This window comes from Carassius gibelio, chromosome A19, assembly GCF_023724105.1.
Source record: "Carassius gibelio isolate Cgi1373 ecotype wild population from Czech Republic chromosome A19, carGib1.2-hapl.c, whole genome shotgun sequence".
Lineage (NCBI taxonomy): Eukaryota > Metazoa > Chordata > Actinopteri > Cypriniformes > Cyprinidae > Carassius > Carassius gibelio.
In genome coordinates this window covers 7,472,742-7,533,689 of record NC_068389.1, presented here as the reverse complement: position 1 = coordinate 7,533,689, position 60,948 = coordinate 7,472,742, and the positions used below count along the sequence as shown (strand labels likewise).

Genomic DNA, 60,948 nt, shown 5'->3' with positions numbered 1-60,948 from the left:
AATGAGGAAATATTTCTAAATCAGCCTAGCTGTGTTTCAAATGCAAATGCATACAGTATATGCGTTATGATTTTGTCAGTTTTGTATCACACACACCATCTACCATCATTTTGCATGAATGTTGGGTGCAGTTTCGAGCATGCTTGGGTGGAGATGTCCCGCCTGAGGGTTCCTGAAAGGAAATCTCCCAGGTGTCAGACCCTCAATAGCAACATGTGAATTATATCAGTCTGTCCTTTGTCCTGGTCAAAAGACGGATTTTCCACAGACATCCCAGAGAATTTCCATTTTTGGAGACAGTCTTTTTAAAGTAATTCTGGGGATATAAACAGCATTAGTCACTTCACTGAACAACCAGATAACATAAAGTATTTATGTTTTCTGAACAAACAGAATATGCTAGCAAAATCTGCCAGGTGGTTGCTAGGTTGTCGTGTGTGTGTGTGTGTGTGTGTGTGTGTCATATCAGGACACAACTCTGTATAATGACATGGGTATGACACAGGTATTACAAGGAGAGGGTGACTTATAAGGAAATAACCCATGTCCCCATTTTGTAAAACGCTTATAAATCATACAGAATGAGTTTTTTTTGAGAAAGTAGAAATACACAAAGTTTCCTGTGAGGGTTAGGGTTAGGTGTAGGGCCATAGAATATACAGTTTGTACAGTATAAAAACCATTACGCCTATGGGATGAACCCACTTTTCACAAAAACAAACGTGTGTGTGTGTGTGTTTTGGGTGGTTTACCTATAACAGTATTTTTTTTCCTCTTTGTAAAAGAAATATATTCTGAACTCTTAAAGAAAATGTTTTTCATTGAAATCTTTAACATCCATGGAATCTCTTTTTTATTGCAAAAAAGGTTCTTTGTGGTGAATTTTTTTTCTTAAGATTATTAATAAATTAATATTTTAAAAATTACAGTTTTTTAAACTTTAAGAAAAAGTTTTCCTTTGTTCTTCTTGAAACTTGATGAGAGTACCCTCTTTAAAAAAATAAATCTGTAATAAATAATAAATAAAATGTAATAAATCTCCACAATCTGTCAGTGGCTCTTCCACAACAGCAAGTGAACCTGGGTAAACTCACATTCAGGACTTTTACGATCATCACTGATGCCCCTCAGGGATATGTGCTCTGCCCACTGCTCTTCTCTCATTCGAAGAAACAATCATATGTTTTCAATAAATATTTGTACTCCTGTATTATATTGCATTATTTAATTGTTCTGTTTTTCACTTATCTATTTTATCAACTACCAGACAGAAATTAAAAACTGTTTGGTTAACAACATTCTTCAAAATAACTTATTTTCTCTTCAGCAGGCGACAGAAGGTCATACAGGTTTGGAACGACATGAGGATGAGTAAATGATGACAGAAGTTTGAGTGAACTTTTCCTTTAATATTGCATTTTATTGATGTAAAAAAAAAAAAAAAAAATTCATTCCGTGCATGCTTTACATCACTTGAATGTAGGAGTATCATGAGTTGTAATGTATCTTCCCAGCTGATAAGAACTTTGATCAAGTCTCGACAAAGCTGTGGTGAAATTCCAGTGTGTAAATGTGTTTTAATGCACACTAATTGCGTCTCTCAATATGAAAGTCCCTCAGCACATAAAAGCATTCTCAGATGTGGGGGAGGAACCTGAGCTTGATATAAGAGGAAGTTGTTTTGATCCATTCTGTCAGTCACTTCCTCTGTTTTGCACTGACATCCAACCATACTGAAAACAAAATGTGAAAGGACAGCCTCCGCGTTCACCACAATGGCAGAAGTACTGACACATGCACAAGTGACAAAAAATAATTCATTGAACTGCATTTTGTAGTGTACTTAATCTTAAAAGTATATTTAAAAATACTCTACTTGCAGATAATATTAATGAAATAAAACGCCACTTAAGTGACTTAAAGTGAGATACTGTCATGACTGTTTCTTTACAAGTACAAAGTGAACTTTTGTAATAATGTCAAATTAAAAGTCTTACTTTAAAGTGCATTTTAAATAATTTTTTGTTGTGCTTCAATGAAGTGCGCTTATTGTTGACTAACACACTGAACCACATGTAAAGTACTTGATCATGATTTGAACTGTAGTGTGTTATTCATTGTTTAAAGTTAACAATTTGCTATTAAATTCTGAAGATGTACTTAAGTCTTACAGTCAAAAAATACTATAAAATTTAGCTAATTGCATTTAATATAAATTGAAAATATAATACATTTAATTTGATTGCAATAAGCCAGCAGTTATATCAAGTATACTATTTTAAAGAATATGTCATATCCATAATATACTGATTTTAAAAAAATCTGCTCAAATGCATTTATTTTTCATAAGTTCTGTCAAAGCTGGTCCGTCACCTCATTTCGTTCTCCTGAGAGCTTCCTATGAAGTACAATTGAAGCGTGAAATGCACCTGCCGATGCAAATGCATGCGAACAGCGCTTTGTAATACAGGTTCATCATTGTTGACTGCAGAGGCCCAGAGACAGGTTTATGGTGCTGATGCAAAGAGAATCATCCCCTTCACCCAACCTGTTCAGCAGCTTCCCACAGGACAGGTTTGGAGTCGAGACATCCTGGGATGGGAAGAGAAAACACTGCAGTCCCTTTAAGGGCCACTGGAATGCACACGTCCCCTCCGTGCTCCACCACCCCACGAAAAGTCGCCTGAGCGCTGATTGCTCACCTGTGCAGTAGCTGGAGACACAGTTGCTGTCCGAGGCCTCCGCCTACTGCATTCCAGCCCCTACTCCACAGTCCCGCTGCATGCTGGGACGTACCTGCCAAACGGGAAGACGGCGCAGTCGGGCAGGTCCTAACAGGAATCCTGTTCCCATCTCAGAAATCCCTGGTATGCTGCATACCTCCCTGTCTTTCTCATAGCCGGCCCTGCATGTGTTTGCACAGAGGAATGCGATGGACAGAAGAAATCGTGACACCCTGCTCACTTCGTGCCTGAACCTGTCTCACACTGTCAGGTTACAACTTCAGCTGTCAAAGTACTCATGTAGACACCAGCAGCGGCTTGCAATTGTGAAAGAGATAAAAAATATAATTTACCATTTAAAATAATATACGTTAACTGTTTTCAGACATTAATGGCTTGTTAGGACTTAAGTACATCTTAATTTTTTTTTTTAAAGTTAAAGTGTACTGCATGCTGAATGTCCTGGCAAGCATTAATGGTACACAAAAATGAACTTTAATGGCATTTAATGAAGCTTGTATGTCATGGATTTAAATACACCTGTAATGATTAAGTTGCAATTTAGTACATATTATATATTAACTGAATAACACAGTTAAAATAATAATTGAGTACTTTACATGTGTTTTAGTATGTTAGTCAACACACCAAAACAAGTGCACTTTAAAGCATGACGAAAAGAATTGTTTTCAATGAACAAAATTATTTAAAGAATGATTTAAAATGCATTTTATAATAAAACTTAATTCGACACTATTACGTGAACTTGTTAAAAGTGTACTTAAGTGTGTTAAAAACAGTAATGAAAGTGAACTCTCTTTAAGTACACTTAAGTTGCCTTTTATTTCATTTAAGATTAAAAATCTACTTTTTAAGATTTGAAGTACACTACAAGTGCACATTCTTTACAATTAAGCACACTTATTTTTCACAAGTGTGGGCTGTGGACGTTCAGATTTGGTATTAAGTACCAAACTAAATAGTACCCTGTTTTAAACTCGCAGCAGTTTCAATAGCAGGCCTTGAATGGTTACAAAAGTTTGTGTAAGTAGTCTTAAAGGAGCCCTGGCTGCAATAGGTTTTTCTTCTGTGTACATATACAGTATGTGATCCGCCTCTTTTGTTGCGTTCTGGCTCTCTGCACATCCTGTCCTTTTACTGTGGGCAGTCCAGGCATGGTGAGACAGGCTTGTTTGCAATGTTACAGTTTTTCGGCATTAGCCTTAAGCCTTTGGGCAAAGCTTGGAGAATACCGTTTTGAGACCCCACCTGTATTTATTCAGCTACTTCATTTGCACGCAGTAGTGAAAACACCAGGTGCTCACAATGAGAGATTAGAAAAGATGGGCTGTAATCATGAAGACATGCTAAACACTCATATCAAGATCAAAAACATGGTCTAAGTGGATCTACTTTGATGTCTGAGCCGACATTTTAGCGATTTAGCTTAAGCTAATGTTGCTAACAGCCATTTTTTAGTAGTGTTTGCATGCCAAGCATCATTTTTTTATTATTGCTCATACTTAAGGTTAATGATTTATACCACTAAATTAAATTTTGGCACATGACATCTCACACCATTTGCACTACAGACATGAATGATACTTCAAATAATAATAAAAAGCACAATTTAGCAATTAGCTTTCAGCATAGCAAAGCTCTGGCAACGTTTGCATAGGCATGCATTGCTCAAATTTTCTCCATAAATGTGAACTTTAGGCTATACTGTCTGCAGTGTAGTTAATGTTAACTTAAAAACAATAAAGCTATTAACATTTTTAATATTTATTTAAGTATAATTATTTTTTTTATTTCTGTTTTCATTTTAGTAATTTTAAGGTGACCATACATCTTAATTTTCCTGGACATATCCAGGCTGGGTTTCCTAAAGTGTCTTAAAGTGTCCAGGCTTTGTCTTTGTTTTCCTATTCACATTCTCTCTACAGTCTTCTTACATTATATGCAAGTGTTTTTGCATGTTCTCTCTAGAGCCTCCCACACAATGATTGGTCGATTATGTACAATGGCTGCACACTATTGGTCAAATTACTTTTCAGTTATTACTTTCGGCATGTATGAAAGCAATAGCAAAACAAAGGTAAAACCCACACATTTTAGGCAATTTAGAAATCCTGACAAGGAAATTGTAAAAAAAAGAGGATGTATGGTCACTCTAAAATCACTAAAATGAAAACTATCAAATATATAAATATTTAAAAAATAAAACATAATAATAATAAAGACCAAAGCACATAACATAAATAATACAATTTCAATGAAACCGATAATATAAAAATAATTCAAATTCAAAGTATTTAATGAATTCTTTAAGCATAGAAATAATGCTGGAATATAATTTCTGCACTGTAAACATACCGTTATCATATCTCTTTGAAAGAGTCTTGCATTTAAATAACAAAGAAGCTAAACTTTACTTGATTGTCCAAATGTACTGTCAGGAGTCTGAGTGGTCCTTTGTGAGCATCCAGAGAGGATGAGGTCAGGGGTCTTCAGAGAGGGCAGATCGTGGAGATGATATCAGTCTCATTCAGACCCCACTGCTCCGCTACCCTTCCCAATCTGACCCCCTCTCCTTCAAGCAGGGAGCCATTGTCTCTGACCCAGGCTTTTTATTGCTTCTCTTGAATGGCTGAGCTATGCTCCAAACAAAAGCCAGTGTTTGCTTGCCCAAGGTGTCAGTCTTCAAACTCCCTCTCAATGGATGCCCAGTGTTTACACTCCAGTGAACTGAGGTTTACCAGAGCTGCCGCAAATTTGTTTGTTTAGAAGGGGTAATGGCAAACATTACATTCTCTCACAATCGGTTCATTAAGGTGACAATAGCACTGGGTAAACAAATTATCCTGCTACCTGTAGATATCCAGTGTCATGATTAATATATATATGCATGGTGCCAGAAACATTGAGGATGCTATATTGTGCATTTCAATAAAGGGAACTTGTATACTGGCGGCCAAATGTATGGAATAATAACGATTTAATGGTTTTGATCGCTGTTATTCTCACCAAGCATGCATTTATTTAAAAAAGTAGAAAAATTACAGTACATTTGATATAACATTTGGGTGTGACTATATTTTAAAATGTAATTTATTCAAAGCAGAATTGTACATGTTCCTTCAGAAATCATTTTAATATGCTGACCTGCTGCTTAAGAAACATTTCTGATTAGTATCAATGCAATACTGATGCTTATCTTCAAAACAGTACTAATGTTTGAGTAATACAATACCACTCTTCACCTTTGATTGATTTCATTCCGACTGAAACAAAACGTGTCCATGTAAACGCAGCTAATCTCTCTCATCGGTATTGTTGTGTTTTCAAGTTGTGTGAGTAGCTTCTCATTTCCCATGTATTCTCCTCGAGTGATGTCACTGTGTACCTGCATGTTCACACCTGACACTTAAGAACAAAACAAGCTTTTCCAGGGCCAGAAAGTGTGGGAAATATCACCGATGATTTTTTCTCACACAGAATTTAACTTAACTCTTTAAGGAAGTAATATTTGACTTCTGGGCATGTCAGGTCTTGATGATTTGAATTTCGTAAGAATCAAAATAGGATGTGTGTTATTTGTTGGGGCATTATCCGACTGTGCACCTGTGTGAACCACTCTTTCTGATATTAACATGACAATCAAAAGAAAATGCATTTGATCATTTGCGAATTGAAAACCTTTTTGATTCTCATCTTCTCCTGGAGAGTCCATCGTAATTGCACCTAAACTGTATTAATCCAGCCTTTTGTGTTTAAAAGAACAGTTGACACAAATTGACATTGAGACACATGCATCCCTTACGAAAAAGAAGTTTATTCAAGTGTGCTATTAGTATACTTCTTTTAAACTAAGAAATGGGCTTCATGTACTTCTCAGAAATATATTTAAAATGACATTTAAGTATAGTTGACTAATACCTACAAAAAGATTAAATATATTTGAGCTATACTCCTGGAATCTGTGTTGTCATTATTATACAGTAGAGGGCGCTAGTACACATTTTCTGCACAGAATTTCCAAAACAACACAAGTGAAGAAGAAAAAAGAAACACCAGATACTAACACATGTAATCTTACCCGATCATCCAACATGAAACAGCATCAAATCTGTAACGTTATGGAATAAAATGTTTATTTTTTTTAATAAAAATTTAAGTGTTTAAAAAAGAATGCATGAAGCTAAAATAAAATGTTTTAGTTTACAAGCAGATACTCTGTTCTTTCTATGGATGTTTTATATGTTCAGATATTCATGTAACAAAACATATACAAATTAAAACCTAAATAGTGACATAGTAGTATACTTAAAGTATGATGTAAAGTTCACTTAAAGAAAACTTATGAGTATACTTGCAGTTTACAACTACTAGACTAGTAGTTTAGACTATACTTAAAAGTGTACAAAGTATTTAATTAGTAAACTATATCACTATACCTATAAGTTCACTTTTAGTATAATTAAAGTACAAACTAAAAACATAGAGGTAAACTAGTTTGTTACTGTTATACTTAAAGGATACTTAAACGTATACTTGTATATACTAGAAATTGGGTCAATTTAATGCCAAGTAGTATTGAAACAATAAACTTACAAGTATACTACTAGAACACTGATATTTGTATACTTGCTACATGAAGTATACTTAAAAATATAGTTGAACTTTACTTAAGTATACTTAGTAAAATAAAGTTGAAGTATACTACTTTTTCGTAAGGGTTTATATATATTTAAGTCGTCCAATTAATTTTCTTTCACAATACTGAATATACTAAATATTTGGCTATAGCATACCAAACACAAAGGTTTTAGTCTTCACCTAGAAAAAAAAAAACAGATAGCTAACAAATAACTATTTTCTAGAAATCACACAAAGGCTCCATCCTGCCCTTTATTTTTAGGACAAGTCTATGGCTGCAGGTGAGGGAGGGTCTTCTAAAGGCGCCAGCCAATCAGCGAGCGATATTTTCTCACCCCGGCCAATCAGAGCGACGCCTCGCCCCTACTTGAACGCAAATACTTAACACAGAAAAAAATCCATCAAAGTTTACCTATAGGTCTCTACGCAAACAATAAAAACATGAAAAGTAGACTTAACACGTTACACAGGTTTCAATCTATATTTATTTATTCCTAAATCACTCGTTGAAAGCTTCGGGAAGGACTGTCCGGGCGAGCTCAGGTGTTTCCTACCTGCTCCTTCAGCCCTGGAGAAATAACCCGAGAGAGGAAAGTGGATTTACCTGTAGCCCGGGTTCTGGCATCTCTCACTCGCGCTCAGGCTTCTGTTACCTGCACCGACTTGAAAGTCCAGTTTCACGAGGAGGAATTAACGCGGAGGAAGAGGAATATGTCACAGGAGACAGACAGGTAAGAGTCAGGACTGCGACACAATCCTCCGTGACCTCAACACAAGTCCCGGAGCCACACCGTGTGCCATTCTGCATGTGTGCTTTCAGAAAAGTTAAATATTCTCTCTGAACTCTTAAAACATTATTTTATAGTCGTATTAGTTTCGTTATCTGCGTATAATTCTATACAGGTTTTGTTTGGTTTATTGTTTTTATTAATAAATACCAACGCATGAAGAAAGTTTTTTTTCTCGGTCAAAACGCCATTTTTCACGAAGGAAACACCTTGGATTTAATCTACCTGAAATTCATTCTCATGTAATTTTTCCTACATGACTTTTTATTTTTTATATTTTTTTTTTACTAAAAATAAATATTTTCAACATGTAGTTACCCCTCTTTATTATTATTATTATTATTATTTTACTGTGTTATTTCGTTATTGTTTTTTTCTTTAGCAGGCTATGGATCGTTGACGATCATGCAGAACGTTGTTTTAGTTTTAACGCACCTTTTGTGTCTTATGTGAAGTTTCTTGATTTTGGTCGGTTGTTTTGATTGTTTTATTCACCGCAGTATTCAGATCTGTTGTGTCCTTCATCGTAACAGCCGGTTTATTTCTGTTCGTGGTGATTAAACACATTTTCGTTTATACAATATAGGAAAAGTAAATGGAGTGAATTGGCGTATCCTCAGGGTTGTTGGTCACGATACGGATCTTGCACGGCAAAGATAACTAATCTCTGCGTTTCAAAGAATTATATAGAAATTAATTCATGCGCTATTCCTATTAAACCTGGTGAAGACAGTGAAATTAGGACACCTTGTGATAATTTAAACATAATGTGGGTTTCAGATAATTTAGCTCCTCACACTGATAGTTAAACACCCAGACTTTACAGACAGGAAAAATATTAAATACAAGAAGTATAGTTACCTTAATATATCAGAAACTATTTAGCGCCTTTGTAACCTCATCCTCAGGAGATGCACTTAATTTTACACTGCAGTCCAAGTGATATTATTTCAGAGCTAAGGAAACTATTCACTGTAATGTCATCCCATATGATGATTTATTTTATTATTATTAATTTGTTTTGTATGCACACAATGATGAAGATGACCCGCTTTACTTGTATTCTACCCATTTTACACTTGTAAGAGCCCACTGAAGTACATATAGCAGACTATATTTATAGAACAACATTTTAAGTAATTAATTCCTTACCCACTACTAGGGTAAAGAAATCGTGACAGTTTTTTTCTTTATAACTGAACAATAACAGACAAATTAGAATCCACAAAAACAGAATCCAAGTCAAAAGAGATACATCTGAGTTTCATTATTTAATTATGTGTTGTATATACATGTTTTTAATAAAAAAATGTCATAAAAACAATAAATTATGAATCTGCTCATTTATAAAATAATAATAATTTAACTTTTAAGATTGGTTAACAAACATATGCCCATAAATCCTTGTAAACAAATAGACATTAGACAAGAAACATCTTATATGAAAAAAAAAAAAAAAACACTCAGAAACTGATCAGATGAGAAGTCAGGATGAATAAAAAACAAACAAACAAAACAGCATAACCGGTCAATGTTTAGTGACATCATTTTAATAATTTTATTGTAGAATTGTATTGTATATTTCTTTTTAGGCGTGGCCCAAAAAACATTTTGAGACCACTGTATGTTGCTGAATGTCTATGATTCTGAAGAATAAAATCAGCATGATATGTATTTAATATAATATGATATTAAATAGGGAGACCAGCAGTGGTGCTTCCTCATGTCATTGTAGCTGTAGCTGTGTGTCAGGCTGTAAAATGCAGAAGGACTTCTGGCGATGTCTGCTGTCAGTGTTTGGTTGGTCATCAATACACTATACATCACACTCACAAAAGGTGCAGTGTGCAGGTTTGTTTTCATCAGTATGCAAAACAGAGCTTTTACATGAAGCTTTATCAGCTGGATCATTTATGCCTGTGTTTCTGTTTGCAAGTGTGCTGATGTAGTGTTGTGTGCATGTGTGTGTCCCAGTAAGAGGCTAGTTGTAGTGGTGCCCAATGAGCCGTCCTTCCACCCACGCCGGGCCTACACCAGTGAGGACGAGGCCTGGAGGTCTTACCTGGAGAATCCTCTTACTGCGGCCACCAAGGCCATGATGAGCATCAATGGAGACGAAGACAGTGCTGCCGCCCTGGGGCTCCTCTATGAGTACTACAAGGTCAGGGCCATCAGCCGAGTCTCATTTTCACGTCATCATTCATTCACCCTCATGGTGTTTGAAACCTTTCTTTCTTCAGTGGAACACAAAAAGAGAAATTCAGCAGAATGTTCAAGCTGCTCTTTTTTCCATACAATGCAAGCGGTTGGTAACTGGGCCTAAAGTATGACGCTCCGAAAATATCTTTTCACAATTAACAGATTTTTGGTGACTTTAAGGAATTCGAATGAATCAATTTTGAAAATATGATAAATATAGGTGCAAAAACTTATAGACTTATGCATTATAGCATAAACCCATGCACTGTATTTCAGTTCATACAACAGCTTTGTTCATCCTTATAAAGATTCATTTTTGATTAAGATGCAAGTTTTTGATAATAATAGTTTTCAGTGCATTTATGTCCCAGTGAAATTATTATTTTTGGTATTTTGGGTCAAATTAATGTGGGAATATAGAGTATTAACACTTATACTTATAACAATTTCTTTACTAATGAACAAAGACATAAATATGTCATTACCAGTGCAACTTTATAGCTTGAGTCTCATAAGCCAAAACACACCATCACAGTAAGGATATAATGAAATGATGCTGCTTTGCTGATCTGAAACGGAAGTTACCCAGCGGAAGACTATCAGGAAGTTTTCAATTGATCTGTGTGGAGTGATAAATCTCTGTTCAAGTAATTATAGTGAAACAGTGTCTAGGATATTATCAGCGCTGCTGTTTATTGACGTTTTATCCACTGCAGGTGCCCAAAGACAAGAGAGTTTTGCCCATCAGCAAAGTGGTTGGAATTTCAGAGGAACCAGAAAAGAGGTCAGCGAAATGTTTGGAGTTGAATAAATAGAAAAATAAAAAGAAATTGACTTATTTCAGCTTTTCATACTCTCTCAGAAACACTCCAGAGGGAAACAGCGGTCCGATGGAGCCGGAGACCGTGGATAATCACGTCCAGGTCCTGAAATCAGTGCCTGTTAATCTGTCGCTCACCACGGATCACCAGGAGAGTAAACGGGAGCAGTACGGCGTGTCTGCGGGAGAGAGCGGGAACGCTGCGCTGGTGAAGGCTGAGGTGTACGCTCCTGTGTTCATGGCTTCGGGCGTTCACTACAGGACAGAAGGAGAGGAACCGATGCGGGTCATCTGTGAGCAGAGCCACTCGTTCGACACCTCGACTGTATGTCACAGTGGATACGGGAAAGATGAGCATCGCAGCAGTCCAGATAGCACCTATGAGGAAGACAGCAATGAAGTAAGAGCAGACTCATATTTGAAGAGTTTAGATGCAAATTTATATTTATGTTAATGCATGTCACTTTAATACCATAGAAAAGGACCTATACATTGCCTTTAAAGTAAAATAACTGAACCTAAACATTGGAGCCTGTTAAAAACGCTTACTTTAGAAGAAAGTTTCAGATGGCACATAGAGGCTTTTGCATCTGAAATCTTCATTTGGTGTTTCTGAAACATTTGCTGTAAAACATGGATTTAATACCGCAGATTAATGGCTGATTGCTTCTTTTCTTTTTTAGATGCAGAAGTACCGCCCATCATCTCTTGGAGCTGAAGACTTCATATTTGAACAGTCAGAAATGTTGTAAGTGTTGTTTGTTGCAACCAAGTGAGTTAAATGGAAATTATGTACATCATTGGGTAATATTATGACGAATCAGCTCTCACATCTGAAAACATGACGTTCAATAGAGACACCTTCCAGTACACACTCGAGGCCAGCAGGTCGTTGCGGCAGAAGCAGGGTGAAGGGCCTATGACCTACCTGAACAAAGGCCAGTTCTATGCTATTACACTGAATGAGACGAGTGCCAACAAACGCCTCCGACATCCCATCAGCAAAGTGAGGGTGAGTGTGTAGGCCTGCCTCCATCTATCAAACCAGATAACTGAAGAACTTGGGTCACACTTTATTTTAGGGTCCAATTCTCACTATTAAATAACCATTAACTATGACTTTTGCCTCAATTAACCCCTTATTTGCTGCTTATTAATAGTTTATAAGGTAGTTGTTAAGTTTAAGGTATTGGGTAGGATTATGGATGTCATGCATTATATGTACTTTATTAGCACTAATAAACAGTCAATATGTTAATAATAGACATGCTACTAAGAAAGTAGTTATTAGTGTGAATTGGACCCTATACTAAAATGTTACCTAATTAATTTCTGTTTAACATTTTAATTGATTGACAGCTCTAAATTAAATAGTTGAAAAAATGAAAAATGAAAAAAAAAAACATTCAGTTGATCAAAAAGGACAGAAAATATTTATTTCTAATACATGCTGTTCTTTTGAATTTCCTATTCGTTAAAGAAAACTGAAAACAAAAATGATAACCTCTTCCAAAATTATTATAATTATTTTTAGAAAACACAACTATTTTCACCTGTAATAACTGAAGACTGGAGTAATGGCTGCAGGAAATTTCATCATATGAATTACCTTTTAATATATACAGTATTAAAAGAGAAAATGTGTTTACAAAATAATTTATAGTTGTAACAATATTTCACAATTACTGTATATTAGATCAAATATATGTAGCTATGGCGAGAACATAAGACTACTTTCATTAAAAAATCTTAGCAATCCCAAACTTTTACACTGTAATGTGTGTCTATTTTATGCATTCTTATAATGGTAATAGTTTAAGAAAATGCTTGTCCACTCTTGATTGTTTGCAATGGGCATTAAGCCACGAGTGGATCGTGATTACCTCTGTTAATCTCTTTTATCTCATTTCCTCTATCAGAGTGTCATCATGGTTGTATTCAGTGAAGATAAGAACCGCGATGAGCAGCTCAAGTACTGGAAGTATTGGCACTCTCGCCAGCACACGGCAAAGCAGAGGGTTCTGGACATCGGTGAGGCTTCCTCTCCATTACTGAGATCAGTGTTTAAGCTTGATCTTGGATTAGGCATTTCCAATTTACCCCAGTTTATTTGGCCTAGGGTGTCTAATCCTTCATAGGAATCACTAGAAAATAATAGGGAGATGTGCTAGAGCAGGATTGGAAATGAAATCTGCAGAAAGGTAGCCCTCCAGAAAGGGATGGCTATCTGTGATTTAACAGATCCTCTATACTATTGGTACTCAACCCTGGTCCTGGATAGTCCCCAACAGCACAAATGCTATCTGATTTTCTAAAACACACATTTCAGGTCTCAAAGAGTCTGTGTGGATTATTAGGGTTAATTGGGTAATATTTCAGGTCCAGGGTTGGGAACCACTACTGTATATAATTATATGAACGCAGACATGCATGCTTTGGCTATTGCGCTGCAAGAGCACAATCTAATTTGATATAATGTGTAGTGTTATTTTGGTATACAGCATACTCAATGGGGCAATAGATTTACCCTAAAATGTCTGTGCCATTAAACCAAGTGTGTCCATTCTCGCTCCTAGCAGGCCGTTTCTTAAAGACCTTGATTGGCTATTTTGGGTGTGTTTAATTGGAGATAAACTCTGCAGGACACCGGCCCTCAAGGTGAAGGTTTGGACACCCTTGAATTAAACAGAACGGGTTACTAGCTATAAGTATATCAGCAGCATGATTCCCTTCAAACTGTCGCTTCACTATGGAAGTTGTTGATGTGAAAGAGTAAATATTTATGAACGCAGCGATGCGTGAGATTGAGTTTGCATAGCTAAAAGCATTTGTGTTCTTGTATTTACGTAGATTATGTATAATTTTATTTTCAGAAAATCATTAACTAAATTACTACTCAACACTCTTTGGTCTGAAAGTACTTCTTGCTTTCAAAACAGTTCATTGTGCATCCACCACTAGTTTGAAGACTGATGGTGCCTTACATCCCAGAAGCCCTCAGGGCTCTCAGGAGATTTGGTTCCTCTTGGTTTCCCCCTGCTCAGCTAATGGGTACTAGGTTGCTAAATGGTAATACACACAAATTATATAAAAACTTTGACTAGAGAGTCTGTCCTGAGATTGTTTAACAGATCGATACAGATCTCTTTACACTCTTGACAACTGGACAAATTTATTTCCTCACTGAATCTGTGATATTAATTAGTTATGAATCAGTTTATAGCTATTTATTGGGTGGTTTCTTATACAAAGCTGCACACTTTATTACAGGGATAGTCCCGTTGGAGCAACCCAGGGTTAAGTAAGCAATGCAATGGTGTTAGGAGATCGCAATAATTCTCCAGCTCCATGAGTCACACCACCTGGGATTTGAACTTGTGACCCTCAGATCACTAGCCCAACTTCTGATTCGAGTTGAATGAGAAAAAAGAAGCAAACATTCAGGCTGAAAATTGCTGGAGTCCACCTGGAGTGGGGCAGCTATGAGTCTAAACAATTCATGTCTTATTCTCGGCCTTGTCACACCTTGAGAGAACAGTCATCCTGAGCCTGTTGCTTCTTGTCCTCCCCTCATCTCCAGTAATCAGACACTCTGCTATGCCCTTTGTCAAGATTTGGCCCCAAGACTTTCACATCCTGGGAGCACCCTGAGGGAATATCTGAGCAGTGATGACAACTTTCTTTGTCTTAAACCCTGCTCTCATAGATGGGGAAAAAATAGAGGAATGTTTTGTTGATGCAAGACGAGCTTTCTACTACAGGATGCAAAGAAAGTGTTGGTAAATTGGTGAAGTGGACAGACATTTGGGCACATGGTATAGAGCAGTATGCTGAAGCCATGTAAGGGAGACAGTGACTGAAACCTGACACCTGCACAGTTGGGATTTGAATAGCAGTTAAGGCGGGATTGTTCCTCAGGCTTGGGGCTAGAGCTGGGATTTGAATGGGGCTATTTAATGGGGGGAGCTCACTCACGGGCATCATTGGGCATGCTAAGTAAATGACCCAAAGGAGATCCTTGGGAAGGATTTCACAATTCCTAATCCCAGAGTTACCCCAAAGTAAGACAGGTGTTGGGTTTACTTAACATAGAAATGAACGCCCCTCTAATGACAGCTTATTAAATTACAAAGAAGTTTGGAAACCGAAGAAAGAAAGTCTAATTAACATAGGAAATAACCACTAATGCTATCACTCATACTTGGGGTTAAGGATTTGAACAGATATTGTTATGAGAGTCACAACAATCTTCCAGACGTTGAACATGCAGTTCATACATGCTATGACTTGAGCACACCTTTTCTATGATCAGCATGTGTGTTACTGGTGGCCCGACCAACTAATGATACCTTAAATCATGCAGTTAGTTGTGCAAATGGGTGCTCTTTGATTTCTAAGTATACTAATACTTTAGCAGGGCTGGGCTGCCCCTCTAATAGTCGGCTAAAGGTTAGTTGAGGAGAAGAGGTGTAGTTGACTAAAATTGTATTAGTTGGTTAATCGGTTAGTTGTTAGTGCATTCCTGCATGACATGGAGGTGCCGGGATGATCACTGATGACACTGGAAGCAAATTAAAATATGCCATTATTTTGCTGATGCAGATAAGAGTAATTAACATAATTTGAAACTGTGAAACGTTTTACCTTTCTCTCAATATTAACAATGCATGCTTTTGTAAAATAAAGAAAACAAATAGGATGCGCTTTCTGCCGTCTCAGTCTCCTTGAAGTATGAAACTTGTTGCAAAAACTCAGCGAAAGTTATTGTGTGTGCTCCTTGCCTCACAGACGTGAGAAATATATCTACAGAAGGCTTGAAATGCCTACTTTTTAGGGGTTGCACAAACTAATCGACTAGTCGGCTTCAATACTCTGCCATGATGCTTTAAGCGTGATGTCGACTAGTCTCCGGTCCTATAGAGGGCGCAACAGGACAATAAATATTTGAAAGACTTCCACATTTACGCTCCATTTCCTAACAGTTAAAATGACAAATAAATGCTCTGAAAGCTCCACATGCATGTGTGATTTCACATTACACAACTGGACGCTTAAAATTGAATGGGAGAATGCACATCCTAAACGGCTTATTGTACAGTCAGTTAAATTAATCGCTGTTCACATCTGATGCGGTCCTGCACTGTAATGCACACACATCGGCTACAGACAGCAGATCACGCATGCACAGAATCATTCAGCGCAGAAATTTACTGTCAACACTTTATTGTGATTTTTCAATGAAATAGCTTAAAAAAACTGAAAAGTTCTATAATTTATTTCTTAATAACTAAACCCCACAGCTTCACTAGTAGAGAGACGCTACCATGTAGAATGAATTCAAACACAATCGCTCTCACTAATGTGTTCATATAAATGTAATCTCTACTGTGCTATTTTATCTATGTCTGATTTAGAACGAGCAGAAATCTGTGAGAAATAAAACGACCCAAAGGCAAAATAACTGATAAGAATGAGCTGTTATAGGTGCAATAGCCATGTACGCAGCACTGTTTCATGTGCCATAGCTGTGCACAAGGGGTTTGTCACAGCTCCAGTCTTGAGATTTGTTCATTAATGACATCATCAGCGACTAGTCGACTTCGACTCGACTTTCACCACATAAAAGTCGACTTAAAAAAAATCTGAAATCTTTCAACCCCTAATAGTTTTAAAGGAACCAATTCAATTAGTCTCTCATTATGTAATGAGGTAAGTCAGCAGCATCAACTTCATCTTTACAGCTGACACTGATTTAGAAAACACTAGTTTATTAATATTAAATATTTAAAATATATCCTTGCTATTTTTTCCGACACATTGGCATTACTTTTGTGGGTGCTCTGCTGCAAAGGTTTATACCGTAAATGCGCTTGAACGCTGATCTTAAAGGCCCCCTAATTATATTTTTAAATAATTTCATTAATAATCATGCATTTAGTCGACTAATGGCTTAAATTAACAACTATTAATTGACTAAAAAAATCTTTAGCTGGGGCAGCACTGACTTTTAGCTTGGTGGACATCAACAGACATCTAGAAGTGAAGAATGTAAAGTTAACTGCCGTAGCTAAGCTAGCATAGACAGGCTGACTCCAGCAATTCAAACTGTTATGAGATCACCTTGACGTAAATCTATAAAGTAATGACATTTAGGCAGAATCACAGACATGTTTAAAGTGTGAGTGGTCATAAATGGCCAATCAAGCGGCTACTAAAAAAGCAAATGTTTGTTTACATAAACCGATAAGAGTTATCTAGCCTGGAAGGGTGGTGTTTTATATACACTCAGCTTATCAGTCTTAAAACCACTTGCTTTATAATTCCCTAAAATTATTCATATACCATATAAATTGTACATGCGTCTACCCCTGCAAGTAACAGTCTGTAGGTGAAGTGCATGCTGGTGCTGATGGTGCATAGCTGTAAACCTAGTATCCAAAACACAATCAAATTTTGTTTTTTTTTCTTTTCTTTTTTCTTCAGCAAGTATGAGAACTGACTTTTCCTGTTCTCTCTACAGCTGACTACAAAGAGAGCTTCAACACAATTGGCAATATTGAAGAAATCGCTTACAATGCAGTGTCCTTCACCTGGGACGTGAATGAGGAGGCCAAGGTAAGTCGACTAGCACCAAGTTCGGATGTGACACTGCAAATTTATAAAATGAGTGCATCCTCCACTGTGTGTTTTGGGTTTATGGACATTATTCTTGCATTAATGGCCATCATGGATGTTGAAGTGGGATTTGTAGGTCTCAAACCCAACTAAAGTTTCAGTTTCACACTCTTGACGACATCATTGCATCTCGGTTTTTTCTTTCATTCAGCCGTACTACCACCATTATGTGTGATACACAAAATGTTATTGAGACACAGGGTGGAGTGTTACGACATCTGATATGTGTATTTTACATGCTGCAGTTTCTGTCCTGTTGTTGAACACGCCCCAAGAGCCATGAATAGTGTGATGTTTGATTCACAATACCCTGTTGCATCTCCTCCAGTTCCGTCTATTAATTTAAACCTATATTTTCTCCTCCATGGGGTCTCGGGTTTCACATGTACACACTACTGAGAGTAGGAAATGGACCAGGTCTGTGTACATGGCAAAACACACACACACACACACCCGAGTCCAGCTCACAGGTAGAGTCCTGCCCTCCTATTGTGGCTCTTCTGTTGCAATAGGGCTCAGTTCAAACACTCGCCTTTGGAGTATATTCTACTAAAGCTCTCTACGCAAACATTTGCTTTTTATCAGGCCAACTCACATTGGTAAACCTATTAATGTGCACTATGTGATGTCTCAATGCAGCCGCCCTTGGAAAGATATTTAAGTGGGTATGACTTTTTTTTGTTTTTGAGTCCGAGCTCATGTAAAAGCATGCAGCGGGGTGTGAAATGCGCTCGGTTTGATCTGATAAGCATCTCATACTCTGACCTTACATACTCTCAGCCTTTTATTGCGAGTCCCTTCAAAGCTGCTCTCATCAGGCTGGAGTGGAGGAAGCCATAAACTGAGTCTCCATGAGCCATTGATCTGTGAGGTGGAAATGACATCCTGGTTGAAGGGCTCAGTTTATTTACGAGTGCTAATATTGTGAAATATTATTACAATTTAAAATAAAAGTTTGCTATTTGAATATATGTTAAAAAAGGTAATTATTGAGCATCATTTATAAAGCATCATTACTCCAGTCTTCAGTGTCACATGATCTTTCAGAAATCATTCTGATAGGCTGCTCAAATAATATTTATTATTATTATCAATGTTGAAATCAGTTGTGCTGCTTCATATTTTAATGGCATTTTTTAAAAAAGTATTCTTTGATGAATAAAACATTCTAAAAAGATAGTATTATTTGACACAGATATCTTTTGTTATAATGCAAGTCATGCATTGCTACCTTTTCTGGTAGAAAAATATCTTGTGAGTGCATTGAATTCACATAAAGTGCTCCGATTCAGTTTTGCCACGCTTCACCTAACGACGGTCTCGTTCTTGTCCTCTGGCATTGGTAAAGGTTGATTATATGAAGCTGTTAATAACTAACCACACAAATATTAATAACTGCTTTGGAACTGAACATAAACCAATGCAAAGACGACAATGGAGACCATATTTCAATCTTAAATAATATAAAACTATTTCCTTCACTTGGGACATTTCGTGCTCTGTGCAGATGAAACTGCGTTGTTGTTAGTGTGCCGTCTGAGCGTGGCTTTCTGTGGCAGTCCGTGGCACAGACGGACGTGTCCAGGCAGGCACCTGTTTTGCGTGTGTAGGTGGATGCTGGGTGAACAACAAGGTGCACTTTCAACGGTCAGCAGCGTATACTGTAGGTCAAACCGGAAGAAGCTGTTAAAAAATATGAATATGGCAGTTCGTATGCAACCGTCTGTTACATGTGCATCCAGATACCTACATTATATATCAGAACAATCTCTCCACAGACACCTTTAACATGCTTACTTAACATGAATCCTCACGTGGAGCTGTTTTTGTCTTGTTCTCTGATTGGTAGATCTTCATCACGGTGAACTGTCTGAGCACAGACTTCTCCTCTCAGAAGGGGGTGAAGGGTCTTCCTCTGATGATCCAGATCGACACCTACAGCTACAACAACCGCAGCAACAAACCCCTGCACAGAGCCTACTGTCAGATCAAGGTCTTCTGTGATAAGGTGAAGCTTGACCTTTAACCTTTGAGCCTATGCGTATAGTATTCCAACATATGGATGTACCCGTGGAAGCAATATGGAGATATAAAAGGAATAGTTGAAAAGATTCACTCAGAAATAAAAGTTTGCTGTTCATTTACTCACCCTCAGGTCAATATGACTAGTGACTGTTTTCTTCAGTGGAGCAGTAAAGACAAATTTTAGCTCAAACCGTGGTCCTTGGTGATTTATAAAATGCAAGTGGCTCCTGATGATATATTCATGTATTATGAAGCAAAACAATTGGTATGTGCAAGAAAAAGAGCGTTATTTACAACATTACTATCTGTAATCTATAGCCTCAGACAAACTGTCTGGAGCGTGTTCACGAGTCTAGAGCGCTTTACTTTTTTACTTTTCTACAGAATCAAAAAAAAAAAAAAAGACCTTCATGGCCTGAGGGTGATTAAATTTAAAACAGATTTTCACATTTGAGTGAACTATCCCTTTAAAACACCAGTAATAGAGAGCTGCAGTGATGATTTTTATTTAAATGTTAACTTGTAAGTTTCCCTTGACACAAACCCAATAGGATTATTTTATGAATGATATAAAACTGTGTGAAGAGTTCACAACATGTATCAACAATATGCACAGTCATCTGAACATGCAAAAAAAAGCAAAAGATGAAGAAAAATTAGAAGGAAAAAAAGGACATGATGGTAAGATATTAATTTCAATTTCGATTATAGTATACAAGTGAAGGTCATTTCAAACTGAGGTTGTTCTTCTCACTTTCTTATTTACAGAGGATGAAATACTATTAAGATACATTTGAAATTATTAAAAAAAGACAAGAAAAATTGGTTTGTTTTCTGTGTTAAACAGACTTTAAAATCCCATTCACTTTAGCATTATTTAACCTCCAGCGATACAATTCTCGTTTCTGGATCTACAAAAATACATCATGCCTGCAGCATATGCATGATCACTTATATTAATAAGCTTTTATCTACAGCTTAAGTGGATTTAGATGTCTTTATACTGTGTTCCTGTTTTACAAACTCAGGAACTGTAGTGCCACCTTGTGGTTGTTAATTATTGTTACCTTCCACAGTCCTCACAGACACGCTAGTGTTTCTAATTTCTCTTCTCTCTGTTTTTCCTGTCTGTGTTTGTCTTAGGGAGCGGAGAGGAAGATCAGAGATGAGGAGAGGAAACAGAACCGCAAGAAAACTAAAGGTCTGAAGCATCCGAAGTATCTCCAATTCATAAAAATAAAGCTTTCCTGACATATTTCTCATTGAAGTTGTCATTTTTGGCGTAATCTAGAGGCTTCTCAGCCATGAGCCATGATGTGATGCTCGCTAGTCCATGGCACATTTGATTGGACAGAAACCCGTGTGTACCTTTAATAAAATCAATAAGAGTTATTCCTACATGCTTACAAATGACATCATCTCATCAGGAAAGGATGCGGGCGTCGGGGCGGTTTCTGGGCCGAAAAAATGTGACGCCACCTTCTTTAAAACGATGACGGATCTGGATGCCCAGCCGGTTCTCTTCATCCCGGATGTGCACTTTGGAAACTTACAGAGGGCAGGCCAGGTATGAGTCAGTCTGAAAACACTCTTTTGTGTTGAAAGGCCATAAGTGTGCTCACATAGTCTGCCCTCAGTGTTTGCTTCCTCAAATCTCAAAAAGGCTGTAGAGGCTTATTAAAGAGCTGTCATGAAGACCTCAGAGGTCCATTGTGTGTCTAACAAGACTGAAACTTATTAAAGAGTGACTGACCTTTCAGACCTGACATGAAAGGTCACACTCGCCTTCCTCGTGAAGCGTGTGTGTGTGTGTGTATCCTGGATACTTGGGTGACTTATGTTTATTAGGAGTGATATCTGCTGAACTGGTCATCACAGTGTCTATGTTCAGGCTTGTTCTGAATGTTACAGAGATGTCTGGTTATGAATGTTAACAGGAAGTAAGACCACAAACTTATCAACACGTCTCTTTGCAGGTGTTTGCATTTAACACAGAGGAAATTGAACGTGAAGGGTGAGTTTTAGCTTTTACTCTGTGTATATATATATAAATGAGCATCACTTCACCTCATAATTAACTACTAGCACTGATGCAATAGTAGATTACAGGGATCCTCAAGAATATTTATTAATAAAAGTGACTTTATAAAAAAAATTTATTGTTGTAGTGGTTTACATCCACTACATGAATCATATATAATATGTTTAGTGTTTGGTTTAGTGCTATCATGATGACGACTTTTTCCTGGTAATTAATTATCATTCACATGATGATACAATTTAATATTTTTTTACAGTAAAAGTCTTATGCACATGCATCGCATACAAATCTAGCATTGCATGCAAATAATATTCTACACATTAAAATATTTTAAAAGCACTTAAGGTCTTAAAACGGTTACATAGCACACTTCTGCTCTCGAGAAGGAAATATTTGCAAAAGAAAAATATTTCCTTTGTAATCCATCCTTGTTGTGTAAATAATATACCCTGAAAGTACACAGTGATGGCTGCTTTGTCAAATGATGATGATGCTCTTTGTGTTTGTGTTAGGAGTGTGCTGGTGAAGAGGATGTTCAGGCAGTCAGAGGAGGACTTCTGTCCAGCGCCCCATAAACAGCTCAGAGAGGAGACACAGAAGAGAGGTCAGAGCGGCTGAAGAGCGGGATTCCCATCTGATCTCACTCTTTTACCTGCTGCCGATTTCATATCAGTCTGTGTGATGAGAATTGTACAAAACATGATTATTATAAAAAAATTTTTTTAGAAAACAGTAAGGTCCACCGATTAACATAACGTACAAATGAGATTTTATGGATTCATATGAATTAGCCACTAATTTGCAAAGGTAAAATAGTTGAGATTATTGTGGTATTTCTTTATTTATTGCACAGGATTGAAAAGAATAAGAACAGCCACACAGGCCATAAACAGTAAAACAAGGACATTTTATACCAAAAAGGCTTCTGTAGGATTTTATTGTTGGAAAGTCATTAAAAATCTATTTGGTGCTGTTTGCAACAAGAAAACGATACAAAAACATAAAAAATACATTGGTTAACTCTATTTTAAATAAAAACAGTTTGAAAGAGACAACTTGAAAATTCTCAGTTTCTTCTGGATCTGCGATTTATATTTATGCGTTTGACTAAAATGTAATTTTTGTTTTATTCTGTAAACTACTGATGACATTTTCCAAATTTTATGTATTTATTTTTATTTTCTTTGCCTAAAATTACAATTAGTCAAAAGAACATAAAAGAAGCCGTGTTTTCAGTCCTGTTTATAGTCATCTTTAGACATCACAATACCAGTGTTTTAACTTCAGAAGAGTTAAGAAATCAATATTTGGTGGAATAACCCTGATTTTCAATCACAACAAATGAAAACATCATTATTTTGAGAAAATTTGAATTTTTGTGCAAATAAAAAAATAAATACAATTAAAGCTCCAATATTTTTATTAGAAATTTAAAAGGAATGTAATCAGACCTTTTACAGAATAAAACGAATCTGAAGATTTTTCTCAAACCCATACCTAGTCAGTCCAGTAAATCTAGTGAAACTCTTGATTTTGTCCATAGCTGTATGTAGCGTTATTGCATGATTTCCATGTGCAGCTGATTAGATTCTACAGTCTTCATGGAATGTGAATAGAATGTGGAATTAAATGAAGACAAACTGTGACATGACTGAGTCGAGTTACTCCATCAGAGATTGCTCTGACAGTAAGCAGACCTGATGTGTTTACAGTGCTCCTGTACGTGAGGAAGGAGTCAGACGAGGTGTTTGATGCTCTGATGCTGCGCTCGCCCACTCTCAGAGGACTCATGGACGCTGTGAGTATCTGCCGCTCTACTCGAAATCATGGAGGTGTTGCACCCACTTCAAAATTGGAATTCAGTGCATATATTAAATGTTTTTTTATTTTTACAAAACTAAGTGTATGATCTTAAATTGACCAATTTCAGTTGAATAAATCCAGTGGATAATAATAAAATAAAATAAATCCATCTCAATCATGAACAAATTTGTAGAGGTTTTTAGATTTTTTGTAAACGATCAAAATCAAATCATTGTCAATTTTCTGCTCTGATACGTGATTTAATTGAAGAACTCTTTCACATCAACAGATTTCAGAGAAGTACGGTGTTCCCATCGATAGAATGGCCAAGATTTACAAGAAGAGCAAGAAAGGGTACGTGATTTCATGAAAAAAAGCACAAGCACAAGATTGAGATGACGGCTAATAAGCCTGTTGTGATTTTGTTTGTTCTCTCCGTCGCAGGATCCTGGTGAACATGGACGACAATATCATCGAGCACTACTCTAACGAGGACACATTTATCCTGAGCATCGAGAGCTACGCAGATGCTTACAAAATCACATTAACGGAAATATGAACGCTAGCACAGGCGCTTCTAACATTCAGTGTGGTTAAGCTAAAAGACTTGTTCCTCGGACTCCAGCCTGGTCAGATTCAACATCAACGGTCCAGAACTTCAACTGGCATCAACTAAAGCTGACATACCTCATTTTAAGAGACCTCCAGTATGATTTTTAATGGTCAATAGGCGTTTCAGCGCATCACGTGTCCATGATTTCACTGTTCTGCTGTGGATGGAAAGACTGTTGCTTTCATTGGCTTTACTTTACGGACAAAAACTACAGGCTAATACACATTTCACTTGAATTTGGAGACACCAACTGTTTCTTCCAAAGGATTTCTCTGGAGTGGAGTGAAATACATGATCTCTTTATCATATCAAAATACTGTGCATACAGTATATTCAACAAGCGTCCACTGGAATTATAATGCTAAGATACGTTTGCTTTCAGCAAAAATATGAATTTGGGACTTTTCTGTGGAGTTTGAGAGTCTGCATAGCTATTGATCTGTGAAAAGTGTCCAATACTGTCAATGTTTTTGAGTGTGTGTGTGTGTATTATGTTGCCATTAATATTATTGTTCATGTTAGCTTGGTAGATATGATTTAGCCTCTTACTGTCTGAATATTCTCAGACTTTTTTTCTGATGCAAAAAGAAAGCTATTTTTATGAGACTGTGCCATTTCAAGTTTTTGTATGCTAAATAGTGCAAAGCATCAAATAATGTATAAAGACTGTTATGTTTAACTGTACAGTACTGATAATCAGAAAAGTGTAGTTTAGACACATTTCAGTTGCATGTTTTACATGTTGCACTCACGGTTTAATGTGAAATTAATTTGATAAAGGTTCCATTGGTTTCAAATGCAAAAAGATTTCCTGACCTTTCGGAGGTCTGAGCATATATCTTCCCATAAACAGCTAAGGTTTTTCAATTTTGCATCAATATATGAGTGTCTCTCAGTTTTTGTCATTATGTTTGAAAGAAATATGCAGTCATAGTTCATTTCTCGTGTCTGTGTATAGTGTATCAGGATAACATTAACGCTGTAGTGCAGATTCAGTTGAAAAGCGCTGTTTTAAACTGTTGTAATGTTTGAAAACCATTGTCTTCCAAAAGAAATAATGCAACATTTTTACGGGCACTTCGGGATAATAATTTGTATGTAAATAAATGCATTTTAAAAAAAAAAAAAAAATCAAATGTTGATTGTTTTTTTCACACTACAATAAAAGGAATAATTTACCCAAAATGTGTTGAAGAAGGATTCTCTGCAGTGAATGGGTGCCGTCAGAATGAGAGTCCAAACAGCTGATAAAAACATCACAATATCTTTTTTTTTTTTTTTAAATGTAAGTCCATAATAACACTTTCTCCAGTGATAAAGTGCATCCCGTTGTCCTCTCACATCAAAATCCTTTGTTTATTTCTTGGAAACGCAGCTTTTCACTTTACAGGACATTAACTGATGCACTGCTGCGGTGTGGATTATTGTGATGTCTTCCTCAGCTGTTTGGACTCTCATTCTGACGGCACCCATCCATCGGTGACCAAGTGATGCAATGCTACATTTCTACATTAACAAACTCATCTACATCTTATATGTTCATTTTCAGCAAACTTTCATTTCTGGGTGAACTGACTGTTCCTTTAACCTTGAGTTATGGCCACTTTTAACCCTTTAGGTTAATGAGAATATCTTTTTTATCCAGAGTTACAACTGATCCTGGGTTAATAACTGAGTAATATTCATGCAAGACCCTCAGACACAAAAACATTTTCTTTTCTTTTATTTATGATAAAACCAAAACAGATGCATGTGTTCGTAATATCTACCCCCACACCATGTACAGGTTATATAAAATCTACAAAATGATGATGACAAACGTTTAGTCGCACAGCTTACACTGACAGAACACTGTTTGTTTCGCCATATATATTCAATCTGCGTTTGGCACTTGACCACATGTTGCTGTCTTGTGTGGTTTAGAAATGAAATGCTAAACAGTTTTTATTTTTTATGAGAGAGTCTCTCCATCTCCTCAGATATGATGTGACCTACACGTGAGCGAGTGTCTGTGTATTTATAAATGGACTACAGATTTGCAATACACGAAAAGCATATGCCATCCACTTACACGGTCACCTCTAACCCTGAGATTGTGTAGAAATATTCCTACATATGAACATTTTACATGACTGCATGCTCACAAGTGCTGAGTGAAACGCACGGTATGCATAGACGAACACTGAACAAACACACGAGAACTCAAAAAGCTTTATATACATAGCACATACACATACACACACACATTCATCCTGAAATGTACAGAACGTCCCAGGAGATGCAGAGAATACATTCAGTTTGAGGTGAAGATCCACAACGTGCAAAATGATCTGAGCCGGATATAAAAATAGAGACCTGAACCGAATACTAAGGCCAAGATTCAGTCACGTTTAAATAGTACTTACACTAGCTAAGCTGTAGTATTTGTTCACAGCTGATGGTGTGGGCAGAAGATGAATCACTGACTGACTGAATCGAGGTGGGAGTAGAAAGTGGCTGGAAAGCTGAAGACAGTAAATGCTGCAGGGGGTTCATGGTCCGTCGTGCGTGTGCGTAGTATCGTGTGGTCTTCGCTGTTCATTGTCACAGTCCTACATAGTACATAGGCTTTTACTGTACACATGATTATTTGAAACAAAACAAAAAAATGGCATATTTCAATAAAAACAGCCGTTTCATACATTTTTATTTCCACACTTTTTTTTGTCTAATACTTTTTCATGCCTCTTTTGAGGCAGCAAGATTAATATTGTTGTCCTTATAAAAAATATTTATTAGTTTCATGATATTTTCCAACTTTTTTGTTATCGTCAGTCCTATGCAAGTGAGTATTAAAGCTGCGGTAGGTAACTTTTGACGCTCTAGCGGTTAATAAACAGAACTGCTTGCGTCTTGCGGAAGAACGTCGTAGCCGGAACTACTTCTCTCTGTTTATGTCTATGAAGAATCACAAAGGTACTGGGTTACTCCGCCGCGGTACCCCCGAAGCAATCTAAAATAGTCCGAATATAAACACTTATTATAGGTGCACCCTAGTGATTCAGGACAAGCTAAAAATACGGTTTGGGAAATGGATTCATGGTGTACTCGCTTATTATATATATTTTTCTAAATTTTGAAAACACAAACAAAGTTACGGACAGCAGCTCTGATTGGTTGTTTTCTTACCGGGAGCGGTGAGTAACTGCAAATGGCAATAGGACCACTGGGAGGAGCCAGAGGACATTGATTTTTTTCACAGATTATCTGTCTCATATTCTACTGTCAGGACATAATGACAGGTTTAACAAATATGTAAAAAATATATTTTTAAAGAATTATTATTATTTAGTTTGAAAGGTTATACTGATGCTCATTAAAACCACCCCTTAAGAATCAGGCTCTGACATCATAATGCAATACATGTAAAAAAAAAAAAAAACTCAAGTATAAAACCTGATATGTCATCCAAGAGCCTCTTTTAAATAGATGTTTATGCTCAATGGAACTGAAACACTAGGAACACTAGAAATAACATTTGTTAAATGTATTAAATTCTTGAAAATAACTATTAAATAAATTATATTTTGGAGTGTTAAATTATCTGGTGCATTTTGCATGCTTGGAAAAGTTTGCTTCGACTCCCTTTTAATATTTAAAGCCCTTTTGGAGGGGATTTATTTCAGTACCAAACGTCAAATGTCACTAGCATCACTGCCTGTTGTGTTAAATTGCAAAAAAAAGCTTTATATGAGGAACTGAATAACCAGAGAGAGAGAATTGAACACAAGCTTCTTAGTGTGTATGATCTCTGTATGACTGGTTTTCACTGTTCCCCAGTGCGTGTCTGTGGGAGATGAATGGATGTTCAGAGGGACACCCACAGACACTGAGATGGGGATGTGGTTTGGAGTCCGTGCTCTGCTGATGTTGGAAGGAGAAAAGACTTGTGTAAGAGAGGTTGTGAGACACTGCTGATTCACTGTCCCGCACTGCTGGGATCACACTGCAACAGTCGCACGATCGATGGGTCGTTCTTAGCACCCTCTACAAACTCTTCAAGTGACAGCTTACCTGAGGAACAACACAGGGTCAAAGGTCAAAAATAACCAGGATTTGGCTGATTGGCATGGGTCAGTTAACCATTCGAAAGCACTTGCATATTTAAAGCAATTTTTTTAGCAACAAGTGAAATGCAATAAATCTTTACCAATGCCTGACTTTTGTGAGTCCCCTTAATCTTAATATAATTACCCTAGTAAGTTCACTTAAAAAGAATACATATTGCAGAATTAACATACTTGTGCATGTAAAGGTTTTGGACACTTTAGTGTATGTTTACAATTAAATCAAGATGTATTATAGTGTAAATTTACATTAAATGCAATTAGTGAACTTTAGAGTGTTTTACCCACTTATGTAGAACGTAAGGACATTACATTTATATGTAATTCCATAAGTAATATTATTATCTTTGAAATATGATACTGCCATATCTGTGTACTTCTGAATGAACTGACAAGCACTTATGATAAACTAAAATAGACTTTGTTATTTCTGTGAAACATGTATGACATGAATATTCTTTTTATATGTAATTAAACACCTGTAATATGCAATGTAATTTCATCAACAAATAACCTCAAATGTTATTATATCGAATAACACACTCCAGTTAAAATTATAATCAAGAGCTTCGCATGTGCTTTAGCATGTTAGTCAACGCGTCAAGATAAGTGCACTTCTTTAAAACACAACAAAAGATTATTTTAAATGCACTTCTTGTGCATTTCTTAATTAAAAGTCTACTTTAGTGTGTTAAGAAACAGTCATGAAAGTGCCTTTCTTTAAATGCACTTAAGTGGACTTTTGTTTCAATTAAATATTTTTTTTTAAAATAAAGAGTGCATTCAATACACTTAAGTGCACTTCTTTCTCACAAGAGTAAAGGAAGCTCACCATCACGATTGGTGTCCATCTGGCGGAAGATCTTATCCGTGCGTTTCTCAGGTGTGGACTCGTCCTCTGGCATCTTCATCACTGAAGAAACCATCTTATAGATGGCCTGAGGAAGACAACATCAAAGATAAAATGTAAATTATTTTTTTTTAATTTGTGCATTTAGCAGACGCTTTTATCCAAAGCGACTTACAAGTGCATTCAGGCTATCAATTTTTACATATCATGTGTTCCCGGGCAATCAAACCCCCAAACTTGCGCTTGATAACGCAGTGCTCTACCAATTGAGCTACAGGAACACTTGTTAACATCTTCCTCACTGTTGCTGTGACCTTGCAACGAAAACTCAGCTCACAATTAATTTCAGAAGTTTGGCTTTAGCATGTTGCTAAGCTAATAACACAGTCCTCTAACAAGCATAACTATATTTATAATCAACTTTTATTCTTCCATGACGGAGTCGTCTAGAATACAATCGTTGCATTGCATTCTAGTGTTGTTTTGTTGGAGAAATAATACATACAGTGCTGCTATAGAATTTTCTAGCTCTGTGGATTAGAATTATCTTTTTTTTGTTTGGGAGTGCAGCTGTGATGCTGTTAAGGTCCAAGTAGACATTAAATCTCATTAGAGAAAATGAGAGGACTCTGGGTATGATTTGGAATTGGAGCTGTCGGTTCATAGCTTTCAAAGCAACCATAGCGATTGCTTTTTCCAAGAAATGAATGGCCTGAAAAAGGAAATTACAGCCATTTGCTTGCACTCAGTTGTCAGATTCAGAGAGTGCACTTGGGAAGTCGACTTAGGAAGTCACCAATTGCTCCAACAGCGTGATATTTGCCTAAATACGAGCTAAAAGTAATTACCCGCTGCACTCAACTCTCCCTAATTGAGCAAAACATCACGCGTAACTGAAAATTGCTGTTTTTTTTCTGGTCTAAAAAACAAGGTAATAAGACACAAGTCAATAACCAGACATTTCCTAGAGGCAGTTTGATATTTCTGATTTGCCATATTATTCACTGAAATATGCTATATAAGTTCAGGAACCAAGAGTCATGAGTACTGTTAATGTATCTCAATAAAGCCTACTGAACAATGATTTTCTACAACAAAATCCTGTCAAACAGGGCCTGATTACTGGGCTAAGTTATCTTTCACGTCTGATTGCACTAAAACTGTCAAAAACTCATAAGGTTTCCCTGTAATAATAGTTGATTGTGTCTAAAGTGAAAGTAAACAGCTGAGAAAAAAGCGGATGATGCGTGTCTTAAAGTGACAGCAGTCTAACGCTTTTGCATTGTATGATTTGGCACGGCACGGCTCGCTTTTACTGTATACAGTACCTGGTACTTTTTTGAGTACCACCTCGGCTGAGGATCCAAGTGAACCATACCATTACCAAAAATGTGACGCGTGAACCCTGCTGATCTGATTTACTGAAGAGAATCGCCACTTTCTGTGTCAACTTGTGCCACGAGACACTAGACCTGCTACAGTAAATCAGCACAGCCAGCGAGGTTTTGGAGTTTAATATTTCATATTTGTTCATTCAGTTTCTTGAATGCTACTGCTAAATACACCTACTGTACCTGAAATATACACTGTTTGTTTTATTTGTATATTATGTGCATTTGTAAAGTGCATCTTGTAATGCTTTGTTTTTCTAAATAGGGAAATTAATTTGGCTGCACTGCTCAGACAACTTGCAAAATTATTAAAACCAGCGCAACAAAGAATCGTGATAAAATAGTGAATTGCTATTTTCCTTAAAAAAATTTAACAAAAAAGTGATATGATATTTTTTCCATATTGCCCACCCCTAATAACAGCAATAAACACTAATAGATCTCACCATACATTAATCTTGTGCAAAAACACATAAAATAGCATTTAACTTCAACATTTACTTCTCCTTGCAGATTCTGAAGAAGCAAAGCATGCTGGGAAAGAGAAATCTGTAACTCATTTAGTTTGAGTTCTGCTTAATATAATCAGCTACTGAGTCCACATTACTTTTTCTATTAATGCAATGAACTTTATTTGAGTGAAATTAACTTAAGTTTGACTTTTAGGTTTTAGAGTGTTGCATTGTCACATGCATCTCTCCAAATGATACATTTTCTTAATGAAAATGAATGACTTTGCTTTTCCTGTAAACGTTCCTCAATCTAATAGTACCTCATCACGGAGGAAACAGGATTTCTAACTTTGTCAGGAGACATCTGTAAGGCTTCAACCGAGAGAGTCACACTCAGACACACACCTGTACGATCTCCAGCATCTCGGCCTTGCTTATGTATCCGTTCCCGTCCAGATCGTACATACTGAAGGCCCACTTCAGCTTCTGGTCCAGACGGCCGCGCGACGTGACGCTCAGGGCGATGATGAACTCTCTGAAATCTATCGTTCCGTCTCCATTGGCGTCGAAGGTTCGGAAGACGTGCTCGGCAAACTTTGACGCGTCTCCATAGGGGAAGAAGTTGCCGTAGATCTTCTTGAATTCCTCCATGCTGAGCGCGCCGCTGGGACAGTCCCGCAGGAAGCCCTTGTACCACTCCTGGATCTCATGCTCAGTGAAGTCGGTGTTTTCCAGCAGGTCCTGTATCACCTCGGGACGGAGCTTGCTGTTCTGCTTTCCCATGCTGACGGTGTGGCTTCAACTACAGGTGAAGAGAAGAACTGTTAGGATCTCTTATCTTCACTGTGCTCAGATTTGCCAAGATACCAAAAGTCTGACATTCAAAGATTTCCACAAAATCAACATTTTCTAAGATCAATGTCCTGATCTGATTCTATCCACACACAATTTAAAACTGTATACACTGTAAACTTAAACAAACAATATAAGAGTACATTTTATGAGAAAATACAGTTTCAGTCTTTCAAAACGTCACATGTAATTCAATGTGCCTTTTGAATTTGTATTATTACTTGCCTTTTCTTGGTAAGTATTGGTACTGTCTCTTTAAATCAACACATCTTCACATCTATTCCCCTGAAGGATTTGTTTTGGAGGCAAAGATAGCATTCTCTGTGAAGTCTCAGGAGCTCTGCAGTAAACATACGCACGCCATGGCTAAACCATGACGGGACGAGTCCCTCGCTGTGAACCTACTATTATATATGCAAAGCACACATATCTGCCACACATCTAAAATTTCTCTTCCTTTTCCCATCTGTCAACTGAACTTTCCATTGGTAGACCACAGTGATGCTCTCATCTGTGTGTGTGTGTGTGTGTGTGTGCAGCTGCACCCGAATCATTTCCTGGTGCAAACAAATCTCTCATGAAAACCCCACGTGCCTGCAGTCCTACACATATATGATCTTGAAAGTATATATTAGCGTATTTCTATAAAATGGATGTTTTTGCATGGTTGGTTTTAATAGGCTATAGCAAGGAGATGCTCAATCAAGTAAAATTATTCTAAATTAAGTCATTTTTCCGTGCATTATATTTATGTGAGACACAGCGACTCGTTCTAGATGAGAGTGATGGGGGACAAAGACAACACTGGGGAGATTGAGCGATGGAGAAACTGAACTCCTCTTGTAAACAGGAAGCAGTCCATCAGTTTGCCTTTCACTGCTCCTCACGTAGCGCATGTGTCCATCCAGCTCCACGCTATATATAGTGTGTTTATTCATCTCTTCTTTAACAAAACGATGTGAAAAGAGTCCCATTCGAACAGATCTAAAGAAGCTCACGTTTCTGTTATCTGTGCCACATCTGTTTCTCTCTCACTTACAGTATGTGCTTGTAGGAAACCATCAGTCATAAACGGTGAAACCAGACTGGTGGTGAAATGAATTAGGCAAATGTCTGCCAGCTAGTTTTGAAGGTATTCATCACGGCAGTCAGTAAGAGCTCTTTCCACTTTTGGAAATGTATGTAAGAAAATATGTAAATGTGACTAAAAATAACAACAATACCTTGATAATCATTTTGATTGGCCACTTTCTTGATTCAATTTAAATACCTGTTTAAATGTGGGGTCAGTAAACTTTTTTAAGTATTTATTTACATTTTATATAAGTATATAATGTCTTATTTATGAAATCATTTTTATTTCAAATAAATGCTGCTCTTTAGAACTTTTTCCTTAATTTCAATAATATTTTTACTCACAATAATATTAATCAGCACAGCTGTTTTCAACATTGATAATGATCAGAAATGTTTCTTCATCAGCGAATCATCATATTATACTGATTCCTGAAGGATCATGTGACTCTGAAGACTGGTGCTGAAGTGGGAATGAGGCTGAAATTACATTTCACAATAACATTCAAAAGTTATTTTTAAATAATTTAAATGATATTGCACAATACTGCACATTTTTGGTCAAATAAATACACCCACTGAGCACCAAAGCACAGCAGGCCAGACTTTCTGGCCGCCGCTGTGGATGAATGCGTGGATAAAAGCATTGTGATCAATCAGAGTTTAATTGGTTAATGGATATGCACCATCTGTATTAGGTTCCATCCTCCATGGTCAGTGACATCACCTCTGATCCTCCTCAGGACAGGCCGTGTTCTCGGGACCCTGAGCTTAGTCTGTGTTTATAAAGCAGAGCCGCTGGCTCGTGGATCACTGATGTTCTTGGACTCTAAGTCAAAGATCTCTATGTCTAATTAACCCTAAGACTCTTAGAGCCTCCAATCGCCCCGCAGAGACGTCATGCTTACATAAGACCCAGGTGGACACTGATGTCCCGAGGACAGGTGACACATCAACCCACCGATCCATCTGTTTTCATCAGCTCAACTATGTTTAGAAACCAGAGACTGGTTATGAGAACCAACGTGTGTACATAGGGTTTACTGTACTAAACCGTAACTAAATTAAATACATAAAAAATGGTATTTGAAATAAAGCTGAAATAAAATAATTAATATTAGATTTAAAAAAAAGAAAAAAAAAGAGAGAAAAACTAAACCGGCAACTAACAGAAATGAAATACATTTCAGAGGAAGTACTAACATTAGAATAAATAAAAGCTAAACAGAAATAAAAAAATAAAAGATATTGAAAATATTAATAAATACTGTGGATATAAGACTAAAAGAATAATGTTGACCAATGGGATAAAGAAAGAAAAAACTGTTTCATGATGTGATATATGAAAATATGACTATGCAGTAGTTTAAAGGATGTTTAGCTATTTCTGACAAAAAAACTATTTATTTATTTATTTAAGCACTGAATTAATTAATGAATAGATAAATATGATGTTTAAAGGATGATGTTTACAGGTTGTTTAGTTATTTTACTGGATCTTAAGATCTTCACTGCATAAATAAATATTTTATTGGACAAGACAAAAAGTAAACAAGTTAGAAGTTAAGAAAATCCTTATAAAACTAATCACGAGGAACAAACAAACAAACAAACAGAATGCGTGGAGCAAATGTTGCAAGCTGAACTCAAACCCTGTCAGTCGGTCTCCCAGAGGAGCATCAGAGCTCAGACAAATCCTACAACACCCATGGACTTATTCATGAAGGGAATGTCATGTGACTTACAAAAGCATGAGCCGTCAGATTGATAGAGATGAATATTCTCACATGAGTGGTCTCACAAATGAACACGACAGGAAGGGCTGTGTGTCATGTGTTACAAAGGTTGATACCTCCATTTCCCCCACCCTTTATAACCACAGGGGCTTCATGAAACCTCAAGCTCCGAAACTGAACTATGACTGTGGAAAATGTCAGTGCTGCATTCATCTTTGTGAGGGGGCTACGAAATGAGAAACTCATCAAATGCTCTCATAGTTTCCTTGTTCTTTCCCAAGCACGCCAAAATAAACACACAGCAAGTGTTAACTGCAAGAAACAACAGCTTTCTGTGAGTTATCATGGGCACATCTAGTCAATGTGGAAATTTCCTTCACATCTACAGTCATCTATAGCGCTGCATTTACATTGCTTTGTTCAATAAGTGGACTGCATGCTAAAATTACAGTCGAGGGGAAAGATCGTGATAGCGAGAATGAATCAGGATCAATGATTAATGTTTAGTTATGAGTTTCATGTGTCGCACACATAGCCATTAACTGTATGCCATCCCTTGCACGACTGTCGGTTTCTGTGGCTCATCTGCTCACCTCAATCTGCACATGACATCTGCGCTATGCTAACACCAAATTCACGCCACATCGACTTATGTCTTAGTTATAAATGTTTAGTTTAAGTCTCAACTATTTTTTCGCATGTTGGGATACCGCAGGTTTTAAAATGTCAACTTTTGGAAATAATAACATGAAATAATCATTAATAAATAAATTAAATGATTAAAACAGTCTCTACACATTCAGCGTTTGATCTTGATTTAAGGGTTTGTATATTTTCTACTGGAAAGCACAAAAATGCTGATTAAGAATTGCAGTTTTGAATTTGCAGTAGTTCAAGTTGTCCTTTGTAAAATAATGCAGTCGCACCTAGGGAGGGAAATTAATAAGAGTGCCTTCACAATTCAAGAAATGGAGTAAAAAAAAACTAAACAAAAATGCTCCTGCATGATATATATTTACATCAACATCTGATATGGTTAAGCCATATCAAATATAACAGTTACTAAACAAAAATGTATTTATATTTCAGACGCAATTTTTCCATATTATCTGTTTTTTTTTCTGTGTCTCCAACAAAAATAAGCACAGCTGAAATAAGCAACACATTGGTCTCATTATTCTACTCGGATGTATTGATAGATTAAACAAAGCATATGTCAGCACAATTTGATTGCAAAAAAATAATAAAAATGGTCAATTATCGATAGTCTATGGAAGGCACTTTCTGGTGGTCAACACAGTGACTTTTTGTGAACAACATGAACCTGCAGGGAAATCTGCATGGGGAGATTCCTGTTGAAATGACTGGATTTTGCCTCTGAAAATTCACCGAACACCAGTAAACATGAGCATAGCACAAGATTTTCACACATTCAAACTCAATTTATGTTATCGCTTTAGCATAGGGACCAATTCTCACTATTAACTAGCTGATTATTAGCATGCAGATTAATAGCATATTGGCCATTTGTTAATACCTAAACTTAACGACTAATTTCTAAACAGTGATCAGGAGTTTATCGAGGAAAAAAGTCATAATAGTTCATTAAAACTATTATGTAAAAATAATAGAAAATAAAATAAAGTGTGGCCCATTTTATAAAGTTGGAGAAAAAAATAAAAAAATAAATTTTATATATATATATATATATATATATATATATATATATATATATATATATATATATATATATATATATATATATATATATATATATGGGAAAATGCCCTTGGGGGCAGTTTAAGCATTTCAATCTCATTTAGCATGATTTACTCATAAGTGATACAACCAAAAATATTAATATAGACATATATAAAATCTGAAATCAGTCACACTTTAGTTTGAGGACCAATTATTAACTATGTCTTTTGCCTCAATAAACTCTTAATTTGCTGCTTATTAATAGATAACTGTTAGGTTTAGCAGTGTGGTAGGGATCTAAAGTATGGTCATGCACAATGAGACATTAATTTGTGCTTTATAAAAACAGGCAGTAGGCTAGTAATACGCATGCTAATTAGCAACTAGCTAACAGTGTCCCTAAACTGAAGTGTTACTGTGAAATCTGCACTGACTGCACAGAACACACAACACATCAAACACTTTCCTTTAACTAACACATTAATTTAATTTCCTTGAGCTAACTAACTTTCCCTCCCAATCTCTCTCGGTGTCTTTGCAGGATTAACTCGAGGTTCTGCAGGGCTAATCTCCAGTATAAATATAGACTCATGTCTGTTATGTAAGGGCCACTAAATATCCCATACCAGGTCTCGGCGATAAAGAATACACTTACTTTTGAAAGTCAAAATCACGATCGTTTTGAGACATTCATCTGCAACCTCAAGAACACCCAATAGTACACAGATGAAATAAAGCATGCGTTATAAAATGAACCCTTGATAATTAAAAGACTAGAAGTTTTTCAAATAAGCTTGAATTCTGCATGGATGCTTCTGTTTCTTTAAAAGAGGATTTACAGGCCTCGGCTGAAATGGTGCGACCTCTGCTAAAATCTTTGCCTTCACTAAATGCTTTCAAAACACTAAAGTGTGGACTTGTAAATGAGAGAAACACGTTTGATTAACATTTGTGCAGGTATAAGCAGCCGAAAGCTAGAGGAAAATGACCTCCTTAATGTTTCGCTTGTATGAGAAAAATTCTGTGAATGTACTTGGAAGTAGTTATAAATATCACACACTCGTCTCAGCTGACATTTTTATTTTTTTTCCAGTACTGAGGTCGTTAACGGTTCATATTTCCTGTCTGAAAAAAACAGCTCTTTATTAATACCCAGACTTTTGACATGAAGCGTTTTTGTCTAGTTCAAATGCAAATCTCCAAAGTTCAAATGTCAGTCTAAAAGCGCTAACTGCTTGTAAAGTATCCTTGCTTGACCTCCACACAATCCTCCATCCTTGTGTGAGAGCAGCACCAAACGCCATCGAGAGCCACGATTCCTCAAAACAATTCCTGCACTACTCCTCTTAGTCTAAATATTTGCAAAGCCCCTATTTTTGGAAACATTTTTTCGTAGCGTTTACAGTTTGAAGTCGTGGTCGATTACAGCGATCGTGACGGGAGACTTCACATGAGGAACAGAAACAGGAAATGCCTTTACATTACAGCCTCAATGCACACAAATTGAACGTAGAGGAACTCGAGTGTAAAATCACTATCGCTCGACACAACAGCTCATTACAAAGTGCACATCACCGTTCTCAGCTGCTGTCACTGTGAATGTACACGCTTGAGCTGAAAATTACAGGAATAACTCTACCCTCAGCCTCATTACAATACACACAGTCCTCGCAAGAGTCAATCCAAACACGCTCCACAAAAGATTCAAACGCACTCAGGATCTAATGAAGCATTTTATAAGCGAGACAAGTCACAGTATATTTTTACCACCTTTATACTAAAGCTGAAAGTGTTCACTTCATATTTACACTCTTATGAGGTGCACTATTAAATATTAGACTTTAATGGACAGCACTGGACATAATACTCTGATGATCCCAAACCAAACATTACATCTGTAAATCTCTGCATCCAGTCTACTTGATAAACTTAGGCATCTAATACCTTAATATTATGTCCTTTTTCTTTTATTTTGTTGTTGGGTTGCCAACATCAAGATATAACAATTACAGTAATAAAATAACTGTATTTTATTTTTTATTTTTATAAAAGATATAGATCCTTTAACATCCATGGGACATTTCCATTCCACTTCCAGATTCTTTATAGAGGTAAAAGACTCTTTAGATGATTTTAAATGTTTTATATCTTTCTTAAACATTAAGAAAAAATGATTCTTTCTGTTCCCCGAAGGGTTCTTTGAAAGGCTCTTTTCCAAAATATTTCTTCAGTGGAATTGCTACCAAAACCCCTTTTTCGAACCTTTGTTTTTTAACAGTGTACTGTCTCATATGTCATGTCAACTTCGCACAGACTGCTTGAATTGAATAGATATATATAGCGTTTTCAAAGAAAAAAGCCCTATAAACTAAATACAGTCAAAGATGACAGTAACATTCATTTTCTGACCCACCTCGATGTAAAAGATGCACTTGAGTTTCACCTGTAGGACCCTGTGATGTCGCCAGCTTTCTTTGCTCCTTTCTTCCCTCTCTAGATCAGCTCTGTATGTCGGCAGCTCTTCACAGGAAGTTTTCTGAACAGACACTCCCCTCTCCCTTTCTACATTTCCCTTTCTACCTCTCTTTATTTCTCTCCTTCTCTCAGGGGCTTTACTAAACTCTCCCACAAAGCCGAACATCTGTTTCCACATCCCCATAGACCGTCACATTTTTCCAAGCGCCCACTTGTGTCTTCTCAAGAACCCTGTCTGAGAATTATGTGTGCTTTCTGAACAGCATGTCAGATCTGAAACACTGAAGTGTAACCTAAATGCATGCCACAACAATGCAAAGGGTGAAAAAAAGAGTGTCTCAACAACTTCCTGCAACCTGAGATGTTTTGTTTAGTGTTCTGAAAACAAGTTTGCCACTTAACCTGAGTTCCCAGTCATACTTCAACTGACTTTATCTAATTCCTCTTCTATTTTTCAGTGTGGTAATGACCAACCGCTTAATAATAAGAATTAAGTCATTTAGAGCAAAAGGCTCATTTCCTCTTTCACATAAATCCATGTGACTTCAAAACAATAGAGATGTTATAACTGCAGTGTGTCTTTGCATATGCATTAAAATGTTTGCACAGACATTGTCTGACTTTTTTTTAGGCGTTTTAAATTTGAATTGATGAACTTATGTTAATTACATGGTCTATCTGAAGTGAACTCAAGCGAAAAATTGAAGGGTGAATCAAAATCCTGAGGAAGACTTTACCTGTCGGCTATACTATAATGTTTCTTTCAAAGTAAATAAAACCTGTAAATTAAACTATATATATATAAACTATTTCAAACTTGAAAATTGCGTGAACATTCAATGTGGCTTGTCATTACTTTGTGATTGATTGTATCATTTACTAGAAATTTCTGAGTGAAAATTGCTTCTCTAATTCTGGTTTCAAAAAAACTGTAGTATATTATACTGTCTACATGGCACTTTAAAGTGCATGTAATGTAACTCAGATGATCTGGTCTTGTTTAGGTGATCAGACTCTGTTCCTCTTGTGAAATCAGTCCCTCCTCTAAGCCTTATGTTCCAGGATTTATCCAAAGCCAAATGGTCTAAAATCCACTCAGGTCAGTAGCAGTTCCAGGTTTCTCAGTGGATAAAGAAGAGATTGGAGTAAAACCAAACCTTCATTCTCCACACAGATCTGTCATCACGGAGTTCAGATCGGTGCATGTTCAAGCAACAGCTTGCTTCCTTTCATCCGAACCTCACAAAATACCCCAAAATCTCAGTAGTCTTTTTTCAATTTCTCGTCCTCTGACAGTGCATGGCCAGCATACACCAGCACTGAGAGTTCACCTGCTAGAAAAACTGCAAACATGCACAGAAACGATAGAACTCACCTCAGGTGGTTGTTCTGGTGCTGTGCCGGGAGACTTTAGATGGCCATAACCCAGGGTGTTCTGCAGGGAAGAGGCGTTGGTGTGGCCTCAGTACGGGTAAACAGCCACAGGTATCAGGAACAAGCTTTGATGCAACCAGCAGCTCCAAACGACAAACTCCACAAGACTCACCCGCAGCTTAGTTCAGAGCACCAAACTGCCTTACACTGTGACGTCAAAGCTGCTGGTCACATGACCTGCCTGAAAAGCCTGTGGGAGCCAATGTTGCCCTGGCAACAAGAACTCTTGCTGTCACTCATTGATTACTTCTTAAAAGGTAAGAATATACAAACTATTATATTTATTATATAAATAAAAAAGTTAATTATGTAATTACCATATCAAAGTAAAAGTAATATGAAGGAACCAAAAGAATATATTTATTTTTGATTGAGAAACACTTCAAATTGTTCAATATATACATGCATATGAAGAATTATACAGCGGTTCTATACAGCAATGCATACACTTGTTTTCAAGAAAAATTACATTTTGTTCTCTAAGGTCTTTGTTGTGGTAATCACATTGTGATGCACATGACAGGAGGAGAATGTTAGCCTTAAGAGTAGATATTCCTCACATTGGAGGCCATGCTTTACTTAAGCAGATTAAAAGGAAGTCAAAGCCTCTTCTCATTAGCCTTAATGTACAGGCACTTTTTAAGGCTACATGCTGAGTCAGTCATCTGCAGGGCTGCTTTCTGCATGGGCACTCAAATTACACCCCGAATGCATTATAACAAAATACGGGTGCACATGCAAAATACAGCCGATAACATCTCACGCAGTGTGATTTGCATTCGCAATCTGTGAAACATAATATGTCAAAATTCTTGCACAACCAGCACTGTATTTTCATGTGCATGACATGTCATGTCCTGATATCTAGAAAAGCATTGTATTGTTCAGAGGTGGCGCTTTCATAGCTCAGGAGACTTAATAATCGAGTTCAATTATGTGTCATATAAGATTCAGCTTTGATTGATGGCAGATGTTTGAAATTATAAAGAACATAAAGAGAAATAGTTGAGATCATATTGAAATTTTTGCATGAAAGCCTTTCTTGGCAAATCTGAGCACAGTTTGAGACATTGTTGAGATCTATGTTGAAACTGTAGGAGAAAGGATAGGGTCTTTTGCTCAGCAGAAGAATCAGAGAAGCAGGAGATTTATTGAAAGCAAAAGTCTCTATATTATCTCCACTGCATCTCTTTTCTGTAGAAGATAAACTAAAAAGATTAGATTGTTTTTCTATTAGTTTGAATGTTTTTTTTGGAATTTGTCGAGACATTTGACTTCATATTGAACTCTTTGACTACTGAATGCAGATTCAGTGTCAAGACAAACTTGAGCCTCAGTTGAGACCTTGTTGAGATATGTTATAAAACTCTAGAGGAGACAATTGTTAGCAATAGGGATGTGCCGGTGTTAGTTTTGGTACCGAACGGTTCCCGGGCAAATTCCTAGTGGAAGTGATCATCCTTAAACCCTTGGAGTGGGGACTTTGGAGTGAGCAGAGCATGTGGATGTCATTATGTAGTGGTTAGGAATGCACTTGGCAAATGGAGCGACATTATTTCCTTATTATCTTCAGCTGGGATCTTCCCGTGTCAGCGCAGCATGTGTCCGTCAGCAGATTCACTGATTGATGCCGACATAAAATCAATATACATTTTATTTTATTTTATATATATTATCTTTTACATATTATATAGCATATTTTAAAAACTTTTTTAAAATATAAAATGTATGTTTATTTGCAACAGTTATACAAACAACAATAAAAAGACAATGTAAGGAGGATGAGCCAATCCAAACGGAAGGGTAACAAATTGGTGTAATCCAAACGGCGTTGTGAAAGCTGTCTTTTCTCTGGATAATGGAGACAAGGGGATCTGCCAATAGCTCTTTGTTAAGTCCAATGTCGAATAAAAACGAGCCGTGCCTAGCTGATCAAGCAACTCATCAACCCGCGGCATTGGATACCCGTCAAATTTCGACACAGCATTCACCTTGCGATAATCCACACAGAACTGGACTGAGCCGTCCGTTTTCGGAACTAAAACTATTGGGCTCGCCCAGTTACTGTTGGATTCTTCTATTACCCCCATGTCAAGCATAGCGCCTAATTCAGCCTGAACTACTTTTTTTGTGCTCAGGTAAGCGATACGGCCGGCTGCGAACTACCACGGCTGGCTCGGTCTCGATATGGTGCTGAATCAGGTTTGTACGGCCCGGTAGGGGCGAGAAGACGTCGGCCTGTAATTTCGTTAAATCAGTGAGTTGGGACGGCGAGAGGTGATCTCCACCTGGAGCCAGGGCGAGGGATTATGGTTTGATATTCGCCTCTGGTCTGAGATCATCCTCCCGTTTTATGACAGTCAAATGGTGACATCTGCTGATGGACGTTTAGTCATGGGAACACCGCGGCAGCGGTCACTTTGTGGTCATTTATCGTCCTCCAGGTCAACTGGGAAACTTCTTGGAGGAGTTGGATGTGCTGCTATCAAACTTTCCTGAAGATGGTACTCCTCTGGTATTGCTTGGTGACTTCAACATCCACTTAGATAAACCCCAGGCTGCTGACTTCAAAACTCTGCTCACCTCATTTGATCTCAAGCTAGTGTCCACTACAGCGACTCACAAATCGGGCAACCAACTTGACCTCATCTACACGCGCTGTTGCTCTGTGGACACCTCTTCAGTTGCTCCACTGCACACCTCTGATCACTTCCTCATTACTGCTAACCTAGCACTTACTCCTGAAGTGGCACACACTCCAACGCAGGTCACCTTTCGACGGAACCTACGCTCACTCTCTCCATCTCGCCTATTTGCTGTGGTTTCATCCTCTCTTTCACCATTCTCTCAGTTTTCTGCTCTGGACACAATCAGTGCTACGGACACTCTTTGCTCCACTTTAACATCTTGCTTGGACAACTTTTGCCCACTGTTGTCTAGACCAGCACGCACTGCCCCATCTGCCCCCTGGCTGTCCGAGGTTCACCGTGAACAATGCTCTAAACTCAGGGCTGCAGAGAGGAAATGGCCAAAATCAAAAAACTCTACGGACCTCAGTGTGTATCAATCTCTCCTCTCTTCCTTCTCTGCAAATGTCTTCACAGCTAAAACATCCTACTACCACAACAAAATTAACAGCTGCTGTGATGCTCGGACACTCTTCAAGACTTTCTCTTCTCTTCTTAATCCGCCGCCTCCACCTCCTCCATCGACTCTTACAGCGGACGACTTTGCAGCTTTCTTCACAAATAAGACAAGACCCATCAGTGACAAATTCTCCACACCGCAGACTGAGGAAAACTTCACAATGACCGATGCACACTCTTTATCCTCCTTCTCCCCACTCTCAGAGATGGACGTCTCCAAAATTCTCCTGTCCAATCATCCTACTACTTGTCCACTTGATCCTATCCCCACTCACCTCCTTCAAGCGATCTCTTCTTCAGTCATACCTTCACTTACTCACATTATCAACTCCTCTCTTCAATCTGGAACATTTCCCTTAGCATTCAAGCAGGCTCGGGTAAGCCCACTGCTCAAGAAACCATCTCTAAATCCAGCGCTTCTTGAAAACTACAGACCGATATCCCTGCTTCCATTCATTGCAAAGACACTTGAGCGGGCTGTGTTCAACCAGCTTTCTATTGTTACGACCCTATAGTTTTTGTGTTTTGGTTTGTGTGTGTCTGCCCAGGTTGCTGCTGATTGGTTCCTGCAGACTCATTGCTGTTGCCCTCTGATTGGTCTTCGCCCCTTTAAAAGAGATGACAGCATTTCCTTTAAGGGGGGCGGCCATTTTGTGAACCATGCTGTTTGTACGGTGCTTGTGTTGTTTTACCCCCATTTGTTGGATATTCCTCTGAGCTTAATGTTTCTTTGTAAATCTTATTTTGAATATTGTAAATAGTTTTGGGAAAGTAGGGAGTTAGACGCCACCTTTTGTTTTTGTAACGTTTGGGTCTCTGTTTTTGGATTAGGTAGTTAGGTTAAGAGAATTGTATTTTTGTTTTTGTTTTTAATTTTGGATAGGTAATTTAGAGGGTTTAATATTTAGAACATTTTGTTTATTATTTTGGCACTGTCAGCTCCTGAAAGTGAACTCCCAAATAAAATTCAAAAGAAGTTTATGGTTCACGCTTGTTTTTTCCCATTTTACGCTCTACCCCTAGACGGGGCGTAACACTATGTTCCTTGGACAGAACAACCTCCTGGACAGCAACCAATCTGGTTTCAAAAGTGGCCACTCAACTGAGACTGCTCTGCTCTCGGTTACTGGAGCCCTGCGACTAGCAAGAGCAGCTTCAAAATCCTCAGTACTCATCTTACTGGACCTGTCTGCTGCTTTTGACACTGTTAATCACCAGATTCTCCTGTCCACCCTCAGAAAGATGGGAATCTCTGGAACTGCTCTCCTGTGGGTTAAGTCCTACCTCTCTGACAGATCCTTCAGTGTGTCTTGGAGGGGTGATGTTTCAAAGTCACACCACCTTGCTACTGGGGTTCCTCAAGGCTCAGTACTTGGACCACTTCTCTTCTCCATCTACATGACATCTTTAGGATCTGTCATTCAGAAGCATGGCTTTTCTTATCACTGCTATGCTGATGACACCCAACTCTACTTCTCATTCCAGCCTGATGACCCGACGGTAGCTGCTCGCATTTCAGCCTGTCTGAGTGACATTTCTAGCTGGATGAATGACCATCACCTTCAGCTTAACCTTACAAAGACTGAACTCCTGGTGATTCCAGCTAACCCATTGATTCATCACCACTTCTCTATACAGCTGGGCTCGTCAACCATAACTCCTTCGAGGACAGCCAGAAACCTAGGAGTTGTGATGGATCATCAATTAAGCTTCACTGACCACATTGCTACAACGACCCGGTCCTGCAGGTTTGCCTTATACAACATTAGGAAGATTAGACCCTTCCTGTCAGAGCAAGCAACCCAACTTCTTGTCCAAGCTCTTGTTGTCTCCAGACTGGACTATTGTAATGCTCTCCTGGCGGGCCTTCCTGCATGTACTGTCAAGCCTCTGCAAATGATCCAGAATGCAGCAGCGAGGGTTGTCTTCAATGAGCCAAAAAAAGCTCATGTTACTCCTCTCCTCATCAGGTTACACTGGCTACCATTAGCTGCTCGCATCAAATTCAAGGTACTGATGCTTGCCTACAAGATGACCACTGGCACGGCACCAACTTACCTAAACTCACTGGTTAAATCCTATGTGCCCTCCAGAAGTTTGCGCTCTGCAAGTGAACAATGCCTTGTGGTGCCATCCCAAAGAAATTCAAAATCACTCTCACGGACATTTTCCTGGACTGTGCCCAGCTGGTGGAATGACCTCCCAATCTCAATTCGTACAGCTGAGTCTTTACTCATTTTCAAGAAACATCTAAAGACTCATCTTTTTCGCCTGCACTTAACCTACTAACACCAGTACTTTTCCTTTTCTTGTCTTTTTCATTTAATAAAAAATAAAAATAAAATTATATATACCTGGCTATGCGTTCTATACTAGACTAACTGAGACTTGTCATGGCACTTGTATTCTGTTGTTGTTCTCTTGTTGACCTGACTGCTTCTATTGTTCTCATTTGTAAGTCGCTTTGGATAAAAGCGTCTGCTAAATGATTAAATGTAATGTAAATGTCAGCTGAAGATAATGAGGACATTTTTTTAGCTCCTTTTGTAAAGTGCATTCCGAACGATTACTTAATGGCATGCACGTGCCCTGCTCACTCTAAAAGCCCCACTCCAAGGGGATAGGGATGAACACTTCAATTTGGAATTTGCCCAGGAACCGTTCGGTACCGAAACTAATACTGGCACATCCCTTGTTAGCAAACAGAAGAGGACAACACCGGTAAGTACAGTTCAACAGAGATTATTAAATGAGGCTTCAGCAGAGAAGAAAATGATGGCTAGTATGGATATTCTTGGAGAGGTCAGAGCATAGACTTGTAACCTGAAGGTTGCAGGTTTGAGTCTCGGTGCTGGCAGGAGTTGTAGGTGGTAGAGTGTGAATGAACAGTGCTCTCGTCAACCCTCAATACTCATAGCTGAAGTGCCCTTGAGCAAGGCACTGAACCCCCAGTAGCTCCCCAGGTGCTGGATCTACAGTTTCCCACTGCTCCGGGTGTGTGTTCGGAGTGTTCATAGGGATCCATGGCCCTGGGAAGGGAATGGCTCCAGCTGTGCAGGTGGCTATGGCACTTTGACGAGTGGGGCGGGGCCGAGAGCCGTGGGAACGGTGGGAGGCCGGTGTAGTGATTTGGAAATGAGCGACACCTGCTCCACTCACCGGTCTCGAGTCCCACGGAGGAGATCGAAAGGATACAAAAAGAGGAGCAACGAAAGTGAAGGACAAGAGAGGACCAGGCCTGTGTTTTTTTTGTGTTTGTTTTTTGTTTGTGCGCGGCAGTCGTTGAGGTGTTGTCGCGCTGTTTTGGGTCTATTTTATTATTAAAGATTTATTTGAATGTCCACCGGTTCCCGCCTCCTTCCCATGATTATGAAGTTTGTATATTGTTACACTGGTGCTGAAACCCGGGAGGAAGGAGGGACACGCCCCCGAAGATCCCTCGCCGATGGGGTGAATCCACAGTGCCATCGAGCAGGGTGAGTGAGTCTGCCGCAGTGGACGGCAGAGGCGGTGGGCTGGAGTGAGTTGCCAGGGACAGACAAAGTAGCTGCCGGCTGCCTGCATGTGGAGGGGCGGCTGTTGTCCGTGAGGGAGCGGAGGAGTCTGCGCCATTCGCCAGGGGGCCGGTGCCTGCTGCCATCCACTGGAATGGGGAGGAGCAGGGAACGGGGGACTCCTGCCAGCTGCCCAAAAGCGGAGGAGCCGTCGCCGTCCACCGGGCGGTGGAGGAGTTTCATGCCATCCACCAAAGGCCATCCAGTGCTGCCGCCAGGCACCGTGGAAGAGTTCAATCAGCTGGTGGGGGCCGAGCGGCAGTGTGTCTGGGAACCGGAATTTTTTTTTTTCTCTCCTCTCTCCCCTCTCTTTTCTCTGTCGCTCCTCATCCTTCCATCTCCTTTTCTCTCGCCTGTTTGTCCTTACCTCCAGGTTACCGCAGCCACCATGAGCAGTCCCCAACCAGAGGGAGGAGGCGGGGGGGGAGTAGGGCGCAGTCTCGTTGGTAATTTTGTGTATGTTTTTTTTTTTTTGTGCGCGGCAGTCGTCCGTGAGGGGCTGTCGCGCTGTTTTAGCTTTATTTTATTATTAAAGATTTATTTGAATGTCCGCTGGTTCCTGCCTTTTTCTTCCTGTGATTGTGAAGTTTGTATATTGTTACAGGCACTAAGATCTCATTGCCCAATTTCATGTATCTTAAGCACAGCCATTGGTCTGTGGGTGATATCCAGATGATAAGCTGATGGAAAGCCAGAGGAGTTGAAAGAAAGCTCGAAAATCCTGGAGATGAACGGAGGTTCCCTGTTAGAGATAATATCCTGGGGTTGACCATAGTTATAGAAGACATGTTGGAATAAGTGTTCAGCAGACTCGAAGGCTGTGGGTAATCCTTTTAGAGGGATGAGTTTGCATAGCTTAAAAAAAACACACACACGAGTATGCAGGTATTGGAATTGGAAGGAGGGAGGTCGGTAGCGAAGTATGCTACTAGGTGGGAATTGGGTCTATGAGGAATTGGTAATGAAATCAGCTTACCTTGAGGCCGATGATGGGGGTTCTGGAGATGGCACAGACTGGGCAATGAATTGAGAGACTTCTCGCATCTCGTTGGGCCATCAGTACTGGTTTTGGAGGAGCAAGAGGGTTTGCTGGCTGCCGGGATGTCCAGACCCTGGAGATGAGTGCCATGAGTCCAGGCCCCCAGTGATTCAGGGAGTGAGTGGCTTCAGTGATCTGTTCATCCATGGACCACTTGATGGGACTTACTATTATGGCTGGAGGGAGTATGGGTGCTGGAGGTGTGTTGTTCTCCTTGGTGTGATGGATGCAGAAGAGTGTGTCAGCCATTTGGCTCTTTGATCCAGGTCGGTAAGAGACAGAGAAGTTGAAGCAGGTGAAGAACAGTGCCTAGTGGGCCTGCCAAGGATTTAGTCTTTTAGCGCCTTGAAGATATTCCAGATTATGATGATTGGTGATGACTTCAAATGGGTGGTTAGCTCCCTCCAGCCAGTGATTGTGTACTAGTGTAGGAGCAGTTTAAAAGGAATCCTTCAGTTGCTGGAAGGCATTGATGCTGTTGGGAGTCCAGGACAGAGACTTGGGCTTGTTCTTTAGCAGTGAGGTGAGAGGTGCACAAGAAGAAAAAATTATATTTTGAGTTCTTTGATCATTATAGGTTGAGGCCAGTGCTTGACAGCTTGCACCTTCCTCTGGTCCATGTGAATGCTTTGATGGTTGATGATGTAACCTAGGAATTGGATGGTGTCATGGTGAAACTCACACTTCTCCAGTTTGAGGTATAGATGGTGTTCTCTCAATCTCTGCAGGACCTGCTTCACAAGGTACTGTTCGGCCAGGTTCCGGGAGTAGGTGAGGATATTGTCATGATAAAAATAATGACATAGCTGGTCTCATGCTGCCTTTGTGTGCTATCACAAATTTATACAGTATGTCCCAATGCTTTCAGAAGCAATCTTTGCACAACTCCAGAAATAAGCTGACCCTTGTGAGGCAGTCCGGCATAAAAGGAAACATACAAGACTTTTCTGTTTTTTTTTCCTGTGACATTTCATTTTCCAAAATGAAATTTAACTATTGTGTCCTCAGTGGATTTTCACCATTATGGGCTGGTTGCTTTCGCACACTGTGGCCACACAACTGTTTTCAAACACCTTATAAAAGTACATTTTGCATAAAAGGTCACCATTAAAGGGATAGTTCACTCTCAAATTAAATTTTGATATGTTTTAGCGTACTTCAAGGACATCCAAGATGTAGGTTTCTTTGTTTCCTCATTTCCCATTTTGATATTTTTAGGTCCAACCGTTCTTGTCTGTGACTCACATAATGGATATCTATGGTCACCACCTCAAAGAGCATGCACAGAGGAATCAAAATTAAACAATTCCCCATCGTAAGTACACATTGATGACCTAAGACACGAAACAAGCGGTATGTGTAAGAAAACGAACAGTATTTATCAGTGTTGTTTTTGGCAGCCCATTTAGTTTAAGTCTTAGTTTTAGTCTTTTGGACGAAAATGCTTTTTAGTTTTAGTCACATTTTAGTCACTTATAAACTTGATAGTTTTAGTCAAGTTTTAGTCGACGAAAACGCAAAAAAGGTTTTAGTCAAGTTTTAGTAAATTTTAGTAAAAAAACTAAAAAGTAGTCTTTAACAAATTAATTTAGGTTAAAAAGTATTGGAAATGGACTTAGGTTTGACAGGTTGTAACAAGTGTTGCAATTCATAGAACAACAGTTAACCTTAAAAGCTTTGCATAATAAACTAGACTTTCTCATTGATGGAGATGCAGTGCTGCCAAGCTGTACTTCATGGTCGCATTGGGCAGAAACCTTTTATCCACATATTTCAAATTATATTTTTTTCCATTAATTGATGCTCTTTTAAAATTTCAGCACATTGCCTATTTTCACCAGTAATCACAGTAATAAAGGAATGGTTTAAAGTTTAAACAGCAAAAAAATTTTACATTACACACAGCTACTACAACATTACACACAGATAAAGTGGTAACAGTGGAATCACTGTTTTACTCCAAAAAAGCCAGGAATAAAAACATTCTTACTTTGGCAATTGTGGCTTTATTTGAGAAATTGCTAAAGTGCAATGAACAACGTGCCCAAAATATAAGCTATTGAGGAACACACACTTATTGTCTGCCAGTGCAACAACAAGATGCATATTATTTGTAAACACAAACATCATACAACCCTGTCTAATAAAAGTGACACAAACATTCAGGGATGCAAACATGTATGGTCAAAAAAGAGAGTTATCGAAGCCCTCACCCCGCAGCAAATATCACAATTTTATATTTATATATGGATGTCAAGAGCTAAGAAGTGTATGTATTTATATAGCCTACACTACACACAAATAATATACAATTAAATTATGCTAATTTTAAATGTATTGTGTGGCTACTGGCTAGGTATAAAAATATAGGCTTTTAATAATCTTAAAGTGCGCAAACCCGTGATAATATGAAACGCCTCAAAACAGAGCGCACAAAGCGCGTATGCACATCGCGGGTGCAGAATAGTGATGGGAAGTTCGATTCTTTTCCGCGAACCGGTTCTTTCGGACGGTTCGATTCAATAAACCGGTTGAAAAAACCATAGACAGTAAAAGAAATGGACACAGCGACTCCATTGGAACTCAATTGAGACAAATGAAGCCCAGTTTTACCGTTTTTTAGCACTTCCGTTTCTGACGCGCAGACTCAAACGAAGCTTGACGACGTCAGCAACCTGTCTGACAGATGTAAATCTTCTAGTAGCTGTGCGTGCAAACTGCCATCGTTAATCTTGCAGAGACGGTGAGCTTGAGCGGGGAGTTCTTTGGCGTGAGTGAGCAGGAGTAAGTATTCTGATTAATTATTTTGTATAGTATTTTAAAATGTAACGCTAGTACTCCATATTAAGTTAATTGCCTGCGAGCTTCTCCTCCTGTCTGTACGGTAATGCGATAGAGAGACGAGTGGTTATGACGCAATCATTAGCCTATTTTTTACAAAAACTGTTTATAGGGGGCCATAATGTAACATAGAAGGTAATGGAGCCCTTTATACATTTTCGTGTATCTTTAGAAATAAATAATGGACAAACAGAGTCTTTAAACGCCTCAGATGTAAAGTTATTCGCTGTCAAAGTGACGCCAAAATGAATGGGAGTCAATGGGAATGCTAACGCAAGTGAAGTTCTGCTAAAAGATGGCAGCCCCCACCCGACTTCAATTTCCGGTCGAGTTCCTTGCCCCTTGGAAAAAACCGGTTCATCGGTTCTTTCACGCTCGACGTAATGACGTCATTGGCGATGACGTAATGGCGTCACGTCTATCAAACATTCAAATATATAAAGTCAGTAATCATAACTTTAGTCAGTTAAACCTCATAATCATGAAAAGTTTACATTTGAGTTTTGCAACAACACCTAAATACAGTAACAGCAATAATGTGCATATGAGGATTTAAGTCTTGAAGATTTAAAGTAAATAAATTAGGTGTCATCAGCGCAGAAACCATGATCCACTTACTAAACATAATCCATTGCGATGTATTTGTTATTAAATGAACTTACGTTTCGCCAGATTGCCCTTCATCCAAGCCCTCGAAATACCAGCGCTCATAACATTACTAGTACAGAATCAGAATCAATCAACAAAAGAATCCCTTCGGTTCAGACATGCTGTGAGTCAGTTGGCTTCACGCTGAATCGCGCATGCGCAGTATCATCAGTTCATCGGTTCTCAATTCGGACGCGTCCGACAGAAACGATTCTCGGTTGAGTGTACTGATGATCCGAAAACAGATGCAACCGGTTCTTGACTGGAGAACGAGAATCGCTCTAACCCGCACGTGCTGCAGTTCAGTGTCATCAGCTGCTCTACTCGTGTTCATGTTCTGTTTACTACAAACTCAATTTGTGAATGTCATCATTAACTATAAATACAGTACAGATATCTCATAAATCATCCCTTATTCCTATTAAACATAAGAGTCTTTAGAGTCTTAATTATTGTCCAACTTCCCTGAAAACCCATTTGGCCTATACATTATATACAATATACAGATTGGAAACATTAATCTAAAAAAAAAATATATAGTTATTTTATCACACTTTCCGATGTTTAACAAAATACTTACAAAATTACACGCATGCGCAATATCATCAGTTCATCAATTCTCAATTCGGACGCGTCCGACAGAAACGATTCTCGGTTGAGTGTACTGGTGATCCGAAAACCGAAGCAACCGGTTCTTGACTCGAGAACGAGAACTGCTCCAGCAGTGGGCGTGTTTGTTCATTATCTGGCTCGGTGTTCATCTTCAGTTCGGTCTTCACAGCATTTCATTCAGTGTACTGTTTGAGTAAATGGATTACCCCGGAATATTGGTTTATTCTGACTCAGAGGGAGTGTCAGTCACGTTAAAAAAGTTAACAGCTTAAGTAATTTGTGGATTTATGCTTATTGGAGACGTGAACCGTTTCAAACGATTCAGTTCGATTTGGTGAACTCGTTCACTAAGAAGAACCGGTTAAATTGAACGATTCGTTCACGAATCGGCCATCACTAGTGCAGAATGATGTGCTCAAAGCAACATGGAGTTACAGTGTGCTGCGCTGCTCAAGTGCGCATTTAAAAGTACGTGCAACCCCGCCCCAGGTGTAGCCCCACCTCGATCTGCAGGCTTCAGCCGGGTGCTTCTCCAAAACAGGCAGAAATGACATGCATTGTGAACGTCAGACTTACTGTATAATCATTTTAGTTACGTCTCCTCTCGTCAACGAAAACTCGAAAACATCTCGTCATGTTTTAGTCACATTAGAGCCATTTTTAGCTAGTCATCGTCGCGTTATCGTCATAAAAAAAGGTGCGTCAACGAAATCATTTCGTTGTCGTCATCGTTGACGAAAAAAACATTGGTATTTATATCGTTTTTACCTCTTGTACAGAACCACATCCAACTAATCTGAGTGCACGAGTGCTTCCCGATGTGACGTGCACGCGCGCTCTGACTTTAGTCTGTGCAAGCGCGGAAAGCCCCGGATGTGATCTCTCACGCACGCACATCACTCATTGTTTACCACACGCTACGCCACCAATCTGCACTGTCTGAAATATAATGCAGTAATTGTAATTAATTAATTTGTTTATAATGTACCCTATAATCGTTGTGTTTATAATAAAAATACAACACATTACTCACTCTATTGACAGCGTGCCATTGGGTCCCTCTGGCATTGGACGTCGCCTCCAGTTTATAAGTGGTAAACTAAACACAACGTGCAAAACGCTGCGTATCAACAGCGGAGAAAACTAAGGATCTTCGGTCAGGCAGGTGTGTGATGGGATACTTTCAATGCACTCGTCGTCGTCTTGTAGTTGTTCCATTCGTGACAACATATGCTCTCCACTTCTGTTGGCATCTCACAACACTTGCTACTAAAACACCACCAATTTTGAAGAGATCTCTGTCTCTGAGGCTTGAAGACGTGCTGCTGCAGTGGATCACTCCTGAGTACTTGGTCTGTGTATTCTGGTTCAAATGGAGACGCTGAAGAGGGACTTCAGGAGCCTGATCGAGACGGTTCGCAGCACAACGCCCGCGGCGACGATCATCGTGTCAGGACCACTGCCCACGTATCGACGAGGACACGAAAGGTTCAGTAGACTTTTTGCTTTAAATGAATGGTTGTTGTCATGGTGTAAAGAACAGAAACTACTATTTGTTAATAACTGGAATCTTTTCTGGGAGCGTCCTAGGCTGTTTCGCGCTGATGGATTACACCCCAGCAGAGTCTGAGCGGAGCTGCTCTCTGACAACATCTCCAGGACACTTCACTCCATGTGACTAAGTCAATTCTCAAATAACTATTATGATGAGTTTTGTTCCACCCGTTTATATGATAAAAGTACTTGCGCTGTAAAAACGATTAAGACTGTGTCTGTTCCCCGAATAGTGAGGTCAAAATATAAATATAAATATAATGTAGGATCTAGAAAAAAATCTTATCGTAATTAAACCAGAAAAATGTAAAGTAAATGAACAAAAACTATTTTTTAAGTTTGGGCTCATAAATATTAGATCACTCACACCAAAAGCAGTTATTGTAAATGAAATGATCACAGATAATAGTTTTGATGTACTCTGCTTGACTGAAACCTGGCTAAAACCAAATTATTATTTTGGTCTAAATGAGTCTACTCCACCAAACTACTGTTATAAGCATGAGCCCCGTCAGACTGGTCGTGGCGGGGGTGTTGCAACAATATATAGTGATATTCTCAGTGTTACCCAGAAAACAGGATACAGGTTTAACTCTTTTGAAATGCTTCTGCTAAATGTTACTCTGTCAGACATGCAAAAGAAATCTAATGTATCTCTTGCTCTGGCTACTGTGTATAGACCACCAGGGCCGTATACAGAATTCATAAAAGAATTTGCAGATTTCCTCTCAGACCTTCTAGTTACAGTTGATAAGGCGCTAATCATGGGAGATTTTAATATTCACGTTGATAATGCAAATGATACATTAGGACTTGCGTTTACCTACCTAATAAACTCCTTTGGAGTCAAGCAAAATGTCACCGGGCCCACTCATCGTTTTAATCATACACTATATTTAATTATATCGCATGGAATCGATCTTACTGCTATAGATATTGTACCTCAAAGTGATGATATTACAGACCATTTCCTTGTATCGTGCATGCTGCGTATAACTGATATTAACTATATGTCGCAGCGATACCGTCTGGGCAGAACTATTGTTCCAGCCACCAAAGAAAGATTTGCAAATAACCTGCCTGATCTATCTCAACTGCTATTTGTACCCAAAAATACACATGAATTAGATGAAATTACTGACAACATGGGCACTATTTTCTCTAATACATTAGAAGCTGTTTCCCCAATCAAATTGAAAAAAGTTAGAGAAAAACGTACTGTACCATGGTATAACAGTAATACTCACTCTCTCAAGAAATTAACTCGTAGTCTTGAACGCAAATGGAGAAAAACTAACTTAGAAGTTTTTAGAATTGCATGGAAAAACAGTATGTCCAGCTATAGACAGGCTCTAAAAACGGCTAGGGCAGAGCATATCCACAAACTCAGAAAATAACCAAAACAATCCAAGGTTTTTATTTAGCACAGTGGCTAAGTTAACAAATTACCAGACGCCACCTGATTCAAATATTCCACCAACGTTAAATAGTAATGACTTTATGAATTTTTTCACTGATAAAATAGATAACATTAGAAATACAATAGCGAATGTAGATTCTACAACATCTAACACTTCAGTTTCATCCATCGCACCCAAAGATAAACTGCAGTGTTTTACAACCATAGGACAGGAAGAGCTAAATAAACTTATCACTGTATCTAAACCAACAACATGTTTATTAGATCCTGTACCCACTAAATTACTGAAAGAGCTGTTACCTGTAGCCGAAGAACCGCTTCTCAATATCATTAACTCGTCGTTATCTTTAGGTCACGTCCCAAAACCATTCAAGCTGGCGGTTATCAAGCCTCTTATTAAGAAACCAAAACTAGATCCTAGTGTACTGGCAAATTATAGGCCTATTTCAAATCTTCCATTTATGTCTAAAGTTTTAGAAAAAGTTGTGTCTGCTCAATTGAGCACCTTCCTGCATAAAAATGATCTGTATGAAGAATTTCAGTCAGGTTTTAGGCCCCACCATAGCACAGAAACTGCACTTGTTAAAATTACAAATGACCTGCTCCTTGCGTCAGATCAAGGCTGCATCTCATTTCTAGTCTTACTTGATCTTAGTGCTGCGTTCGACACCATAGATCATGACATACTCATAGATCGATTACAAAACTATACAGGTAATCAAGGGCAGGCTCTAAGATGGTTTAGATCCTACCTGTCCGATCGCTACCATTTTGTTTACTTAAATGGGGAGTCATCTCATTTATCATCAGTAAAATATGGAGTGCCACAAGGATCCGTCCTAGGTCCCCTTATATTTTCAATATACATGTTGCCCCTTGGTAATATTATTAGAAAATACGAAATTAGCTTCCACTGTTATGCTGACGATACTCCGCTATATATCTCAACGAGACCAGATGAAACTTCCCAATTATCTAAGCTAACAGAGTGTGTTAAAAATGTAAAAGATTGGATGACAAATAATTTTCTCCAATTAAATTTGGATAAGACAGAGATATTAATTATTGGACCAAAAAACACTACACAGAATCTTGTAGATTACAATCTGCAACTAGACGGATGTAATGTTACTTCCTCTACAGTCAGAAATCTGGGTGTTATATTAGACAGCAATTTGTCTTTTGAAAATCATATTTCCAATGTTACAAAAACAGCATTCTTCCATCTTAGAAACATTGCCAAGCTCCCAAACTCTCTGTGTGTGTATGCACTATGGATGAGTGTGCACACACATCTTCAAACAGTGCACAGGAGTTCTCAAGTGCTTAATCTAATCTCTAGGTTGGCTGGAAATAGAGGAAGTGGGTAGCAATTATTGACAATCTGTGTTTTGGATATGGTAACCGATGCGTAGACTCAAGTCTCCATCCTTCTTGCTGAAAATAAAAGAAGTTGGATGCTGTTGGTGAAGTAGAAGATGAAGTTGGTGATGAATTCCTGCTTAAGCAATGAATTCTCAATGAACGGCAAATAGTTGGTTGTTGACTGATAGTTCGTTGGTGCTTTGGCAAAAAGTTCTAGTTCATGTCCATGATCCAGATCTGCAAACCAGCATCCACCTGCAACAAACAAGAGAGTTGTTACCAGAAAGTTAAGTCCATTTAATTCAACCCTTTTTCTTATACTCACCGGCATGTATTTGTGCTGTTCTACAAACCTCTGAACAAACATCTTGAGATTGAGTTGATTCAAATGGATGACTGAAGATGAACAGGTAAGTAGATCAGATAAGGAGCCAGGGAGTCTAATGCACGCATGTGAACAACAAGACCAGACACAGAGGAAGGGATTTGATAGTGGCTTTATAACTTTATACTTGATCTGTTGTTGATCAGTGTTCGGTTGATTGTGAATGAGTGGGAGGAGCTTAAGGATCTGGCATGCTGTTGACTTCATGACAACATTAAAATTACTGTCTTTTTCCAGTGAACAGTCTGAGTCGTAGAAGATGTGCACAACAGTCTCTACTTGATCTCCATTACAACTGAGCAACTGAGATATCTGGAGATCTCATTTCTATTAAAGTAAACAATCTAGAGGAATACTTTATTGCTCAAAGATAACACTTCTAGTGGTCTTGGAAGAATTTGATAATGTGAATTTTCCTTTTTGTTTAACACTCTGGTGTGCAGCAAAGTCTTATTGAAACAGTACCATCAGACATCATATCCGCAGCCCAGGGACAACTCCAGTGGAATACACAGATGTGATTTGAATGAATTCAAACAAAAATTAAACCGTGTTTACCTCACAAATTATTAAAAATCTCACGACTGGCTCTTCCTCAGATATGCACGTTGTTCTCGGGTACTTCTAAACAAGATGCTATTTTCTGGTAGACTCAAAAGCTGGTGCATGGAGATGGAATGGAGATGAAGGGAAACCACGTATTTATTTATTTTTTTTTGGGGGGGGGGGGGGGGGGGTATTTTAAATGGCCCATCCAGTTTTCTGGAGGCCCACCTACAATAAAAATCCTGGCGCTGCTAGTGGAAGTATACCTTTTCATATGTTTTGGTCTTATTTAATGCTGCTATATGTTGAAAACCACGCACTTCCTTTACAGGGAAGTGTTCCATGATACAGCCATGTGGGTGAGGACCAACTGTTTATTCTTGGAGTGTTAATGTAGGCCATCCGACATGTTGACCAAGACCCTACTCCGAGAATCCACATTTTTTCTCAGCAAGTTTGGCCAGAAGCAATAAACTTGCATCTTTGGTCAATTGGCAAGGAGTGCAATCTATCACGTGCCATGCAACATGTACCCTCTCAGGAAAGGACACCAGGGTAGACCTAAATATCACGTTGTTGGTATTGGTGTTGCTTCAAACCACGGACATGAAAAACAACCACAGACTTGGCAACACTGGTTCAGTTGGAGCGGCAGTCACTAAACAGAGCCGTAGTCTACCGACAACTAACACAAAATCGTTTTCAAAATCGACAAAGAAACGCCTGCGATTTTAACATCGATTTTGTGTAGATTGTCAGTGACTTACGGCTCGGTGTAGTAAATGCCAACCAGTGTTGCCAGGTCTGCGGTTGTTTTTCATGTCCGCGGGTCAAAGCGACCCCAATACAAATAACGTGATATTTAGCCCCTAAAAAGCGAATTTTACCAACGCTACCATGCTAAAAAAAGTATATTTTAACCCTGGGAAGCAAATTTTTTATCGGGGAACCTTCTGGAAGCGCGATTTGGCTATTTTTTGACTAGTTTTGAGAAGCAACTGAGCAGGATTTGTTGTGAAAACCTGGCAACCCTGATCTGAACGCACATGCTGGGGATATACTTCTAATTACAGGAGCGTCTTTACTGATGAGATGTGCATGAAAATCGCATTAGATTTTTTGCACAGCCCTACTCTAGGATGATACTTCAAAGGGCCAAGACATACATTCAACACATGGATGACTTGGCCAGTAAATCCCTTTGCTGCACACATTCCAGGATTGATGCGGTATTTATGCTACATGGCCACATCCAACTCCATCTTGAAGCAAGGAATTTTTTCAACCCACCAGCCCTTCGTGACCTGATTGAGCAGACCCTGATGCTCCTGCCATTCAGTGATAATAGACATAGGTTGGGGCCTGTGGCATGTTGTACAACCAGTTGCAACCCACCTCACCAGCACCCTTGAATCCTTACTCCAAAACCATCATGGTCATGGTGGTTTTACAAACAGTTGCACAGCTTTCCAACTGGAGCTGGCCTTAGAAGAATTGTTGTATGGCAGACTGTTCTACCCCATCCACACCTTTCACCATCACCCTTGGAATCCATTCCACAGACTCCAACAGCATGACAAGGATCCTGACACTGTCATCCGTTGGTAGTGCCAGTATTGGGGAGTCACCCCCGATGAAAATGTGGATTAATGACTCTATCCAAAGGGTGAGGATTGCGAGAATTTTTCAATTTTCAGATACGCTGCAGGCAGGCCCGCTGTTCTCGGAGAGGCCCTCATGTGGGTCCTCCTTTTTGACCTGTATGACAGAAATTATGGAATTTCCATCAAAACAGCCTCAAAACAGATACTCCTCCTGTGCTGTCAATGTTAGTCGGGTGCAGAACAACCAAATAATTCTGCAGAGATCTTGCAGAGATAAAAGCTTTTGGATACCCACTGACATTTGGCTGAGCTGTAGAAATGACACAAGCAGCAGGCTTTGACATCTACACCTGTCTACATTTCAATTCAAGTACTTACCAGCAATAACTTGAAGGGATGAACAAAGACATACAAAAGCAAGGTGGAACAGAAACCACTACAATGAACTGTACAAAGCCACAGTGGCACCTTCCAATGCAACAGTGGCGGCTACACTTGTCGGAAATGTATGTGCAGACATTGAGAAGCTGGGTCTTTGTCAACACGCAAAGATACAAGGACAATGGGATGCTGTGAAATGAGGTGGTCATCCAACGCCTTCCAAAGACAAAAGACAGAGACAATATATTGACAGTTCTCCTCTTAGTCAGCTGTGCCAGGTTGATACAGAATGGAGATTGTGTATCATTCTCTGCATTAAAAACTCTCCTTGTAGAGATGCCTATCAGCCCTAATACAAACTACAAAAAATACACATTCTGTCTTCCCTAATTCTGATACACACACCCTGTCTCAACCGGCTGCATGAGTCTTTTCAACACAAGATGTCCCCACAACAACCAAAGTCAAACAGTCCCACCTCTACCGAACCTCCAAAGAGGTCAACATCTCCCCAACTGTCCGAACATGACCTTCAAGAGGAACCCATGGAGCAGGTTGCAGAATGCATGAACACCAAGACTGCTAATATAAAAACACAATGGTATGATGATGAAATACAACTGGTTAGGGCTAATACTGATCTAACACAGATGTGAAGAGCTTGGGAGGAGGGCAAGGACATTAAGGACATTTAGAAGCAAGAGGCAGCGATTCCCTTTTTTGAGAATGTATTTATATTTCCATTCTTCAGCAAATCACTAATGTATGCCTTTTATATTTGCAATCCATCCGGGAGACTTGACACATTGACCCATTCCTGTTGAGTTGTGCGACTCCCTGTGGTAAGTGTTGCCTTTTTGGCAATTTAATTAGATTTTCCTTTGTCAGTACATCACTAATGGCTGCCTTTTTATATTTGCCCATCATCCAAAAGACTTGCCACTTACCTGTTCCCAGACACTTACCCCAACATTGCCAAAGAGCGTGGTTAAAATATTTGTTTGTTTACAACTGGCAATCATGTATTTTGTAATATTCTCTAATTATGTACAGTAGTCCATATGAAAAGGTACATTTAAAGGAGATATGTGGAGATGGCAAGCCAGCATCGGCATTCAGCAGACTCAGAAAGCACTACTTTATTGATAAACAAAAAAAATATATATTTTTCATTATCAAATTTCATAATATGTTCATAATCACTTTGACAGTGCTGTGATGCAACTGCTTTATGAGCGAGGTTAAGTGCGGAATAAGCTATAATACGCTGGCCTATGCATTGCAGGATGATTTTGTATTTTACTATTATTATATAAATCAATTTAATATAACGTGTGACTAGTTGATTAGAAAAATCTTTAGTCGGGGGCAGGCCTATACTTAACACAAGGATAGGAGCTATAATGACATTATGAAAAGTGCAACAGATGCAAGTC

General features: G+C 38.5%; 2 protein-coding genes across 4 annotated transcripts; one reads left to right on the top strand and one right to left on the bottom strand.

Moving 5' to 3' along the window:
* Positions 1 to 7,790: 7,790 nt before the first annotated feature.
* LOC127935592 (grainyhead-like protein 2 homolog) lies at positions 7,791 to 25,451 on the top strand. The gene is made up of 16 exons (XM_052533600.1): positions 7,791 to 8,113; positions 10,145 to 10,331; positions 11,086 to 11,153; positions 11,232 to 11,589; positions 11,873 to 11,937; positions 12,045 to 12,201; positions 13,109 to 13,220; positions 17,710 to 17,804; positions 19,714 to 19,872; positions 21,033 to 21,090; positions 21,317 to 21,456; positions 21,866 to 21,903; positions 22,443 to 22,534; positions 23,643 to 23,728; positions 24,023 to 24,087; positions 24,178 to 25,451. Exons 1-16 carry the CDS (start codon positions 8,094 to 8,096, stop codon positions 24,290 to 24,292), a joined length of 1,815 nt encoding a protein of 604 aa, XP_052389560.1. The 5' UTR covers positions 7,791 to 8,093; the 3' UTR covers positions 24,293 to 25,451.
* Positions 25,452 to 26,052: 601 nt separating this feature from the next.
* Positions 26,053 to 40,531, bottom strand: LOC127935593 (neurocalcin-delta B). Of its 3 annotated transcripts, none has more exons than XM_052533601.1 (4): positions 40,359 to 40,531; positions 31,551 to 31,947; positions 29,285 to 29,390; positions 26,053 to 28,399 (listed from the first exon to the last, which is right to left on the bottom strand). In XM_052533601.1, exons 2-4 carry the CDS (start codon positions 31,926 to 31,928, stop codon positions 28,305 to 28,307), a joined length of 579 nt encoding a protein of 192 aa, XP_052389561.1. In that variant the 5' UTR covers positions 31,929 to 31,947; positions 40,359 to 40,531; the 3' UTR covers positions 26,053 to 28,304. The 3 variants fall into 3 exon arrangements, with proteins under 3 accessions (XP_052389561.1, XP_052389562.1, XP_052389563.1); XM_052533602.1 differs by lacking the exon at positions 40,359 to 40,531 and adding an exon at positions 38,922 to 39,131; XM_052533603.1 differs by lacking the exon at positions 40,359 to 40,531 and adding an exon at positions 32,223 to 32,403.
* Positions 40,532 to 60,948: the final 20,417 nt, after the last annotated feature.

Bases quoted from the DNA above. Each gene is read 5' to 3' on its own strand.
- LOC127935592 (XM_052533600.1), top strand. From the start codon at position 8,094: ATGTCACAGGAGACAGACAG. The intron at 8,114-10,144 runs GTAAGAGTCAGG...TGTGTGTCCCAG, and splicing joins ATGTCACAGGAGACAGACAG to TAAGAGGCTAGTTGTAGTGG. The intron at 11,938-12,044 runs GTAAGTGTTGTT...GACGTTCAATAG, and splicing joins TTTGAACAGTCAGAAATGTT to AGACACCTTCCAGTACACAC.
- LOC127935593 (XM_052533601.1), bottom strand. From the start codon at position 31,928: ATGGGAAAGCAGAACAGCAAGCTCCGTCCCGAGGTGATACAGGACCTG. The intron at 29,391-31,550 runs GTGTGTGTCTGA...TGTCTTCCTCAG, and splicing joins AGATGCTGGAGATCGTACAG to GCCATCTATAAGATGGTTTC. The intron at 28,400-29,284 runs GTGAGCTTCCTT...GTTGTTCCTCAG, and splicing joins GATGGACACCAATCGTGATG to GTAAGCTGTCACTTGAAGAG.